Source organism: Nasonia vitripennis (genome assembly GCF_009193385.2).
Source record: "Nasonia vitripennis strain AsymCx chromosome PSR unlocalized genomic scaffold, Nvit_psr_1.1 chrPSR_random0001, whole genome shotgun sequence".
Lineage (NCBI taxonomy): Eukaryota > Metazoa > Arthropoda > Insecta > Hymenoptera > Pteromalidae > Nasonia > Nasonia vitripennis.
Window position 1 is genome coordinate 290,232 of NW_022279660.1, and position 72,089 is coordinate 362,320.

At 39.2% G+C, this 72,089-nt stretch overlaps 3 protein-coding genes and 1 pseudogene across 3 annotated transcripts; 1 reads left to right on the top strand and 3 right to left on the bottom strand.

Moving 5' to 3' along the window:
- Positions 1-11,730: 11,730 nt before the first annotated feature.
- LOC116417956 lies at positions 11,731-12,789 on the bottom strand. The gene is made up of 2 exons (XM_031933151.2): positions 12,440-12,789; positions 11,731-12,350 (listed from the first exon to the last, which is right to left on the bottom strand). Exons 1-2 carry the CDS (start codon positions 12,492-12,494, stop codon positions 11,815-11,817), a joined length of 591 nt encoding a protein of 196 aa, XP_031789011.1. The 5' UTR covers positions 12,495-12,789; the 3' UTR covers positions 11,731-11,814.
- A 9,029-nt stretch (positions 12,790-21,818) lies between these two features.
- Positions 21,819-25,348, bottom strand: LOC116417960. Its single transcript, XM_031933157.2, has 8 exons — positions 24,821-25,348; positions 24,561-24,745; positions 23,857-24,058; positions 23,741-23,773; positions 23,492-23,650; positions 23,254-23,414; positions 22,948-23,161; positions 21,819-22,830 (listed from the first exon to the last, which is right to left on the bottom strand). The coding sequence occupies exons 1-8, from the start codon at positions 25,059-25,061 to the stop codon at positions 22,706-22,708; spliced, it is 1,320 nt and encodes a 439-aa protein (XP_031789017.1). The 5' UTR covers positions 25,062-25,348; the 3' UTR covers positions 21,819-22,705.
- A 175-nt stretch (positions 25,349-25,523) lies between these two features.
- LOC116417959 lies at positions 25,524-30,062 on the top strand. The gene is made up of 3 exons (XM_031933155.2): positions 25,524-25,979; positions 26,063-26,233; positions 27,691-30,062. Exons 1-3 carry the CDS (start codon positions 25,968-25,970, stop codon positions 29,266-29,268), a joined length of 1,761 nt encoding a protein of 586 aa, XP_031789015.1. The 5' UTR covers positions 25,524-25,967; the 3' UTR covers positions 29,269-30,062.
- Positions 30,063-33,169: 3,107 nt separating this feature from the next.
- Positions 33,170-34,011, bottom strand: LOC116417961 (annotated as a pseudogene).
- Between the last annotated feature and the right edge of the window lie 38,078 nt (positions 34,012-72,089).

Sequence of the window (72,089 nt, forward strand, 5' to 3'; positions counted from 1 at the left end):
ATTGCTGAAGAAGACTATAAGCATGCTGTCCAAGTTTGGAATAAGTTCAATATTAGTACGTTGGGAGAATATTCAGATCTTTATCTGAAAACTGATGTTTTACTATTGGCCGATGTTTTCGAGAGTTTTCGAGAAACATCTCTTAAAGCCTATGATTTATGTCCCGCTCACTTTTATACGACTCCTGGACTAACTTTTTCAGCAGCTTTAAAAATGACAAAGGTAGAATTGGAGCTTCTTACAGATATTGACATGCTAATGTTTATCGAATCGGGCATTCGAGGTGGAATAAGTCAGTGTTGTAATCGATATGCCAAGGCAAATAATCCATATATGGGTTCTTCATACGATAAGGATCAGAAAACAAAGACTCTCTTATATTTTGATATCAACAATCTTTATGGATGGGCAATGGTACAGCCTTTACCAGTTGGAAAATTTGAATGGATTGATTATGAGAAAAATCCAAGTTTTTTCAATACACCACCAGATTCTGATATAGGCTATTTTGCTGAAGTTGACTTGGAGTATCCTGAAGAAATACATGATGATCATAGGGATTTACCTTTTTGCGCAGAACATCTTGCACCACCTGGTTCAAAGCAGAAGAAACTTCTCACGACTTTGAATGACAAGAAAAGGTATGTCATTCATTATCGAGCACTTAAGCAGGTCTTAGATAATGGACTTCGATTAAAAAAGGTGCATAGGATTTTGAGTTTTGAGCAGAGGGCGTGGCTCAAACCATATGTTGAATTTAACACAGAAAAGCGAAAGCAAGCAAAGAATGAGTTTGAAAAACTCTTCTACAAATTGTTAATTAATGCAGTCTATGGAAAGTGTATTGAACGAGAGCGGAAACGTGTAGATGTGCGATTAGTAAATAAATTTACAGGCAGATACGGAGCAGAAGCACGCATAGCTCTACCAAATTTTCACAGTTGTGCAATCTTCGATGAAAATTTGGTTGCCATACAGCTGAAGAGGACAAGTATTACAATCAAAAAACCAATATACGTTGGTCTCTCAATTCTAGATTTGTCAAAAACATTAGTATATGATTTTCATTATTCATATATGAAAAAGCGAGTTGGAGAAAAATGCAAACTCCTGTATACGGATAGTTATTATTACGGATAGTATTACTGATAGTTTAATATATGAAGTTGAGGATATAGATATGTATCAAATAATGAAAGAAGATGTACATAAATTTGATACTTCTGATTATGATGAAAATAATCAGTTTGGAATTCCACGTGTTAATAAAAAAGTTCCTGGATTGATGAAAGACGAATGCTGTGGTAAGATTATGACAGAATTCATTGGTTTAAGAAGCAAAATGTACAGTATTTTGATTAATGGAGCCGCGACAGTGAAAAAAGCTAAAGGTATAAAATCTAGTGTTGTAAAAAAATCAATCACGTTTGAAGATTATCGAAAATGCCTTCAGGATCTTGTTATTATAAAACGTGAGCAGTGTAATATTCGTTCAAAATTACACATTGTGCATACTGAAAAACAGGAAAAAATTGCTCTAAGTCCACACGATGATAAAAGATTCTTATTGCCTCATAGTACTGACACTTTGCCTTGGGGACATTACAGAATTATGGAAGAACAGATGGCGCAAGCTGCTATGCAAGTAGAGGGAGATGCGGTGGAGGGGATTGTGGTGGAGGAGAGGGGCAACAATGGCGAAGGACGAAAAAGAGAGGGAGAAAGTGAGTGGGGGCATGAAGCAACCAATGAGAATGCTTCGCGGGTGGGGATGACACTTTATGCTGATGGAGGGGAACCAATCAAGATTGAATATGATGTTTTAGAGGAGTTTATGCACGAGTGGGATCCATCATTGGATAGGTTAGGAACTGAACAAGGAGTGAGAAATGATATATTACTAGAGGCTATGGAAGGGGCAGAAATTGTGGTGGGAAACGGGCTATATGAATGGATGAAACACGATGAAGAGCACATTCGAGAAATCGAAGCGAACAACCAACCTTGTGCAAAGAGACCAAGACTCACCTAACTCTAAAATAAGTAAGTTCTATTTCTTAGTTCTCTCTCTCTCTAAATTCTCACCTACAAGTCATTTTTCACTAACTTTCATTCTTATTTTCACTTTTCAGAATGGATCTATCTGCACTCAACAAGATTGCTGAGCGCGAGTTCTTGCCTAAGAAGAAAGTCACGGACTTGGAAAAAGATCATGAGTACATGGTGACTGCACTCAAGGAAGTAAAGACGAGATTCGGCACAAAGATCGTGGCTGAGATCGGTGACAGCTTTCAAATATTTCTGCCCGGGAAGATCTCATCAGCAATCTTGAAAGATCAAGAATTTTTCAATAATCTCTCTAACACAGCAAATAAACTTAGTTTATTTATAACATATCAGGGTGGAACTTCTTTTAAGTTCACCACATGCTAAAATAATGAAATACAAAGACTGATAATTGTTAAATACTATTTATTTATTTCTTCAAACTTGTGTGCAATTTACATGAATAAATACATTATTAAATATAATAACAATTGCTTTCTTATTTATTTAAACCTTCAATAATTTATACAATCTCATTTTTATCTATCCAACTATTATGCTCGTCACTAAAACCTAACCATTTAACATATACGCGTTTTCCATTTTTCTTTAAAACTTTTTCTACTAAATAAATTTCTGGATACATAGTTTTATGAATTTCCGTTTCATAAAAGCCACCAGAGACGGGTTTATCATAATAATCTTTGAGGTGGTAAGTTACTGGATCTGTTTTTATAACTCGCGTTATTGTGAAAATTTCTGTTGACCAGTTTGGCGTATAACCTTTTTCAAAAACATTTTTTATCCTACTTATTCGTACTTTATCTCCTACTTTAAATTTAGGTTTTTTCACTGGCGACTTTTCATTTGGAAAATGTCTCTTGACATCTCGCTCATTTGCCAGTGTAACATTTTCAGGCTCGATTCCTGTTGTCCGATGTTTTCTCGAATTGTATGCTTTGAGCAAGTTAGGTAGAATATCCAACCATTTATAGCTTCCTTGTTTGCTGAATTCTGTCCACATTGCATTTTTTAACGTTCTATTGAATCGTTCGCATATACTTGCATGAAGATTACTATGCGAAGAGTATAAGTGTATATTGTGCTTTTTCATAAGTTTTTGAAAAATTGAATTGTAAAATTCTTTTCCTTGGTCAGTTTGTAGATTCTTCGGTACTCGTCCTTCTTTCAGTATTGACTTCATAGCTGTAGTAACATCATTACCACTCTTTGACTTGACTGGCACGGCCCATGCATACTTTGAAAATATATCTATGACAGTGAGTAAGTAATGAAAACCTTTATTCTCTTTAGAATATGGTATCATTTCTACAAGATCCGCTTGCCAAGTCTCATCTATTCCACGTATGTCATATTTTCTTCTCTTGTATCGCCGACGTGCTGGCTTGTGCAGCTCTTCAGCTACTCTTTGACGTTCCATCATCGTTTACAGTAGATGAAAATCCATCTGGAAATTCGTCTATACGAACTTTTAATTGTTTATTCACTTCTTCAATGATATAATCAATGCCAGAGTAATTGCGAAGAGTTGTACTATAAAGATAACGCAATTTTGTATTCACTTCCAATTGCTGTTTTTCAACTTGCTGCTTATATTCTTCTATAACTTCACCAATTCCAGCAATTTTAGCAGCTATATAATTTATTTCAGTTTGTAGAATAACTTTCAGTGAGTGCAAGGTGATTGCATCGTTTGGGTGATTGGGCTGTCCTAGGTTGCAAAGTCGCTTATTTTCTAAATCAAAATCACCGTCCGGTGTAAAATTGAAACCAATGCCTGGAGGACCGCGACTCACTTGCGAGCCCTCAAGTTTTCTTCCAAACACATCGAGACTCATGGTAGTACTGATGCAAAGAAGAAAGTTGCATGCCAATATATATGCCCAGCTTCGCGTAATTCCTCAATAATCGACTGGATTTCATTGACGTGATTATTATTTCCAGCTGATTGTTCGGCAATCAATAATCGAAGTCTCTCAGTAAGCTCGTTTGGATCATCCCAATAGACGAGATCAATGGAAGAATTTTTCTTAGCTATTTTATATTTAGGTATAAGTCCTCCTCCGCTGCTGTTTACATTCTTTTTACGTGGAGTGCTGCGGAACATTGGTGCTAAAACATTCTTATATTTATTACTTCTCGACATTCGTATAGATTCATCTTTGCTGAATTTTTTCCGATGAGCATTTGTTGCTTCCAATATCTTGCGATAATTTGCACGATCTGCTGAACTTAAAAGAAGATCATCCGGATATTTTTTAAATAGTAATTCCATTAGTCCATTCGTTTTAGGATAACTTTCATTTCTGACTTTGACATATTTATCATCAAATTCAATTTCTGAATCACCAATCATATACACTTCATCAACCTTTCGCACTCCGTATATATTATCAATGGTTCTACGGCTTTTATCTAGCATTGATAAAAAGTCTTCAGCTGATTCATTTTTTCTACTCGCGGATTTAAATGTAGAATTGGTTATTGTGTTAAAAACATCATCATTATTATCATTATCATTATCATCATAATCATAAACGGAATAATCCATTAAACTCGATCGATCGATTCTCATTCGTTTTTTTTTACTGTTGTTTTGATCCAAAATGTGATTGGATGGTTGCTGTAGTGGGCTTTCACTTTTCATCTCAACAAGTTTCTCAAGTGGTGTGATGACTGGTTTTAGAGTATCACCGATGACTTTTTCAAAATCATCTTTCTCCTGTTTTAATAAAGTGTATTTTTTCTTAATAGCCTCACGAGCTCGCAAGAGCTCACTAAGAACATTCTTCTCTTTAGTGAAGTCTGACATGCTTACGTGGCGATGTCTACAACTGAACTGTAAGTTAGAGACTCATAATTCCTTTTTTATTGCAAAACAGTCAAATCCTTTTCTGTATCTACCCTCATTCATCGGTCGATCTTTGTCAATAACGATGAATCCATATCTATCATTCTTCCAACATTCAGAACAAAGATTCCGAAATTCGTTGAAAGTTAAATCGGTATTCACATGATCTTCATAGATATGTTTAAGATTTACATCATCTTGTCGATAAATTACTAACAAATTGACATTATCTCTAATGAGATGTTTTCCTATATGAGCATAAGATTGACATAGATAGAAGCTATCTACACTCTTATGTCTTCCCATACAGAAGAATGCTCTGACATTATCCTGCTTCTCACATGCCACATCATCAAAAATCATTATTGAATTTGGAAGGGCTTCATCTGGAGATACTACAGATTCATGCTCACTGAACGGAAGATATGATACTCCATCAATCGGATCCAGAACTCTTTTGAGAAATTGATACTTTGGCTGATTCAAGGATTTAGAGTATACATACAAATTTTCAAACCTAAGACCATTGGGATGTGTTATTAAAGCCAATAAACTATTTGTTTTTCCACAGTTCGATGGGCCGCAGAAAACTGCTCGTATACTATCTGGTAGTAATTCCCCATGACGCTTTTTTCTCTTCTCTTTTCCAAAATCGAAATTTGTCACGGGGAGTTTGACGTTCTGCTCGGTAAAATCCATGTTCACTCAACAGAGTCAAATATAGTATTGAGCTCTCGAAATATAAACGCTCGTTTTATATCATGAATGTCAGTTGTGAATCAACACTCGAAGAGAGATGATCATACACAAATCTCAGAAACAGCCGAAAGGCTATGGATTGCTTGATAAAGTTATCAATAACTTACCTGTTGAAATGCATCTTCCTGGATATCAATACTGCGGTCCCGGAACCAAATTGAAAAAGCGAATGAAAAGAGGAGATCCTGGCATTAATCCGCTTGATCAGGCTTGTAAAAAACACGACATAGCTTACTCCGATAAAAACGGAGATCGTAAAGCTGCTGACAAGATGCTTGCTGAGGAAGCTATGCAGCGTGTTAGAGCTAAGGATGCTAGTCTTGGTGAAAAAGCTTTTGCTTTTGCTGTTAGCAATGCTATGAAATTAAAAGGAAAAACTGGAATGGGACTGAAATTTAATAAGTTAGTGACTGCAGCTAAAAAGTCAATGTCAACAAGTAAAAGTTCTCGCAAGGTTATTCAATCAGCCTTGAAGGGCGCACGTCAAGCTGTTAAAAGTGTAGGTGGAAAGAAAAAAGTTATCATTCCACGTGTTCTGCCGCTTCCATCAAAAATTGGTGGAGTTCTTCCTTTTCTCATTCCATTGTTCGCAGGACTAAGTGCTACCGGTGCTCTAGCAGGAGGTGCTGCTGGAATAGCTAAAGCAGTTAATGATGCTAAAGCTGCGCAGAAAAATTATGAAGAAAGTAAGAGGCATAACGAGACCATAGAAGCTATTGCTTTAGGCAAAGGTCTTCATCTTAAGCCCTATAAAAGTGGAATGGGATTATTTATGAAACCTCATATCGGTCGTGGTCATCAAGTCAGTAGAAAAAAAAAAACTTCGATTTAACTTTGCTAAATCGTGCACTGACTGACTACGATCTAAAAAAATATGCTCATATGATGGAAATTTCAGATTTCCGTGGTGTTTTCATGAGAAATAATCTACCACCCGATGGTCCATGGCGTAATGAATCAGCAGTGGTAAACTTGGATGATTTTCAAAATAGAGGCACTCACTGGGTTTGCTATCGCAAACGTGGTCCTGAAGTACTTTATTTCGATAGTTTTGGTGATCTCAAACCTCCCAAGGATCTCATAATGTATTTTAACGTGAAGGAAGTAAAATACAATTACAAAAGATATCAAAATTTTGACTCATTTATATGTGGACATCTTTGTCTCTACTTCTTAGCTGGGAGACTATAAAAGAGATGTTCGCAGACGAATAGATTCATTAGCATCAGATCAGTCATGGAAGATAGCTTCACTCTGAGTCTCTCAGGAAACTCATCTGTCTTAGAAGCGCAATATTTTCCTTCGATTGAACTGCCACAGCATAAAAATTTTGTCTTGGGATTAGTTGAACTTTTAACATTCAACTCTATTCCCGATGTTGACCATTCAAATAATAAACTTCATTTGAGCAAAAATAATATTATCACTATCCCTACGGGCAGCTATGAAATTGATGCTATAAATCAATTTTTACAAGAAACTTTGAAATCTAAAGGAATTGAATTTTCTTTGAAAGCTAACAACAATACTCTCAGAAGTGAAATTCTCTGCAGTCATCAGATAGATCTCAAACCTTGGCTTCGCTCCTCGCATTCTCAAAGAGAACATTCAACACAGCTCTGATTTACCTGTGAAAATTTTGAGAATCAATGCACTCAGAGTAGAGTGCAACATTACTGCAGGTGCTTACATCAATAATAAGAAAGTTCATACAATCCATGAGTTCTTTCCCAGAGTGCCTCCAGGATATAAAATCTTAGAAGTTCCGTCTCATGTGATATATCTACCACTCAGTGTCAAGTGCATAGATCATCTACAAATTCGAATTGTAGATCAGGATGGAAATTTGGTGAATTTCCGAGGAGAGGAAATTACTATTAGACTTCACATCAAATCTGTATAATGGGTATCGTTTACAATTCTGGAACATATATAAGTCAGCCGTCATGTCAACCAGTCATCAGTCGACCAAAGAAACTCAAACCGTTAACACGGAAGAGCATTCAGTTTCTGAAAAGCCTAGGACTAAAAGTTCGTGGAAAAAATTCACGTGTATAATTCTTTGTTGCTTCCAGAAAAATGGACGAAATTCTAAGCATTCAATCAGGTGTCGTCTTCGATGAGTCTATTGCTCATTACGAGGTACACGCCCATCAACCATACTCATCATTAAGCTTTGATAATAGTGATGAAATTCGTATTTCTATACAACATCAAGATCTATGCCTCTTACCATCACGTAGTTCTATCCACGTATGTGGGAAATTGAAACTAAAAGATGGTTTAACAGCACCAACTAAAACTAAATTCGTGAACAATGGCATTTGTCATCTGTTTGATGAAATTCGTTATGAAATTAATGCTGTGGAGATTGATAAAAGTAAAAATGTCGGTTTGAGCAGTCTCATGAAAGGATGGACTTCATTTAATTCGAATCAGAATAACATGCTAGAAAACGCAGGCTGGCTTGGTGATGAAGAAGATACCAAAACGTTTGTCGATGAAAAGGGAAACTTTGACGTAGCGATTCCACTGAGTATGATCTTGGGCTTTGCAGAAGACTATAAAAAAATTATAGTTAATATGAAGCATGAGCTCATTCTTACAAGATCGAGAAGCGACTTAAATGCAATAATCCAGAATGGAACTACATCATCTGGCGTAACTACTTATGAAGATTGTGAAGTAAAAATAACGAAGATAGAATGGTTAATGCCATATGTTATTGCACCAGATAAACAAAAAATCCAGCTATTGAATTTCATTGGTAAGGATAACCCCATCTCTATGTGTTTTCGTTCTTGGGAGATATTTGAATATCCTCTTCTTCCAAGCACGAATAAACACGTCTGGACAGTGAAAACTTCAAATCAATTGGAGAAACCTCGTTTTGTAATTCTCGGACTACAAACAAAGAGAAAAGCTACAAGAACTGCAAATGCCAGTAGATTTGATCATTGTGAGATAAGTAATGTGAAACTTTTCTTAAATTCACAATATTATCCATACAACAATATGAATCTCGACATATATAACAATCAGTATGCAATTCTCTATGATATGTATGCTAATTTTCAAAAATCATACTATGGAAGAGATCCGCAGCCGTTGCTGACAAAGCCTATGTTCATCAAGAATGAACCACTCATAGTTATTGACTGTTCACGACAAAACGAATCTCTCAAGAGCGCTCGATATGAGGAACACAATATCAAATTCGAGAAATTTTTGAAACGATTACGCGAAGCTAATTTGAAATTGCAACCAGATAAATGTGAATTTTTAAAGAAAGAAGTTATTTATTTAGGGCATTTGTTATCTAAAGAGGGAGTTAAGCCGGATCCTAAGAAATTAGGCAAAAAAAAGAGTACAGCTCTATGGAGTCAAGCCCATGCCGACTCCACAAAAAATAAGCGAGAACGCAGGCAGCGCATATATTGAGCCGCGAACCCCCTATTTATTAACGGAGAGAGATTCGCATTACCATGCTAGTTATGAAGAAATCCAAGAGTGTAAGCACGGAAACAAACTTATTATTTGTCCAGCACAATGGTTTGTTTTCCAAAACCAAGATAGCTGCGAGAGCTCGCTATTAATACACCCAGAGAAGACAGACTACACCACCTGCAGAATCGTTTATCAGAGGGAGCATCAAGATTATATGACATTACTTACATCGACCGGTAATGTTTTATACGCCCTTAGCAAGCCAACTATTGTGCAATATCAATGCCGAGACGGCCAAGGAAATGCTACTCTAGACGGCGTAGGATTGTTAAAAATTCGCGCCAAGAAAAGTACTAAACGTCAAAGAACTTACGCAAATATTCACGGAACTAGGGACTAAGACGATCTTCGAAGAATTAAATCAAGAAGAAGGAAATAAATATTTCTGGGACGTCGAAAGAGAAACTCGAGAAATCGCGAGAGAAAAATATTTGCAAAATGTATATCAAACCGCTTTAATATCATACGCTTTAGTCATCGCAGTCGTACTTATAGTGGTATTTATAACATCGGGAATTATTATCTATTTTAAATATGTATACGAATATACACTCGAGGAGGACAGTACCACTAGTAGTTATGTAGAGGCCGAAAAAGTTGAAATGATCTAGAGATTAATAATTTATATCATACATCTACGTGTGCGTACATAAACAAAAGAAAAATATAAAAAAATAAATAAATAAATAAAAGGGTGTGTTACGTTTGCGTGTGGAACTCGTGTACATATACTTATATAAAACTATAAAAAAACAATGTAATCCCATGTGTGCTTTAAAAGAAAAAAAAAATTTTTTAATAAAAAAAAAGGGGTATAAAACGAAATCTCGAACAATTGCATTCTTATTTCTTTGCAGATGGCTATACCATGGCTGCCTTTCCTCCTTATAGGCACCTTTCATACAGTAAACGGATTGTACAGATATGATTGCGGAGATCACCTTTCGAATCTAACGACGATATCCTTATTAAACATCGGAGATTGCGATATTCAAAAACCAACGGTTAATGTCACGCGAACGTACGCGCAACTATTACAACTTAACGAATATTCCTCAACACATGTATATAAATGTTCGGTAAAAATAACACGCATAGTTACGCATTGCGGTATGCATTCACACTCATCAAGAGTAAAAACGGGCGAGATTAGCTATTATAAGGAATTATCTCAACATGAATGCGATGTAATGCAACAAACTGGATATTTTCAAATAGGGGAAACAAGAATGTTAGGGCTTCGCGGAAATAACACCCACTATAGAGATGTAGTATTCGCTGGCAGAAGTACCACAGAAGGCCAATGCACGGGAGGATCATATTCCGATCCGTACGGCCGATGGGACGACGTATACGTCGCAGGCTGGATCGAGATTTCACTCCAAGACTACTCTACACCGGTACATCTAAATTCGGATAAAATCATATTAAAAACAGGTGTCCGTTGCACTTTTTCGGATCGACAATGCGTGGATTATGACGGCGTACACGTATTTTGGCTAACTATTCCGGAGGACTTTTGCGGGCTTAATAAGTATTCAGTACTTTACGAAGGATACTTAAATAAAGTTTATGACGAAGAGGCTCAGAAAGTTATGTACTCCTTAGAATCTGAAGATATAACTTTTGCCTTATGGAAAACAACCGAGTTACACAAATGTGGCTACATATTCTTCGGAACCGAACATCCAAAATTATTTGTACTAGAAGACACACATTCGGGCGAATTAATTAAGAAGACACCAATAAGCACGACTAATTTAGATATCTTTGCTTACGTAAATTCAAAATTTTTATATATTGAGAAGCACATGAGAGGACAGTTCCGATAGGAACTCGGCACACGTAAGTATATTGGTGAGTTGCGCTCATTCGGACGTAACACAGACTAATTTGCGTTATTTATAGTTAGGTTACTCGTCAAATGTTTACTATACTAAAAATGGGAATTTAATAATCGTAATTTATTTGCAGGAGGTGATGTGGATCATCGTTGGATTAATATAAGAAAATCATTTGTAAGAGCCACTAAAAATGGAAAGAAATTTTATCTAGCCTCTGATCTACAATTTCTAAACAAGCATATTAAGCATTTAGAGAATGCTTCATGTAAAAGTAAACCTCCAAAACAAAGTATCAAAGAAGAAGATAATGATGAATTTCATCCAGAAGCTGATGCTGAAAATTTGAACTTTCAAGATGTTTTAAGATGTCAACTGCAATCGAAACAACAGACCAACGTTTCACAAAACTCAATTACGAAAAATGTAAATGATTCTTTGTTATTAAACAATAATCAAAATAATGAAGTAATGAATAACAAACTATCCAAAGAATAATGTACTGACAGGAATAACCCAGAGTTCTAAGAAACCTGCAACATCAACAGTACATGCAGTAATGACTAAAAAAAGAACGGAAATCACTGTACCTGAAGAAGATGAATTTGCGAAACGAAAGCAGTCAGAAACTGAAAGTTTGGAGGATAAACTTCAAAGTGCTATTGATTCAAGTATGCAGTACCTATCTAAGTATAAACAATAAATAGTATTTGAAAGTTTTTTTTAATTTTGTTCTTTTGTTCGTTGTTCAGCAAATCACCACCAGCTTCTAGTAACATTTAAACCACTTTAAATATAGTCTAATTGCCAATCAACTGAGCCAGCATCTGAAGAGAAATAGGCTGTTAATAGCTGTCTTTGTTGTACAGGTGTCAATCGCAGATTCTGATCCTCTTCGTTCTGATTATTACCTTCTACAACTTCTTCATTTACGTCATCCATATTGTTCTCTGCACTTGTAATCAGGAAATTATGCAAACATATGATTGCAGCGACTATAAAATGACTAGTTGTTAAATCAAATTTTAATTTCTGTTGCAAAATTTGATACTTTTTTACTATAATTCCAAAAGCACATTCTATACATAATCTGGCTCTTTTCAATCTGTAATTAAAAACCTTTTCTTCTACTGTCAATTCTCCAGATTTACTAAAAGACTTCATAAGATGTTTGCTCAATGCAAAAATTTCATCGGCTATAAACATGAAAGGCATTTCTATATCTGTGTTCGGTAGTGGCCTTGATGGAGGAATATCTAACTCGTCATTTGCTAATTGAGAAGCAAAATCTGTATCAGAGAATACACTGGCATCATTTAGAGAACCTACAATTATATTTAATTAGAATATAATAATAAAATGGATTATCTTATTTTGGATCAATTTAATAATGTATATAAATATAATATCTTACCAAAGTCTCCTATACTGTACCAAACAAAACGTTTTTTTGCATTAGCAATAGCCATTAGTATAAAAGTATGTTTCTTCTTATACGACCAAAAACTACCAGCTGATGCAGGTTGTTCAATGTTGATATGCTTGCCATCTAAAGCTCCAATACAATTGGGAAAATTCCACAATTGTTATAAATTAGCTATTTCAATCCATTTTGCTCTAGTTGGCTTTGGAACATACAGTGGATTTAAAACATGAACCAAATTGACGCAAACATCTTTAAGTAATTGGTACGCAGTAGAAGTTCCAATGTGAAACATTAATGCAGCCTGCTTTACGTTCCCTCCATGTCCATGTCCAAGAAACCTTTAAATGTACACATATAAGAGTCATGTAATATTAACTATACGTAAAATCAATCAATAATACTTTATTAATCTTACCATAAAACAAATGCTAATTTTAATTCTGGATGAAGTGGTTCTCGAAAATTTGTTGTTTGCTTTCTCAACCTTTGTTCCATCAAGTCATATAGAGTTGAAAATGCATCAGTGTTCATGTGCATAAATTTAATGAACTCTTCATGATTACACAGTTTGAAATATGTAAAAACTGTATGATATGCTCCAAATTGAGAACGAATCTCGTTTTTCAAATGTGGTTTTAGCAACCATCTTCTGGTCTTTTTATATTTTTTTTTGACAATCCTCAAAAGTAGCATCAAATTTAGCATATTGGCACAATTTTTTTTTACAATTCTTTCTTCTTTATAGCTAGGCATTTTACTTCTGTTTGTCTTGTGCAGCACTTTATTTTTCTTAAGTGCTCTACTCTTTCTTGAATATAATAGATTAAACTATTATAATAGCTTGCTAGATATTATAATAGTGTAATCTATTATATAACAATAAACTTCTGTCAAGGAAAGATTTATTTATTTTGATTTGCTTATAAATTTACTATTTGCTATTTATTTCGATACCCTAACCTGATCCTAACTTATTTACTCCTTACTCAGATTACTCTTGAAGCACCGATGAATCAGTGGATGTAGATGGCCATTTGTATACTATATCTATGACATACACGCCATCACATCACACGGAACAGACACAACACAGTGTGGAAAGTCCCTAACGGGCCCTGGAATTGTTCCCTGGTCAAGTACCCTCTCGATTGCACCACACTTAATAACGCGTATCTCGCAATCTCGATATTGATCAGAACAAATCAATCACGACCTACCCTACCCCAGCCTACGAATTTGGGATATCAGTATTAAAAAAAATATAGAGGCACGTATTTTTAATAGCACCTTCCGAAAATAACAATTATTGTAACTGCACCCCCGTAATTAAAGAATAAAAAATAGGTCAAGATCGCTCAACTTATAAAGTTAAAATCTGATTATATACTTGGAAATCTGATTATTTCTAGGCTTTGCCTCGCGGCTTGCTCTATTTCCCGTCGCGTCGTGCGCGGTGGCTCGGGATTTCTTCCATAATTGAGGAAGGCTGGACTAGAGCGAGTCGCTTCGTGAATAGCGGTATTGTACGCGGTATTGTACGCGAACGCGAACTCCGGTATGTGCTCATCCCAAGTAGTATGCTTAGTTTCAATGAACGCAGCGATCATGGTTTTTATAATACGGTTTACTCGTTCAGTCGGGTTTGATTTGGGCGAGTAAGGAGCACACGTACTGTGATAAACCCCATGTGATTCTAAGAAATTGTCGACTAGCTTGTTCTTGAAGGGAGTGCCATTGTCCGATAAGAATTGATCGGGAATTCCGAATCTTAAGAAAATCCGTAAATTCAGTTCACGCTTGATGGTTTTTGCATTCGCTTTTCTAATCGGGATGCATTCAATCCATCTCGTAAATAAATCAATGAAGATTAGTAAATGTTCGTTCCCTAGGGTCGATCGGGGAAAAGGGCCCATAGTGTCACCTGCGACTATCTCCCAGGGGCTCGAAACTATATGTTTGCCCATGAGTCCAGCCGGAGCAAGTTGCTCTACTTTAACTTGCTGGCAGACTTGGCAATTCCGTACGAAATGAGCTGTATCTTTGTACAAATTGGGCCAGTAATACCGGAGTGCTACTCTCTGATGAGTCTTAAATCTCCCTAAGTGTCCAGAGATAGGTTCATCGTTGCACTCAGCGAGCACCTGCTCGCACTGTTCTCGTGGTACTACAAGCTTCCAAGCATCTTCGTCTTGTCCCAATAAGTCGTCTACTGTCGGGTCAGGGCGATAATGATAAAGCCGCCCGCCAGTGATTTTCCAAAAGGGATGCACCGTGGGGTCTTCAGCGACCTGCTTAGCCTTCTTTAAGTACCAAGGGTCTTTTATAGACTCATCCACGTGGAGGGATGCTATTGCAGCTGATTCGTCTTCGTCGGTCTCGAACATACGCGAAAGCGCGTCGGGAACCACATTGTCCTTGCCTTTCCGATGCACTATGTCGAAATCATACGACTGTAAGCGCAGAGACCAACGGCCTAATTTTCCATTCGGATGCTTTAAATTCTGCAGCCACACTAGGCTGTGGTGACCTGTCACTATCGTGAAGTGGTAGCCTTCGATGTATGGTCTAAATTTCTCTATAGACCAGATTACGCTGAGGCATTCCCTCTCTGTCACTGACAGCCTCCGCTCCGTAGCAGACAGGACGCGGCTCGCAAAACAGAGCACGCGATCCTCGCCATCTACGCGCTGCAAGAGAACGCTACCAAGCCCTGTGTCATTGGCATCACATTCTACAATAAACGGAGCGCTGAAGTCAGGCCTTGCTAAGACTGGGGCAGTTGCGATTAAAGCTTTTACTTGCTCAAAAGCAGCCCAGTGTTCGTCTTTCCACTCGTATTTAACATTCTTACGAGTGAGCGCGGTGAGCGGTTCGCATAGCGTTGCAAAATCTTCTAGAAATTTGCGATACCAAGAGGCCATACCAAGAAATCTGCGTAATTGCTTAAGGTTCTTGGGGGCCGGGTATTCTACAATGGGTTTGACTCGTTCGGGATCAGGACGGCAGCCTTCGCGGTTCACGAGCACGCCGAGGTAGCGCACCTCGGGCATACAGATTTTAGACTTTTTGCGGTTTATTGTCAGACCAGCTTCGTTTATCCGTTTTAGGATTAGGGTGAGCCACTTGATGTGATCTGGAAACGTATCAGTCGCAATAATAATATCGTCTAAATATGCGAAAGCAAACGGCTCCATTTCTGGTGTGATCAATTTGTCAGCCAGCATCTGCAAGGTAGCCGGGCCGCCTGCCAGGCCGTAGGGCATTCTAACAAATTCGAATATGCCGAGTCCAGGTACGGTGAAAGCTGTGATCGGAATAGATCGCTCGGTAAGAGGTATTTGTAAAAATGCTCCAGAGCAATCTAAGGCGGTAATGCATCTCGCGTGTTGTATTTTCCGCAATATCATATCCATATAAGGAAGCGGGTACGCGGCGATTTTAGACACCGCATTAACTTTTCGGTAGTCGACACAGAATCGGAAGCTACCGTCGGACTTCCGTACCATAACCACCGGACTAGACCAATTGCTCTTACACCTTCTGATTATTGCCGCACGGAGCATCTTGTGCACTTGCTCGTGCATTTCGTCCTCTAAAATTTTTGAAACAGGGTAGTACCTCTGCTTAATGGGGCGAGCACTGCCAACGTCGATGTCGTGATGTATCCATCCTGTGCATCCTAGCTGTTCGCAAGAGGGATCTGGTAGTAGTTCTTTCATTAGATTGTCGATTTCTAGGCGCTGCTCATCGGTGATCGCTTCGATCCCGAGAGAGGCGAGCGAAATAAGCTCCTCAGCACGTGCAGACGAGAGGGAGGCCGGCACCTCGACGTCTGTGCCTTTGAGGTGTAACTTGTTTGCTACAGGGTCTAGCATCGAGGAAAAAGCGCGAACGAAGTCTGCACCTAGAGTGCATTCTGTATCAACTTCGCTTAAAATAAGAACGTCAATCTGATGCGTTATTCCTTCGACAGTGAAGGGCAACTTGACACTACCAATTATGGAGACGTAGTGACCGTCGACTGCTCTAGCTCCGGGGCCCACATGGGGTCGGACGCGCCTATTTAGTGAGGCCGCGAGCGATAAGCCTGTGGGTCCGAGGACGGTGCGTGAAGCTCCGGTATCATAGAGTCCTCTAAATTTGTATTGGTTCTGCTGTAATTATTGAGAGCTGCTCTCTTGAAATCTTGGTACGTTCGCCACGAGTGCCTCATGGTACGGTACCAAAATAGAGCAGGCTTCTCGAACATAGGGACCATAGAGTCTAAAAGCTCCTCGTCAGGGATATTATCCAAGCGCCTATTCTCTTCGACTTGCTCCAAAAATTCTTCAATACTCGCTCCCTTTTCGCCAGAGAATTTTAGTCTCCATTCACGAACAGTTCTACCGAGGTACTTGGTTCTCGGACGGGAAGTGTCTGAGGTATTACGAGTACAGCTTCCGTAGCATGGTATGCCGCTTGGGGGGTTGACTGCGAGAGCGTATGATTATTAGCCGCCTGAGGCCAAATCCCCCCTTCCCAGCTCGAGCATGCGGGATGACTGGGAGCTGTCGCGGCGGGCAATAGAACGTTGCGATGCTGCGGAGCGCTCATGCTAGAAAATCTAAGGGAAGATGTTGGAACTCCTAACTGGACGTTCTGACCGTGGGCCTTAGCCGTGGAGTGAAATATTGGGGCGTGTGCACTTAGCGGCTTTGTCTCGTTTAAATTAAATTTACTATGTTGACCCAAGATATCGTAATAATTTAATTCAAACGTATCTTGAAATTGAACATTTTTCACGTTGCGGTTTGTCTTGCTTTGTAATTGTTTAGACAAATCTTTAATCTCTGCTTCTAGTTCGGTGTTTTTTAACGATACGGATTTGATCGTTTCTGCTTGTTCACCAATGTAGTTGTTCATCTCTACTTGATTTTTCTGCAGTTCGCGTTCAGATATCCAGGCTCTCTGTAATTCCGTGGCTACCACGAACGGGACGTAACGAATTTCCCCACTCGGTAAAACAGTGCGAGCTGTATTCGTAGCTTCTGAATTGTGGGTTGAACTAGCTGCGATCTGCGGCATTGTGTATGCTGCCGTAGCTTGTGTACCCATTACTGCAGTACAGTGTGCTGTAGTAGGCACCGCTGTATTCCTATTCGCAGCTACTGTATTATTGAAGCGCGAGGACGCGGCGCTATTTGCTACGGTCGTACTGAGCTGCGTCGGCACTAGCGGCGCTTCGAAATCTATTATATATATAAGTCCGTATCTATTTGCCGCTGTGGCCTTGATTCTGCAGTCATTGTAAGTGACGTGACATGTCTCACTCATTTTGGCAGTCGTGTGGGGAGCTTGACGGCAATTGGACATTTTCATGCAGACTATCATCTAATGCCTCTTCGGCGTCCATTACTGCAAGGACATCGTTTCTCAAATCTGTGGGAAAGGCTGTCGATTGTATGAAAGTTACGCACAAATCGTCTCATCTAGCTGCGTCCTCATCTGAGTTGCCATCTTGAACGCAATCTACGGCCGTGTAGTTGCCGTGTAGTCTTCTCAATAGTCTGTTTGCACGCTCGAATAATGTACCATTTGTATGTAATTCTAAATAGCTTAACGCGTTGCTCACTTCTATACTCGACAAATTTTGAATCGAATCTCGCAATCTAGTATTTACATTTTCTTTGAAGATTGTCAAGTCGGCTAAAGTCCAGCTTGATGCCATTTTTCAAGTTTCTTCGATATTAAGAAAAAGGAGAAAAAAAAGAAAGAAGCAACTTTGATTTTTACGAGTTGGAGAAAGAGAAAAATTATTTAAATTTGACTATTAATTTGTCGAGGATACTCGTGAACGTGCCTAAAAAAAAAAACGCAACGCAAAAAGTAAAATTTTGAGTCAACCGTAATTAATTATTAATTAATAAACGTAACAATTATTAAAAATCTTCATATGCTACGTAGCGCACGCCACTTGCCGTAATCGTATCGAGTGCGACGGCAACATACGTATTATACGGCTGCTCGGAAGCGAAAAATTCCGTGCCGTAGTATCGTCGAAAATTCGAGTTTTGAATATTTCTAAAATTTCACGAGTAGATAGGCTATAGGCATACTGGCTCATGCGGATTCTGGCTCACCCCCTCCTCTCTCAGTGTGAGCCAGAATCCGAGCTGTGTATTTTAAATGGAGGGATTGTCAATCCCTCCCTTTTCTCCCCTAGCGACCGAGAATTCTTCCCCCTCTCAAAGTGAGCCAGTAACCGTAGTATGTATAAGTCCCAATCTTCCCTTCTCCGTGTCCCGAAAAAATTTAGTGGTGGGTTCATGCTCCTAGTCCTTCGCGCAGGTAGAGACGACGACCCGCGTACAGGTGTTTTCCTCTACTTTACGGAATGTATGCGAGAAATGCTCCTTATACAAACTTCGCATAGATAATTCTGGGATACGTATACAAACTATCCCACGCAGATATATACAGCTTCCAGCGACATGTGTTTTTCCTTTCGACTGCGCGGACAGATTGCATTGGTACTATCCCTCACATTTCCAATACGATCCTCACGCAGATAAGGACAACGACTCGCGTACAGGTGTTTCCCTCTACTTTACGGAATGTATGCGAGAAATGCTCCTTATACAAACTTCGCGTAGATAATTCTGGGATACGTATACAAACTATCCCACGCAGATGTATACAGCTTCCAGCGACATGTGTTTTTCCTTTCGACTGCGATAAGTTAGTCCCCCGTCTGCGCGGACAGATTGCATAGGTACTATCCCCCACATTTAGAATACGATCCTCACGCAGATAAGGACGAAGACCCGCGCACAGGTGTTATCCTCTACTTTACGGAATGTATGCGAGAAATGCTCCTTATACAAACTTCGCATAGATAATTCTGGGATACGTATACAAACTATCCCACGCAGATGTATACAGCTTCCAGCGACATGTGTTTTTCCTTTCAACTGTGATAAGTTAGTCCCCCGTCTGCGCGGACAGATTGCATAGGTACTATCCCTCACATTTCCAATACGATCCTCACGCAGATAAGGACAACGACTCGCGTACAGGTGTTTCCCTCTACTTTACGGAATGTATGCGAGAAATGCTCCTTATACAAACTTCGCGTAGATAATTCTGGGATACGTATACAAACTATCCCACGCAGATGTATACAGCTTCCAGCGACATGTGTTTTTCCTTTCGACTGCGATAAGTTAGTCCCCCGTCTGCGCGGACAGATTACATAGGTACTAGCCCTCACATTTCCAATACAATCTTCACGCAGAGTAGATATAGGCAAAGTAGCCGTATGTGACTTAAAAACTTGTTATGATGAAGAGCAGTTTCCGGGAGATGCACCAGAACCCGATAACTCGGTACCAGAGCCGCCGACTTCGCCCAAGAAAGATGAGCAGGCAAGTATCCTTCAACCTGCGCCGTCGGCAGAAGCGACTGCGAGCTCTGTGCCAGGAATACCGACTTCGGTTGTGCCGAAGCACAGGGGCAGGCCACGAGGTTCTAAAAATAAGCTACCTCCGCCGACGACGACGTCGCCTCGGCGTCTACGACCCCGAGATAAACAGAATTAGAAATCCTTTCATTAATTCCCTCATGCTTGTGCTTGTTTCTGCTTGCTTTTATATTTTCACTACAAGTTCCATAGCGGAGAGTATCCACGCTAACGCTATTAGGAGCTTCTACACGGAAGAAGGTCTCGCCTCTTGTCTAGCTTCGCAGCATTTATAATCAGAAGACTGATCCAGCTTCGCAGCATCTACAATCAGAAGACGGTTCTAATTGAATTATTTAGTTCCTATTGTATTTAGATCGTCGTTATTAAACGTAATGAATATTTTTTTATTTTCGTTGTATGGCACCGACGCCTACAACTTAGTTCATATTATTGTTTCCTTAGTTAGGCAAGAGAGACAAAGGGACCTATTACTCCTAGACATATCTAATGTACATTTTGTTTACTCTCACTTAGATATTTAATAAATCATTAATTTTGCAATTTCCTAAATTTGTCCCTTTATTTTTCTTAATGGAGAGAGACCAGTTGATCGAGTTGGTACCCCGTGCTACCAACGTCTGGAGGTGGGGCATATAACGAGTTGACTAACGTACTCTCGTTATGTCTCTCCCCTCCGAATATATATGCGAACAATTATAATTCTGCATGTACATATCTATGTAAATATGTACTATATTTTCAGCAGCAAGGTAAGTGAGAGAGTTCACACTTAAGCAGCTAGCAACACGGAGAGAGCCGCGCGCGTGTGTGAGTGTGTCACGTGAGAGAGAGTGGGAGAAAGCCCGCGCTTCGCTAGATAACTTTGCTTTCGGTTATCGAACTGTACGGTCGAACTTTAAACAGACATCAGAAATCCTGTTATTGTGATTCGTGTCCGCGTTTTAGATCCGTACATTCGCTGCGAACAGATCGTGTCTTGTCGTGTCGCCGGGTTCGATTTCGTCTAATTGTGAGATCTTTCCGCGAGTTCTGCACGAGCAAAGCAGCTATCGCTGCTCGCCTTCCCGCTGTACTCATCCACACGACCAAGGCCACGAGACATCACCTGCGCTTCCCAGCGAGGGCCCTATTGTCCGATTACGCCGTCCAGGTCGAGCCACGAGGCATCATCTGCGCTGCCCAGCGAGGGTCCCGTCCACCAGCTTGCGCATTCAAGTATAGCCACGAGGCACACGTCCGAGCGAGCCAGCACGGAAGTATTTGTAAGTACCTACTCGTTTGCTGATCTCTCCCTGGTAAAAATCCCCGCATGGGACCCATGTGGGAACCATGTGGGAACCATGTCGAACTCATATGGGAACAATATAGGAACAATAAGGAATCATGTAATTCCTTATGGGAATCACATGGGTCCTATGTGGGATTTTGCTGTAGAATCCAACGAGAGGCTATATGGTTCTTATCTTGTTTCCACGTGGTTTTCACATAGGTACCCATGGTTCCCACATGAATCCCATATGGTATTTGCATGGTATTTACAAGGAAACCACGTGAGAACCACAAGAATTCTTTAATCTGCATGTAATTTCATCTTAACTTTTGCTCGAAGGTTACAGTGACATTTCGTAAGTCCCATGTGATTCCCACATGATTCTTACATGGTTCCCACATGGTTCCAACGTGATTCTAACATAATTACTATGTCGTTTCTACATAAATTTGACATCACGAATCAGTCCCATCTAGGTTTTTTTAGATACATTTTATTTTTACAAAAATGATATAAAATGGATATTAAAGACTAACTTCATATAGAAAATATCAAAATATTTTTATTCAATAGTATTACATACAATTATATTTCAGTACAACCTACTTTGGACGGAATAACTTAGGTAAACAAACTTTTCTTAAATATTTAATTAAGAACTTAACATTTTATCCATTATTTTCCAACAAAAATATTTTTTTTCTTAATGATCATCTAAATAATCTGTTTATAATAAATTTTTTATTAATAATTATTTGGAAGTCATGCCACGTCGTAAAGAAGAATGACGATAGAAAAATTAATACTTTGCAAAAAAAGTGTATGCTTGCAACGAATTTGTAGCGTTTTAACTTTAAAGTTCTTATGATTCAAAATTAAAAATTTTAAATAATACTTTGAACTTTATCAGCATCATATCGTCGCTCCCTACGAAGAGTAGTAGATTTCAGATTTGCCACGAAGAGTAGGGATTTCAATTCTTGCCACGAAAAGTAATAGATCCCAGATCTTTTCCATATGAATAGTTCCATCATTAAAGAAAAAAAAAACAAATAGTAATTCGGTAGCAACTAATAAAATTCTAATATCCTTAGAATTATCGAAAAAAAAATTTTAATTTAATGATTCTAACATTTTTTATTAAAACCTTATAAATGACAAATTTTTTAATTTTCTCAAATTTTTTCGTAGGGAGCGACGATATTATATAGTGACAATAAACAGAATAACTTAATAATTCTAATGACTTTTACCCTTTGATTTAGGGAGAGGAACACATGTTTTTGATAATTTATATTCAACACTAATAATTATAAAAATCTTAGTAAGTGTGATCAACCAATAGCGATAATCTCAAATCGCCACTTCACTTTTTCAAAATCACATTATATTGTGACTTTCAACAAAAGAACTAAGTAATTCTTAATTAGTTAGTTAGTCTAATGACTTTTGATCCTTTGGGCATAAGAGACAAGAACTTTTTTTGGTTACAAAATACAGAACGGATTTTTGGAAGCATAACTTAATTGAACAAAGCTTTTCTTAAATCTTGGATTTTATAACCTAACTGTCGATTAAAAGTAGATAGCAATCTATCTCTGGTTGACTTGTCATACTCTCTTTCTTTCATATAATCTTGAAACAATTCTGAAAAATAAAAACATAATTAAGAATCTAATAGCGATAGTTAAAAATAATCAATATAATAATAACAATATTAACAATAAATAATATTATGTCTTGGTAGATAAACTATAAACTAACCTCGTATTAAAAAATATTTGCTTGGTGGGATTGCTTTCCGAGGACTACGACCTTGTATAGTAACAGAGGTTTTTTTTTCTTTGATACATCTGTTTACTAAGTCGTGTTTACCACAAATAAGTTCTGCTGTTTCTCTCAAGAAAAGCAAATCACCTCGTAGTTTCAAAAATTCCCAAAATTCTTTGTCCACAGCTTTTCCTCCTCCTAAATAGATCTAAAAATAAAATATTTTTTAAATATAATATTACTTTAAAAATAAAGCAAAAATTTAAAATATAAATGAAAATATTAGAAGTTTCAATTTACCATATTGTTCTCAAAAGTTTGATATTTTTGTCTATCTCGAGGATCAACATCAACAGCTTCAGGTGTGATATATAAGTTTATCGCTCGTTCATCTGCACTTATTTCAGCAGGTTGTAATTGTCTTGGTCTAGCTTGCTTTGGTGGCTTACGAATGCCTCGCACTAAACACAAAAATAAATTGTTATAAGTTTTTGAAATTATTATTTATAATTATTACCTCTATGACCACCTATTTCACCTGGTCTTAAGTTGTCACGTTCAATTCCATCATGTAATGTCTGATCATTAGTCCCCTCATGAGTATCGGATAAATTATCTATTGGAGTGGTTGGTCTTGAACGAGTCTCTTTTTCAGAATAACTGTCTTCATAGTCATCAGGAATCTCTGGTTCACTATCTAATTACAATCAATTCATAGTTGAATTAGTTTTGATGATCATTTTCAAAATTTTAATTTTTTAGTGTTTATGGATATATGAATTATTACCTTCATCTAGAGAAAGAGGATCCTTTTCTCTTGCTGCATAAAATAAAATGAGTTAATTTATTCATGTTATGAACATACTAATAATTATGTTTGTTTTTCATATTACGTGCAATCACCTGTTCGAGATTTCTTATTTAATAATGGACCATTAACATTATGTTCATCTTCATTGCTACGCCTTTTTCCATTATCATGATCATTTTGACTGAAACTCAGAAAACTTTTCCGACCACCTGTAAATTGATTCTTTGCATATGCGCCTAATTGCTCTTTAGAAGCTCTCAATTTTGCTTTCTCAATAGCTTTAGCGTGATTCAACTGTAATAAATATTTATAATTTAAATTAAAGTATAAAAACTATTATTTCCTGGTGAAAATATTGAAGCGAATTTGTCATACATTGACATTATGTACCTACCACTTATACATTTATAAGACTAAAAATATACTAAAACACGCCTTTGGTGAGGCATATTTTATAACCTCATTTTTATCTACAGGAGAGGGTTGAAATGAGACAATATTTGGTCGACTCACAAATACAAATACATATAAACATACAGTCAAAAATATACATTTTCTAAAAACTACTATTTTTTAGACTCCGTTATAGTGTGTTATGTGTGTGTATTGTGTGAATAATATCAACTCTGTATCTGATGCAAATGTATGTAACTCTGGAGTTAGATAAATAAATAAATAAAAACTTAATATATCACAAATGGACATCATAAATTATATATAAAAATGATATGTGTATAACTTGACGGCAATATTTTCACCAGGGTTATATTTATAAATGCATAAATGTTATACTTACGTTATCTAGTTTTACTACAAGCTTCTCATTAAAATTATGCAAACCAGAGACAGTAGATTGACTGCAGTTTTTCTGCAGAATCGTTTGAGAATTTGAAGGTAGCTTTGGGTCAGAGGGTGAAAAAATTTTTCTTGGAAGGCGAAAACGAGTTGAATTGCCTTTTTCTTCAGCATCGGCTAAAGTCTCTGTATATTAAACAGGAATATGAAAATATTTTATCCTATGTAAAAGTACGATACAATTTATTGTATTCAACTAACCTGCAAGACATACAATGTATCCTTTGTGGTATTCACAGCTTTTATTGTTTATGTCTGTGCAATCAATGGTATCACAAAGGCACCACAATATATCATACTGGCGTTGAGGATCAAAGTCATCAACCGTTGCAGGTCTTATGTGATGCGTATCACTTTTATCAACTTTAATCTCCTTGATAGATACAAACTGATTTTTTTTCAACTCATCAGTAAACCTGACGCATGCGTACAATTCCTCCATAATTATAACATTAACTTTTAGCAATAATGAGGTGTGAGATGTTTTTATTTGAGAATATATAATTTTATACACACACGAATAGCCAAAAATATTTTGCTAATGTTATACGTAGTCTGAAAAGATTTAAAGTATACGCTGGTACACAACAGCTTAAATTGAGATATTCCACTTTTTATAATTATAGAAAAATATAATTATCTGCCAACAAACCCTTTTCACATATAACATAACATGTTCGTACAACATTACCAACCATATATATATTTTGATATATACTTTGTATAATTAGAAACCGATATCGGTTGTTCCGTACGTTCCGTTTTTGTTGTCATATGTGTATACGGAAATCCAGAATTTTCCGTAATTCCGTAATAATAATAGGCGTATTCCGTGGGCGTATTTCGTTACTCAGGCGCCCGATTTCAGAATGTTCCGAATTGCTCTAAAATTTATTTATTTCAGTTAGTCTCCTGTCTATTAACTTATTTCGCTGCGCGAAAGCATTTTCTCTTCCTGCTGGCACACGAGAATAGACCGCGGAAGTAAGGCCCGTTACACGCTTCAAAGGAATAGGAACAGATATAAGATTTAACATAAGTTAGTATGTGTATACCTATGAAGAACAGGAACAGACACAAGACACAAGGAACAGCGCGCTGTTCCTCATATATATAGATATACGGAGGGCAACGAATGCATAACGTGTATTACCTCGATTCATAACCTCGTAATGGCTAATGTTTTGTGAACGAACAATTGTCGGAGATTATTGTTTATACTGCGATACTGCGATTAATAGCAAGTAATAACGTTACAAAAAGACGTTATAAAAAGTTTTTGCAAAGCGGGAAATTTGCTGACGTTTCGCAAGATACACTTAGAAGAGCATTCATTAAAAAATGTAGAATGGGAAATATTGTAAGTTCTTGGATTTTTTATTTATTGTAATTATAAAGGCAAACGAAACATTTCAGCTCATATTATTATATTTTATGTTTTAGTTTTTGCAAAAAAATACCAATGATTCAACAAAGGCTGAGGATGCTGGTTTGAATACTAAAAACAGTAATTGTATTGTAAAATGTGACGAACAGGAAGGAGAAAGTAAATGCATTAGTTTTGATAACAGTTATGAAGCAGTAGATAATACGCAGGACAATTCAATGGATATGGTATGAAATATATTATATTATTAAAGATTATAGGTTATAGCACTGAGTTAAATTTTTATACATAACTAATTTTTGTATTACATTTATGTAAATTTAATTTTTATTATACGACGACACGTAAGAAAATTGATATGAGGGCTTTTGATTTTTTTTTTAATTTACGAATAGAGTTTACTAAAAAGACTACACAAATTGAGGCACCGTATAAATATAAATCATACATTTACTTTGTATTTTAATAAAATGTATGATAACTAACAATTTGTAAAATGACAAAAAATAGAAAATGAAAAATTTGCCTCATAAGTACTGTCCGATTAAAAAAATATAAAGTGTTATTTTGAGAACTATATTTGATGTCCTCCAAATTTTACTGTAATTTGCTTTTCTACTCGAGTGTATGTAAAATTAGTTTTACTTATTTTGTATTGGGTGTAGGTGTCAGGGATCGCCCATGTCAAGGTCCACGATTTACACTTTTTACTTGTTTAGTTTAAAAGCATTAAAAGGTACGGAGCACACTTAGACCTAATCCATAACCAATATTCACTTGCACACATATACTAAAAAATAAGGAAAACTAATTTCATGTAAAGATTTTTATTATAAACGATTCATGTGAAATTTGAATAAATACATCATAAATCTTCATGTAACATTTCACATGGAATTTTATGTATGTATGTTAAATAGGACAGCATATTATACTTATTACGATAAATATTTGCTATGTCCCTAGTCAAAATGAGTGCACTTTTAATGTTTTATTATTATTGACGATAATTGCGTTACTAGACCAATATGAAACATCGGTATTTAGTTAACAATAGTACTTTTAGTTAACAATACTACCTTAAGTGAGTGTCTGGAGCAAACTTTAACAATAGTGACTTGCCTAGCGTAGATATATTATTTATTGACAATCTCGAAATCGTAAATTGACATAAATTTTATTATTTATCTCAATATTTCACAAATATGACGGATGACTACTTTTTTACTAATCGGTTGTTCCCTGTGAGATTGGCCAGCTTAATTTTACTTTGTCTTAAAACTAAGAATATATTTTATAAATCAATTATGATGCACGTAAACTTTTTTATTTTGAAATTGATACATATTTGAGTTTGAGATATTTTTTTAGTTTTTCCCATAATTGATTAATTTATGAATCCTTCTGGAAACATTTTTCACTATAGCTATACATATATTATTTTTTGTACAATTTTCTGAATTTCTAAAAAAAAATGCGTCACACCTAATCTATAGGCATATTTCCACAGTTTTCGGAAAAAGTAAAATTTTGCTGATATGGAGAACCATTTTTTTTACAATTAAAGTATCATATAAATTTGTGAGATAACATTTTTACCAAGTAGCGTTGCTCCTACATTCTCTTATTACATAAGAAAAGAAATTAGATGATATAAATTAATGTTTCGTATGTATATCTTTAGGTTAGATGTATACACGATGAATCAACACAATGGGAAGTGCGTGTAGATGGCGATTCAAGCGACACTGACAATGGTGAATGCAAAGCAGATTATTCAAACAAAAAGTTATTAAAAACTAGTAACTTTAATGATCTTCTAAGTAATCCAAAATTTTTAGAAACTATTACAACTTCAGTAGATAAAAGCCCAGGCGAAATATTCTTGATACTTTTAAAGTTAACATTATTACATAAACTTCCATTGAGTTGCACTAGTGATTTATTTCGCTTAGTAAATTGTATATTTAAAGAATCAGTATTACCAGAGACTTCTTATATGCTCGATAAAATTCTTAATACTAAAACAAATATTGAATTTTTTGGCATTTGTCCAAATTGTGAAATATGTGTAGGAAAAATTGAGACATTCAAAAGCTCAGTGGAATGTGATATTTGCTCATTTAATATTGATTTGTTTAAGCCATCTTTAGAAAATATTTTTTTGATAATTGATCCATCAGAAGATATAACAAATTCTATTAATCTTCACAGTAGGTTTTATAATTATGTTGTAAATGAAAGAAAGTATGATGGATCGATCAAAGATATTTATGACGGGAAATTGTATCGAGAATTTGTTAGCAATTTACAACAAAATGATAGAAGCTCGTATGTAACTGCAATTTTGAATACAGATGGAGCACCAACATTTGAATGTTCAAAATATTCCATTTGGCCAATATATATACAGATAAATGAAATACCTATAGCAGCCAGACTTAAAAGTTCGATAGTATGCGGAATGTGGTTTGGTAAAAAGAAACCACCAATGAACAGTTTTTTGCAACCTTTAGTTAATAAACTAAACGAACTGTCCATTAACGGAATTGAATGTAATATAAATAATGTACCACGTCACATAACATTACATGTCTTAATTATATGCGTTGATTCTGTAGCTAGAGCTCCTATGCAATGTCACAAGCAATTTAATGGCAAGTATGGTTGCTCTTGGTGCTTACATCCAGGTGAATGGTTTGAAGGAAGCATGCGTTATCCAATTTTAGTTTATTATCCAAAAGAAAGAAGACAAGAACAAACTGTACGGTTTATGGAGATTGTAACTGAGAATGAAGATGTTCAAGATTGTTATGGTGTTAAAGGCGTATCACCTTTAATAAATCTGAACAGTTTTGATATCGTCAGCGGTTTTGTGCCTGACTATATGCATTGCTACTTAGCTGGTGTGGGAAAACAAATTACAGAATGCATTCTCCAAAAACTATCAATCGAAGTTATTGTTGTTGATAAAATTTTAAAAAGCATACTAGTTCCTCAACAATTAGCGCGTTTTAGTAGGCCACTTAGCGATAGGAATGATTGGAAAGCTAAAGAGTGGGAAAAATTTATTTTACATTACAGTATTCCTTTATTTAAATATTTATTAGAAGACGAAATAGTTGAGTATTGGACATTATTAGTCGATAGTTTATACATCTTATTAAAAGATTGTATTACAATGGAGGAACTTGACAATGCTGATCGAATGCTTCATGAATTTAACCTCAAACGGAAAAACTTTTTACTAAAAAAGCAATGACGTTTAATGTACATCAACTACTGCATATCTCAGCAAGTGTGTACAATTGGGGACCTCTTTGGTCTCACTCCACGTTTCCATTCGAATCTGCTAACCATCATTTACTTCAAACGATACACTGTGCCAATGGGGTCAATTTACAAATTGTTCGATATTTAAATTATCAAAAATGTTTAAACATTCTAGAAAATCGTATATATCCGCATGCATCTCCAAAAGTTATTCAATTTTGTAAAGATATTTCACAAAAAAGAATCCACAAAAGTTATAAAATACAAAATGTAACATATTTAGGAAATACTTCATTCATAGACTATCAACTTTTGGAAAACTTGTATCTATCTAAAAGATCTGCAATATATACAAGAGCTGTTATAAACGGTTGCCTATATGCAGCTGAAAATAAGCGAAATAAACGTTGTAATAATAGTTACTGTCAATTAGTTGATGGAACTTTTAGAAAAATATTGTACTTTGTTATTGATGATGAGAGTAAGAAAGAATTAATTTTATGTTATCGGCTACGCAATGTAAATAAAATAAGTAATTCAATTTTTTCATTTGACTCCATATTAAGTGACATAACAGTAACAAAAGTTGAAGATATAAAAATAATTTGTGTTTTTTTATGTATCGGAAATGTAAATTATATTTCAGTAGTACCAAATGTGCATCATTACTAATGTTTCATACGTCAAAAGCAAATTTTGTAGTTTGTAAGAAACACTGTTTCTAGAAATAAAATATTTGTAACATTTAAAAATTTGTAAATAAAAATATTTTGATATTTTCTATATGAAGTTAGTCTTTAATATCCATTTTATATCATTTTTGTAAAAATAAAATGTATCTAAAAAAACCTAGATGGGACTGATTCGTGATGTCAAATTTATGTAGAAACGACATAGTAATTATGTTAGAATCACGTTGGAACCATGTTGGAACCATGTAAGAATCATGTGGGAATCACATGGGACTTACGAAATGTCACTGTAACCTTCGAGCAAAAGTTAAGATGAAATTACATGCAGATTAAAGAATTCTTGTGGTTCTCACGTGGTTTCCTTGTAAATTCCATGCAAATACCATATGGGATTCATGTGGGAACCATGTGGTACCTATGTGAAAACCACGTGGAAACAAGATAAGAACCATATAGCCTCTCGTTGGATTCTACAGCAAAATCCCACATAGGACCCATGTGATTCCCATAAGGAATTACATTATTCCTTATTGTTCCTATATTGTTCCCATATGAGTTCGACATGGTTCCCACATGGTTCCCACATAGGTCCCATGCGGGGATTTTTACCAGGGTTATTCTGTAACTGATTATCATTTTTGGTTTCTAATCTTTTTAACTTATTAGTTGATTTTCTCTTTTCTTTGATTTTATCTTTGTTTGATTCATAGTATAGTTTCCGTTTTTTAATATTTCTTCTTTTTTGTTTTCATAATATTTTCTTTTCTTGTAAAGTACTGTATCTTTACATGTAGTTTCTTGAATAACGAGTGGTTTATCATGGACATCAGGTTCTGAAGTTATTATTTTATGTGAAATCGACGGTGTACTAGATGATTCAGTAATACTATTGCAAGACTTAGCAGAATCCAGCAATATATTCAGTTTATTTATGTTTAATAAAGTTATTGTACTTCAGTTATCGTCTCTGACAAGATTTTATACCGATGTGGAAATAGGGACCTGGAGCTCATCACGGCATCTACCTTGGATGTATTTGTTACAATCGAGTATCACAACAATTAAACATACATATAGGTATACCTTGTACGAACTTTACTTGCAATTGCATCTACTTTTTTGCAGTATAAACAGTTATTCAATCGGAAGACCCGTGCGAGAGCTTTCTCACAATAGCATCCGTTATTCTAGGTTAGATGAAGATTTACTACAACAAGTTCAGTTCACTTCCGTTCGTTCAGTTTCGGTGTTCCGACGCGTCTTATTCCTAGCGGAGCAAAGAAGGGGTCGGACTCGGACATATGTGTACTTTTTATTCATGATTTTTATTCATGATTAATTTCATTATCTATGAAATTAATTGAATTTTTCACTAAAAAATACATTTACATAAATGTGATTTTCTCTGGAGTTCGGTCCGCTCAGCTCGTCGCTCATTATACGTATTATACGTATATACAAATATGTACCTATGTGGCTACATCCCTGCCCCCTGCCGGCTGCCGTAGAGCATCAAGGATGAAGGCCTATTTTCACGGTGGTGAAATAACTGAACAAAGGTGGCAACAATGTACAACTGAGAGCGGGAACGTGAGGCGTGAGTTCTTTGTTCGTTTGAACTTTGAAATCGTCTTTCCTGTTTAGACGTGCGGTCAGATTCAACATCGGCATTCACAGCCCCTAAGTATTTCAACGATTTGAATTTGTTAAAATTCTAAAATGGGTGATGACGACAATGGAGTACGAGTACGGAACGGGATAATTAATTTAGGAATCGCAAATGAAGGTAGGAATCTAGATTGACATTGATATATTAAATATTTCGTGTAAAATTTAAGTAATTTTATATTTAATATATATAATATAAAAGTAAGTATTTTAAATTTTTATTTGTTCTGACAATCATAGATCACAATTCCCTCTTTCAGTTTTTTAAGATTGAAATCTACGTCAAGAGATTAATCTTTTTATTTTTTTTTATGATGATCAAAAGACCTTTTAAAATTATCCTTTTCAATTATTTAAATGATTGCAACAAATGTAAATCTAAGATGGAAATTTGAAAAGCTCTTATGTACGTTTATTTTTCAATAAAAAAGTTTGAATAAATTTGTTTTGTTTATTTTTATAACATGTTTATAACATATTTACATAATTATTTATTTACATAATTATTTGAAATAAATATAATAATAAAAAGAAAAGTTTCAATTCAAATAAATATAAAAATTCAATAGTTGCTTTAGAGAAAACGTAGATTTTTCTGATGCAATAATACAGACAGATATAGTAGCCTTGGATTTCAAATGACTGGTCAGACCGTAAAAAGCTTATTATACTGATCCATGGGAATTCCTTAATTTAAAAGCATTTTCCATAAATCTATTAGCCACTACAGTTGTGAATTGTTCATCTAATAAAACCTGAAAAAAAGAAAATTTAATTAATTCAATTTAGATAAAAAACTAATTAATAATTCTATTCAATTAATTGTTATAACATCATGAAAACATGTAAATGCAAAAAATCAGCCCTCTAGATATAATAGTTTCTAAATAAAAGCGATAACAACTTTCTAAACCATGCATTCGTATTACCAGGATTTTTTTTAGATTTTTGTTTGTGTTCCCCTAGTGGAAATAATTTGATGTGCCAAACTGTGCCACATATATACCAATTCGAACATTTGGCAATAGCTTGGCATAGCTTGGAATAGTTTGGCACAGTTATGGCACAGTTTGGCACAGTCCTGGCACAGTATGGCACAATTGCCATTTCCACTAGGGTCGTATCTAAAAACTTGTACACCTATGGGACTAATAGTTGGCACAAACATTTACTTTAAGTAGCAATGTATTACATTAGATTCACCTAAAATAATATCATTTTCATTCCCATACTGACAAAGTTGTGTGCATTTTTTTAATTTGTACCAAAATATCAACTTTGTAAACAGTATGGTGATATTTGACTATACTGACATTTATATATTTATAATACTTATATATTTAAATATTATATCAATGGAGGTAAATTTTACCTATAATATATATGCCAGAAAGTGCGGTAACTGGTAGCTGGACCAAATAAGAATGTTGCTGATGGCATTGGTGCAGATAGGATCATCCGTGGTGGCATCATCGTTTGATCAGCAACCTGGCGGATCAGAGCCGTTATTTCTCACCTTTCTGAAGGAGGTTAATCAAAGAGATCTGGCTCCATACCGAGTTGCTCCAAAAAAACACCCATAGGAGTGCGTTTCAAACCAATTGTTGATAATCTTGTTCTTCATGTTTCTCAATCGCAGAGAAGAATGGATAAATATCACTTTGGGGAAAAATAAAATCATCGATTAGACAATTCATTAACAATATGCTTAATCATCTTTAAAAATAAAATTCTTTACCCGAAAAAGGCAATAGGATGCCCACTAAGACGACTAGCAGAGAACCAAGAGTATATAAGTCAAAAAAAATCCAGTGATAAGCATAAGAAGAATACCAGTACCAGGAAAGCGCTTCTTAAAATTATGCACAGCTCTTCCCTCTGTTGACAGATAAGCAAAGGTCAGCAGAACAATGGCTATCAATCCAACAATCATCTTTCCAGTGTGGATCAACCTGCGAAAAACACCTCCATTTACAGAAGATATTTCACTTGAAATAAATAAAGAAAGAAAAGTATAAACAGAGCAGTGACTCACCCCACGAGAACAAAAATGACAACCGCTGTGAAGAAGATGATTTGTGCCAATATATCTCCACATTATCGATAGTTTTTCCAAATTGATAATATTTTTTGCGCAAAACAGGTTCTGTTTCTTGAATAGTGAAGTCGCACAAGTTTTCTTTTTGTATTTTAGCTAAAACAGGACTAAATTCTACATGGTGTACAGCACTTATTCGCTCAGTCCAGCCTAACTGACGAAAAACTCTAAGAATATCTTTTGTCAAAGTACCTCTTCCAGGACCAAGTTCTAAAATTTGAAATGATTTATAATGAATTTTGTTACACTCCCTTAAAATCCACAAACCAACCATTTCTCCAAAAAGCTGGCTTATTTCAAGAGAAGTTGTGAAATCTCCTTTTTATTCACTATGCTATTCATTCGAAAAAGAAAGAGTTTATCTGCGATGTTTGTAAAAAAGAGTTTACTCAGAAAGGAAATCTAAATGTTCATTTAAAATCACATCAAAAAATAAAAAAGTACATTTGCGATATTTGTCACAATGGATTTGTAACGAAATCGCAAGTAAAATCACACATTATAAGTGTACATAACGAGGAAAAAGAATATATTTGTGATATTTGTGATAAACAGTATTCAAGGAAATCTTATCTAACATCTCATTTAAAAACACATACAAATGTATGTAATCATGAATGTAACGTTTGTAAAAAAACCTTCAAAAAAAAGAATATTTAATGACGCATCAGCGCATACATTCAAATGAAAAAAAACATTCATGCAAAATATGTTCAAAATCATTCAACAACAAAAGTAATTACAATAGGCACATACGTTGAAAATTAAATTTACACTAAAACAAGAATCGGGGGGTTGGCAAGCGCAGCGAGCAGGGGGGCGGAGCCCCACTAGTGTATATATATATATATATATATATATATATATATATATATATATATATACGAACATTGATCACGTGACCGGGAGAAGACGAAACGACGAAAGGATGAACGCGATCAGTGAAAAGAAATATTAGTTTGTTCAATCAATTCAGCTTTTCTCGTCAATGAAATAATATTATTATTTGAATCCTTTTGTATGTGAAAGATGAGGTAAAATACGTTAGAAATAAGAAAAAAAATGTATAAATGTCGGTTTAATTACATAATAAAAGATAGAATATATAAAAAAAACGGGAAAATTAATCATTGATACAATTATAAGAGGATATACTCTCCACACGATTTATGGATGGTCCATACACCTGATTGGAGCATTATTTAGCTCTATCACGCACCTGTTAACATCACTGCAGAATAATCCAGTGAAAAATGAAGTCAGGACAAAGCAAAGGAAAAACGAAATGTATGAAGAGACAGAATTACAAGAAGTCAAAGTCATTCCAGTAATTTCTAGACCTATACAACCACCTCCCATTCCACACAGACCACTAAGCATCACTCCAACTAAACCTACTATTCCAGTCGCGAAAAATAAAGGAATATTTTCTTTAAGTTTGGATTAGACATAAATTTCTTAAATGGTTCTGAATGATAAAATGAAAAAATAAAAAAAAAAAAAGAAAAAAATCCCAACTTGTAATTTGATAGTAGGAGGTTTATAAAGCGGCCCTACTGCAATATTTGAGCCCCGAGGATTTACATCGTAAGATGTAATCTTTAAGATCGTTTAGGATTTAGGATCGTTAGGATAGAATAAGGGTAAATAAAACAAACTGAATACTAGAACATTAGATTATTATTATTATTATTATTATTATTATTATTATTATTATTAAATACAATCACAATCGTAACGATGCGGTATTATTGGACCGACAATTACATAGTAATGATCCACGAAAACTTCAATATAAACACGCTTATCACTATTGGTGTACACTTGCAATTCGTAGAAAAATAAACTGCGCAGACCCCAAGTATCTTCGTCAGGACCATAGCTCCCTTCCAGGTAGCCATTGTTGATCGACCGGTTACAACGCCTCCAGGAACGGGCGCATTGCCAATCCTCAAACTGAAAATATACAAACAAAAAAATTATATTATTATTATTATCATTATATAGCCAATATAAATCAAGGGTAATATAACAATACCTACACATATTCGATTGTAGCGACGACAACCCGCTTTAGGAGGAACGGGAGCAGGCAAGTCCTCTCGTTTCGCTCGCTTAACAGCCCTGGTATATTGCCAGTCCTCGAACTGAAAGATAAAAGAAAGACAAAATTGTTTGCAATACTGCTGAATTATTTAAAGGAAATTGAATAATGTATCAAGGACGAATGACATCTTCGTGGATGTCGCAGTAAAACGCTGCGTGTGTAGAGCCCCAGGTAAGCTTGCGAAGCTTGAGCGGATGGTCCGCGTTGTCGAGAATCTCTTTAAGTTGGTCGTCCTTCTCTTGTTCTCGGAAGTTTGAATGCGTTGATGTTTGCTAAGACTTTTCTGACATGTGAGTCGGCTATTGAGGATCGCTCCAGTCAAAGAATGCAGGAGAAGTGAAAGCGTTGATTCGAGACAGGGCGTCTGCAACGTCATTCTCTTCACCTGGGAGATAGTGGATCTCTGTGTTGAACTGGGCGATGTAGGACAATCTGCGCGAGCGAATAGCTGACATTTTGTCATTGTTTTGTTGTAAAGCATAGATCAAAGGCTTATGATCTGTGTAAATTTTGAACTCCGCACCTTCGAGATAGTGGTGGAAGTGTCGGATGGCTTCATAGATGGCTGTTAGCTCCCGGTCGTAGGTGGGGTATTTGATCTGCGCAGGGGAGAACTTCTGGTAGAAAAAGGCAAGAGGAAGCCAAGAGTTGCCTGAGCGTTGCTCGAGGGCTGCTCCCATAGCTGAATCTGATGCGTCTGTGATTAGACGTAGCTCTGCGTTTTCGCTTGGAAAAGCGGTAAAGGAGATGTTCACGAGGTCGTCCATGCATTTTTGGAACACCGCCTCGGCTTCTGAAGTCCACGGAACTGGACGTTTGTCCTTTTTTTTAGCTCCTTTTAGGAATTCGCTGAGAGGACGTTGCGTGTCTGCAGCGTGCGCCAGTAAACGTCTGTAACTGTTCACGAGGCCTAGGAATCTACATAGTTCCTCGATGGTCCGTGGTAGCGGGAATTCCTGAATCGCCTTGACTTTTTCTGGGCTGGGTTTGAAAACATCTGGAGTGATTAGATGGCCCAGAAAAATTAATTGGGTAACGCCGAAACTGCATTTCTCGAGATTAACTTGCATCTAACGGTCCGTTAAGATCTTCTTGATCTGTTGATATTTCTGCCCTCTTGTGAGGGTGTTCAGCTTGAATTGGATGTCGACATGGATGTCTTATGTTAGATATCTCAGGTCGAAGTTAAATCTGGCTTCGTCTTCGTTGACGTTCAGCAGACTGTTGTCTTTCCGCCGCGTTCCTGGGTTTTGGAGCAGATCGCTCCATCCTTGGGGCGGTTTCTTGAGATGACTGTCGTTAGCCGGTCCCGTTGTTGGAAAAAACGTCTATCCGCCGTTCGCTCCACGGCCGAAACCACCCGCCGTAGTGCTGGGCTGTTGGCCGAACAGAAAGACGCTGTCGTGTTGCTGGTTGAACCCTGACGCCAAGTTGGCTGAGTGTGTCTTCACGCAAAATTTTATGCTGATGCGTCGTTGACCGCTGCGAATGATGAAGGCGCCGGTGTCGGTGGCTTCACGCAAAAGAAAATTCCTCGACGAAGGCTTCCACGTTGCACGACTGGGAAGTCGCGGATGTGAGTGTGCGCCTGCGTGCCAGCACGCACACTTTGTTGCGCAACGTCAATGCAACGATACTTGATACTTGATACTCCATACTCAATACTCAATTTCACCGTTCCACACTTGTTCGTCCGTTCCGCTTATGCTTCTCCCATCTATCGAACCTCGACTCTTAGTTTTTAGGTTATATTTAAAAAAGAATGTTTAAAGTTTGTTATAAACAAAAAAATTTATGTGAAAAATGAGAGATTAAGTAACTAACTAATCTCAGTCATTGTACTTTAAGTATTATACAATGTAAGCATCATTACTAGCAGTAATGAAGTATGTGATACGTCAAGAAGTACAACTTTATGTATAAGTAGTTACCGCACTTTTAAAAGTTAGTAATAGTAAAAGTATTTAAATTATGACGGGCGATACTCGCACTCGTCATATTACCCAGCATGCTCCTCTTACTATTATTCTATTATTCTTATCATTTGTACATTGTATATACAGAACATTGTTACCGCTACAAGCAACGAGGATGAGCCGAGAGCCACACGGTTTTGGGTGAGTAGAGTGGGGGAAGAGAGAGAAAGAGAGCACTGGCGACACGCGACTCGAGTTCGACTCGATACGTTTCGTCCAGCGAGAGATACTCTTCAGCTATCGCGAGCTGTATCCGAGCGCTTAGTTGAGAGAAGTCTAAGAGTGTGTACGAGAGCGTGCGTAACGACCTTGCGACCCGCGTTGTCTGCCGCCGTTCGAGAGGATGCCTCCACTGCGTCCCGCTGCCTAGAGGGAATTCGCCCGATTGTGTGTGTGTGCGAGACCGAACCTGCCCGACTTTTGTAAGTACCAGCTCTCTCTCTCTCTCTCTCTACCGCACCGGTATTCTGCTCACCAGCACTCGGCCGCCCTCCCGCTTTCGAGGTACCTGTGCGTTCCCTCGCTCGGTTGCGAGGCTGTACTTTCTATACCTTATCTGACTTAATCAGTGTCTTAAATTATTTACTGCGTTACCCTGCCTTCGCTAATAGTTCCTACGCTTGCTTAAGGGGTCTGAAAGTCAATTCAAATCTAGATTTCGCGCCACAAAATAGCAGACGACAAAAATAACTAATTTGCTTATAACAAACAATAAAAGCAAAATTACGAAAAACCAGGAGATAGTTGACCTCCGGTACGCAATTATCTATCATTTTACAAAGTTTCAAGTTATTATAACAATATGTCTCAGAGAAAAGCTTGAAAAATGCATTTTTTTTATATTTTTCAAGCTTTTCACCCCGCCGCCTCCGCGAGTAGATAGGCTATAGGCATACCAAAACATAGGCATACTAAAACACCCCCTCTCCTCTCAGAGTGTTTTGGTACCCGATGGAAGAGTAGGGATCCCCTCTCTCTCGCCAAGATACTAAAACACCCTCTCTCCTCTCAGAGTGTTTTAGTACCCGATGAGAGAGTGGGGATAATTTTCCTCTCTCTCTATTATGTTTTGGAATGCCTATAACGTTCTCTACTTTTTTTAATTTTTAAAATTTTTTATTTTATTTTACAGTTTATGCTGATAGAACAATTTTATGAGTTTGACCTTGTGCAATGCACAGGTCGTATTATAGCTTGTATTATGATTTGTGCATACTGTGACGCACTTAAAAGATGGTTTTGACGGATAGCCATACTGTTCAATATTGTGAACAGGAAATTTGAATCGTTGAAGCCATTTCTGTTTTAATGCACCCATTACAAAAATTTTTGATGCATCATGTAAAGCGTCACGAAGCAAGTTTCCGATTTGAGAGTAGTCATGTCCATCCGTTTTCCACCTGATGCCATGATAATTATGTTTGAGCCATTTGTTTTCCCTTTGCATTTTGTCTGAGAGTTTTTTCCATGAGAAGGGATTTTTGAATGTTAGAACAATAGGATCTGCACTATTTTCCTCGAGAGGTATGATTGCTAATTCCTTTAGAATATAGTCTTCTTCGGTTTGCTTGAAACCAGTCATGTCTACTGCATATTCCATTTTCCGGTGCAGCCTAGACGAGCTTCTTGACATTTCCACTGATAGGATTGTACTGAACGATGCCATCGTGTAAGATTAGGCAGTATGCTGAAGTGTTAGCAGGAAAATCTTTTTTAGCCTCAAACTCCAGACGTACATCGACAGGAACGATAACTATGAGTGGTTCATTCTTGATGAACATAGGCTTTGTCAGCAATGGCTGCGGATCTCTTCCATAGTATGATTTTTGAAAATTAGCATACATATCATAGAGAATTGCATACTGATTGTTATATATGTCGAGATTCATATTGTTGTATGGATAATATTGTGAATTTAAGAAAAGTTTCACATTACTTATATCACAATGATCAAATCTACTGGCATTTGCAGTTCTTGCAGCTTTTTTTCTCTTTGTTTGTAGTCCGAGAATTACAAAACGAGGTTTCTCCAATTGATTTGAAGTTTTCACTGTCCAGACGTGTTTATTCGTGGTTGGAAGAAGAGGATATTCAAATATCTCCCAAGAACGAAAACACATAGAGATGGGGTTATCCTTACCAATGAAATTCAATAGCTGGATTTTTTGTTTATCTGATGCAATAACATATGGCATTAACCATTCTATCTTTGTTATTTTTACTTCACAATCTTCATAAGTAGTTACGTCAGATGATGTAGTTCCATTCTGGATTATTGCATTTAAGTCGCTTCTCGATCTTGTAAGTATGAGCTCATGCTTCATTATTAACTATAATTTTTTTATAGTCTTCTGCAAAGCCCAAGATCATACTCAGCGGAATCGCTACGTCAAAGTTTCCCTTTTCATCGACAAACGTTTTGGTATCTTCTTCATCACCAAGCCAGCCTGCGTTTTCTAGCATGTTATTCTGATTCGAGTTAAATGAAGTCCATCCTTTCATAACACTGCTCAGACCGACATTTTTACTTTTATCTATCTCCACAGCATTAAACTCATAACGAATTTCATCAAACAGATGACAAATGCCATTGTTCCCGAATTTAGTTTTAGTTGGTGCTGTTAAACCCTCTTTTAGTTTCAATTTTCCACATACATGGATAGAACTACGCGATGGTAAGAGGCATAGATCTCGATGTTGTATAGAAATACGAATTTCATCACTATTATCAAAGCTTAATGATGAGTATGGTTGATGAGCGTGTACCTCGTAATGAGCAATAGACTCATCGAAGACGACACCTGATTGAATGCTTAGAATTTCGTCCATTTTTCTGGAAGCAGCAAAGAATTATACACGTGAATTTTTTCCACGAACTTTTAGTTCTAGGCTTTTCAGAAACTGAATGCTCTTCCGTGTTAACGGTTTGAGTTTCTTTGGTCGACTGATGACTGGTTGACATGATGGCTGACTTATATATGTTCCAGAATTGTAAACGATACCCATTATACAGATTTGATGTGAAGTCTAATAGTAATTTCCTCTCCTCGAAAATTCACCAAATTTCCGTCCTGATCTACAATTCGAATTTGTAGATGATCTATGCACTTGACACTGAGTGGTAGATATATCACATGAGAGTTCTATATATACACTTCTAAGATTTTATATCCTGGAGGCACTCTGGGAAAGAACTCATGGATTGTATGAACTTTCTTATTATTGATGTAAGCACCTGCAGTAATGTTGCACTCCACTCTGAGTGCATTGATTCTCAATATTTTCACAGGTAAATCAGAGCTGTGTTGAATGTTCTCTTTGAGAATGCGAGGAGCGAAGCCAAGGAGACGGCCTATTGAATCGCGAGGTTTGAGATCTATCTGATGACTGCAGAGAATTTCACTTCTGAGAGTATTGTTGTTAGCTTTCAAAGAAAATTCAATTCCTTTGGATTTCAAAGTTTCTTGTAAAAATTGATTTATAGCATCAATTTCATAGCTGCCCGTAGGGATAGTGATAATATTATTTTTGCTCAAATGAAGTTTATTATTTGAATGGTCAACATTAGGAATAGAGTTGAATGTTAAAAGTTCAACTAATCCCAAGACAAAATTTTTATGCTGTGGTAGTTCAATCGAAGGACAATATTGGGCTTCTAAGACAGATGAGTTTCCTGAGAGACTCAGAGTGAAGCTATCTTCCATGACTGATCGGATGCTAATGAATCTATTCGTCTGCGAACATCTCTTTTATAGTCTCCCAGCTAAGAAGTAGAGACAAAGATGACCACATATAAATGAGTCAAAATTTTGATATCTTTTGTAATTGTATTTCACTTCCTTCACGTTAAAATACATCATGAGATTCTTGGGAGGTTTGAGATCACCAAAATTATCGAAATCAGGTCCACGTTTGCGATAGCAAACCCAGTGAGTGCCTCTATTTTGAAAATCGTCCAAGTTTACCACAGCTGTTTCATTACGCCATGGACCATGAAGTGGTAGATTACTTCTCATGAAAACACCACGGAAATCTGAAATTTTCATCATATGAGCATATTTTTTTAGATCGTAGTCAGTCAGTGCACGATTTGGCAAAGTTAAATCGAAGTTTTTTTTGTCTACTGACTCGATGACCACGACCGATATGAGGTTTCATAAATAATCCCATTCCACTTTTATAGGGTTTAAGATGAATACCTTTGCCTAAAGCAATAGCTTCTATGGTCTCGTTATGCCTCTTACTTTCTTCATAATTTTTCTGCGCAGCTTTAGCATCATTAACTGCTTTAGCTATTCCAGCAGCACCTCCTGCTAGAGCACCGGTGGCACTTAGTCCTGCGAACAATGGAATGAGAAAAGGAAGAACTCCACCAATTTTTGATGGAAGCGGCAAAACACGTGGAATGATAACTTTTTTCTTTCCACCTACACTTTTAACAGCTTGACGTGCACCCTTCAAGGCTGATTGAATAACCTTGCGAGAACTTTTACTTGTTGACATTGATTTTATATGTACTCGCTCTCTTGCCTGTAAGACTCCGATGTGATCGGACGTGCCGACTACTGGCCACAAGCCAGACTAATAAATAATACAATATATTATCATTATCTAACCTCAGTCTTTTTTATTTATTCATTATTCAAACAGATTGCTTAAACTATTTTCACATGAAATTAAGTGCTTTACCACAAACCTTTTCTCTACCGCCAGCTAGAAAAAAAGGATATTTTCCTCATCTATTCAATACTTTAGATAATCAAAATTATGTTGGGGCTTTATCCAAAGCATCGTTTTACGCGCCTAATGCCATGTCGACGTCTGAGAGGGAAAAGTTTATTGTATTGTCTGAGGAGAACCGAAATACTTATGAGTTTGATTTTCAACGTGAAATACTCGATTATTGCCGTATGGATGTGGAAATTTCATGACTTGCATGCATGGTTTTTCGGAAAATTTTCATTAAATGCGGGAATACTTGTCCGTTTACAGAGGCAACGACCATAGATTTTGCATGCTCCATTGTGTATAGAAAAAATTTCTCACGAGAAAAAACTATCGGTATCATTCCAGCATGTGGATATCGACGCGCTGTTAATTATTCGCAAAAGTCAATACAGTGGTTGTTACAGTGTGAACGTGAGATTGTTCTGGAAATCAAACACGCGGATAGAGCACGTGAATTTATGCTTCTAGAAGGGTTTCGTGTAGATGGCTATTTACCTCCGGAAAATGATAATGCTAAAGGTATTGTCTTTGAATGTCAAGAATGTTACACACACGATTGCCCTATTTGCTTTAATAAACGAAGAGATAAAATAATGTCATACGGTAGAACATTCAAAAAATAAAAGCCCTGGGTTACGAAGTTTAAGAGATATGGGAATGTACTTTTGATCAGATAAAAGCAGAGAATCGCGGAATCTACGAATATGTACACAGCATCCTCTTATAAGTCGTATAACGTTGAATCCGCGCGATGCTTTTTTGGAGGTAGAACGGAGAATATAGTTACTTATTACGCGATCGGAAATAACGAAAAAATTCAATATACAGATATATGCTTTCTTTATCCGTACGTGTGTAAAAGCGGTCGATTTCCCGTAGGACATCCGCGAATTTTAATTGGTGAAGACTGCAACGAATTAACGCAGGGGAATAACAATAATCTCAATAATATTAAAGGAATAATTTAATTGAATGTAGTATCTTACCACCGCGCGACCTGCACATTCCACTCTTACCAATTAAAATGCTCGGACGGCTTCTTATTGCTCTTTGCCGTTCATACTGCGAAGAAATGCAGAAGTGTGACTACAATCACGAAGACCCAAAAATGCGTGAATTCACGGTCACCTGGGTTGCTGATGAGTGAGATGCCGAATACGTAAATACTTTCTTAAAAATCAAGCAAAAGGCTAGCGGATGGTCCTCATGGTGTACTGGCGAAGCAACTAAATTACAATACATTGAACAGTATGGACTCGATGAGGGTATAACTTTGGATAAAAATAATATCGAAAAAAATTCAGGGTTACGAGCTGTTCCTAAGCTCTGCTTAAATTCGGTTTGGGGTAAGTTTGGACAACGGAGTAATTTGAAACAAACTGAAGTTGTTAAATCACGTGAAACTCTTTTAAAACCTCTTACTTGTCCGGAAAGAGATGTTAATGATATACTTGCAATTAATGATGAGATACTGTGCGTGAATTAGCAATACAAGGATGAGGCTGTCACTACTGCCCCGCATACGAGTGTCGTGATTGCGGCTTACACCATAGCTCAAGCGCGTTTAGAACTATATAATTACTTGAGAAGGTCAAGTGATCGTGTTCTTTATTATGACACAGATTCTTGTATATTTGTTTCGCATGACGATGCTCCGCATGAGGATAAACTTTTTATTAGCTCTTGCGACGTTGCAAACGTCGCAGCCGCGTCGAGACGATGAATCTCGTTCGATGCGGCCAAGCCCTGAGTGCGCGGAAGAAACAAGCGAGTCGACGTGTTGTTGACGGCGCCGGCCTGTCCTCAAGTTCGGGGAACGGGCTAGCTAACCGTCATCGTCGACGCGAAAGTGAGCATCGTTGGCGCGAGAGCGAGCCTCGTCGGCGCGCGCGCTGAAAGGTCCTTCGCATGTCGCGAGCCAATCAGCGGGCGCCGATGCGCGGCTTGCTATCCGCGCGGACTGGCAGCCAATCGGGAGCCAGCAAGAAGCGCGGGCCCGACGAGCACGAGAGGAGAGTGAGCGCGAGAACGAGCGGGGAAATGAGAGAGTTCTCTCACGACTGTCGACGGAGCACGTCGACGTTTGTGAGAGTTGAGTGCGTCCTCCTCTGGTTGTCGACCCGAGGTCGACGACTAGAGGAGATTGGGAGAGTCTCCCAAGAGTGTGCGAGAGTGCGCGTGTGTTTCAGGTGCAGCGCGGCACTAGGAAGTGCCAACGCCCGGACGAGCCAGCGACCATCCTGAGGAGAGGAAGGAGGCCAGCCAGTCCGCCACCAACATCCAAAGGACCAGAGCAGCCCGCAACATCGGCGTGGGAGAGCCGAAGCCGCCAGCCGCCATCAGGTCCGGGAGGAGTCCCGGAGACGACGACGGGAGCACCGACGGACGTCCACCGGAAGCCGAGGGAAGAGAGCGAGTAAGAGAGAGAGAGAGAGAGAGAGAGAGAAAGCCGTGAGTGTGAGAGAGAGAAGAGTGAGTGAGACGAGAGAGTGGTGTGCGGTGCGGGCGCACACCTCGACGTCATCCACGCGCGGCGTCGAGCCAGCGTGCGCGAGAGTGAGAGAGAGAAGAGTGAGTGAGACGAGAGAGTGGTGTGCGGTGCGGGCGCACACCTAGACGTCTTCTGCGCGAGGCGTCTAGCCAGCGCACGCGATAGAGAGTGAGAGAGAGAGAGCAAGAGAGAGAGCAGTGCGAGGAGACGTGCGTGTGTGCAAGAGAGCGCGAGCGAGAAAACCCTAGCTGCACGGAAGCAGCAGGTTGGGCTTGCCACAAGCGAGAGGCATAGCCCGCACGCGATAGAGAGAGAGAGAGAGAGAGAGAGCCAACCGTCAACAGACTGGACCTGAGAGCGCGCCAACATAAGCCCTGCGTGGCTACATTGTGCGCGGGAGGCATCATTGCCACCGCGTTGTAGGGAAGGGCTGGGCGAAATATAAGAGCAATAAAGTGATAATCATTGTGTGATAATTTTCCCCTCTCCCTAGCGTTCTCCCAAATGTGACGATCGCGTCGAATCCCACGAAACAAGAAAAATCCTAGCGCATGCGAGGCGTTAGGTGTTGCGCACCTGTGTTGGGAGGCACAGCGTCGCACTCTAAACTAGGTAATATGACAGATGAACTTTGTGGCTATGGTAAGAATACGTATATAAGTAATTTTGTTTCGGGAGGACCAAAGTTTTACGCTCACACAGCTGTAACACAAAATAAAGATGATAAAATTGAATGTTGTAAAGTAAAAGGTATCCCATTAAACTTTTCAAACTATGTAAAAATTAATTTTGATAGCATTAAGAATTTGATTAACGATGCCTTTGCAAATGAAGATCACGAATCTGAAAAAATGATGGATGTAGTAAAATACGCTTAAAATTCAAAGCTATCAGAAGAACCAAAATGCATGAAGTTGTAACGCGTGAAGAATCGAAAACATGTTGTGATCGATTGAAAAAATGACGATACCTTACATCACGTAAGTCTCTACCTTTTGGATATAAGAATAATAACTTTTTGGATGTATTTATTGTAAATAAAAATAAACACAAATTTTTATATAATTTCCTTATTTTCCATTTAAAAGATCCCTAACACATTTTTATATCCTCAGTATAGCTTCTATCATCGAAGAGAACGATTCTTATGGAAATTTAGCTCATTCTAACGCATAATTCAGCTTACTCGCGGTGTTATTTAGCTTGTTGGACACGATTATCAGCTTAAACAACGGTAATAACAGCTTGTGATTCAGCACACGTAAAATTATCTTATTTTTACGTATGACGCGCCGCCGCCGCCGACCGTCCGCTTGTAGCAGTGATTTTTGCTAGTACGTATCTAAAATGGATACGCGTTTTAAGCACCCGTTTACTTGTATTGTAAGTGGCCCAACGGGATGTGGTAAAACAGTCTTTGTCAAACGGTTTCTTAAACATCTACCGCTTATGTGTAATGCAACTTTCGATCATATACTTCTCTATTACGCAGAGTGGCAATCTATGTACGAAACAGACTTTATACCAGGAGGTAGTATAAACAGCAAAAAGAAAATTGTTGAATTTCACGGGGGATTACCTCAGCCTTCACACTATTCAAACGATAATGATAGGAAAAAATTATTGATTATTGATGATTTGATGAGAGAAGCTTCGAACAATGTTATTCTCGATCTATTTACAAAGGGTAGTCATCACAAAAATTTAAGCTTAATTTTTATTACACAAAATCTTTTTTACAAAAGAGCTGGACAGGTGATATTTTATTGAACGCTCATTATCTCGTTATTTTTAAAAATCTACGAGATCGTTCTCAAATTCAGTATCTTGCACGTCAAGTAATGTTACGTCAATGCTCATGGATATCTTTTGCTAGATTTAAAGCAGCCCACTAGCCAAGAATTTCGTTTCAGAACCTGTATTTTTCCCGATGATAGGTTGCGCTACGTGTATGTGCCGAAAAACAAGTTTCGATAAATGTAGAACATAGTGTAGCTGAAGCATCAGTCTGAGGCGAACAATGGCGTGGAAAGCATCAAAGCAAAAAGTTAGAAGAAGGATAGGTAGAAGACAACATTGTGGTGGTGGTACTGATGCTGTTGCTGCTGATGCTGACAATACAGAGTGCGGCTGTCTATCTAAACATTTTACAAAAGAGTGTGTAGCAATACTGAATGCTTTTTGTCACGCTGACGGACAGCAACGTTTAGCCTTAATTCGCTCAGCAGACAAAAAACTCATCAAAAGTATATGTGAGTGTGCGTTAAATGTGTTACGAGGTGCTGTAAAAATTAAAAATTCTCACAAATCAAAGTTAAGTAAAGAAACATAAAAACATTTTGCGTAAATTATTGAATAAGAGAAGTGGTAATAACAATAATAATGCGAAAGAGTGGAAGAAAAAGAGACGGGTGATTATTCAAGACGGTGGAGCTTTTTTACCTATGTTACTTGCGACTATAATTGGCGCACTAGTGTCAAAGTTATTCGGTAGTTCTAAAAGTTAAGTATGGAGCGTGCACATAAAATAAGCATATGACCGTATAATGAAAAATCAACAACAACCACAACAACATCAGACAGATGAATCAAGTAATGGTTTGGAACAGCCGAGTGTGCAAACAAAAGGTGATAACTTATCACGTCTCGATGCTGAGATGGATAATATACTTTTTTCAAAAAGTATTACAGATGAAAGAGAAAAATGTCAAAGGTATTTACAAATTTTAATAAGGTATCTTCATTTTAAAACTTTAGAACGTCATGATGACAAAATTTATGACAAAAGTGTCAAGAGCGTCGTAAGTGCTTTTGATAAAATCCTAAAAAGGGCTAATGGTCGCTCACCTGTACTTGTACAAACAGATTAAGGTAAAGAGTTTGTTGGTTCGGAATTTGAAAAATATTTAAAACAGCATGATATAAATTTTCGAGTTGCACGTAATCCTGACGTTAAAGCAGCAGTTGTGGAACATCTTAATCAAACCCTCAAAGAAAGAATGTTTAGGTATTTCTCACATAAAAATACACACAGATAAAAAAAATATACACTTTATTCAAAATATTGTTTATGCCTTCAATCACACACTGCACAGCGGTATAAAAATGATTCCTGCCAAAGTGAATATGCGAAACGCCGATGAGGCTAGAAAAAATTTACAGAAAAGAGCACTAAGTCAGCGTAAACAGTCTAGAGTAGGTATATATAGAGTAAGTGAGCACGTTCGCATCAGTAGAGCAAAAAATACCTTCGACAAAGGATACAAGAAGAACTATAGCGAAGAGATCTTTAGAGTACATAGAGTTTCACGTCGACAGAATCTTTATACCTACGAACTCGTTGATCTAGATGGAGAAATAATTGATGGATTTTTTTATCTAGATGAACTCGTACGTGTCGGTGATGATCGTGTAGCAAAAAATAAGGAATTCAAAATTAAACGAGTAATTAAGACTAAAGGTCGAGGAGCAAATAAGAAAATATTTGTGAAGTGGATTGGCTATCCAGATAAATTTAACTCGTGGATTAAAGCAGACGATATCGTAGAAATCTGAAACATGTCTAACGACGAATTTTATCTGGTATTACCAAGCAGCAGTAGTATGAAATATTTTCCAGATAATACTACGTCTTACTTGTAACGGGGTATGAGTCCGAGCAACGAATTGTTATTTCAACAACGGAATCGCGCTCCCTCGATGCGGCGGAGTGCTCCTCTACGCCCGCGATATACCAACGTTGCATGCAACTATCTCAGCTGCTTTTAAGTCTTGGGTTTATACGCTGCCTGGTGCGTGCTCGACTGCTCAGATGCGTTAACTATTTACTTGTAAATAACGCCCGCGGAGGCGGCGGTATTCACAGGAAGGAACAAGGATCGGGCTTAACGAGCGAGGTCTATAAATGACGACAAAAATCATGTAAAATAATAAGTCTACGGTTATATTTTCAAACCACGAAATAAACGTGATTTTACAATAAAGAAATAATGCTACGCGAGTCGCCAACAAATTTGCGACTCGACGCGACGCCAACATAAACGTATTCGCACGCGTGTATTACCGTGAAGGTCGCGCGCGCCGTATCACCCTCGCATGGATGATACCCATTCACACATACACGCTCTCATGCACTGCGCGCACACAAACCTTCACTCCTTTGGCGGTGACGTTCATAGACTCAAACAAGCTGCAAGCCGTTCTCACCCTGGACCGCTGAGCTATCGTCGACACCGCGTCGCTTCGCGTCACTCTCTCACTCACACCAGTCGTTGCACTGTCAACACAGCACAACACTCTCGAACTCGCGTAACCTCGAGAACCTCTAGCGAAGTCGCGTTCTTTCCTATCGAAGGCTGAGAGCTATCTGAGCGCGTTCCTGCAGGATTAGCCCGCGCGCTCGCTCTCTCTGTCTCTCTCGCCTATTGCCGAATTCCCACGTGTTTGTTGTCGCGTGCGCGACCATACGCGGTTTCACCGCGGCGCGGCGGTACTCTTACCGTTACGTTTGTTGCGATGCTCAACTCGTTACATACTTTAACACTCAACTATTTCATGAAATCCGGCTATCTGGAAACTGGGCTGTTGCACTGACGGAAATACAGATACCATGCACTATGGTGCATATTCAAAAATATGAATGTGAAATAATATTTACCAAAACTAGTGGTAGCGGTAGTACAACAACAACAACAATAACAACAGCTTATGTTAACGATGAGAAGCTGAAGCATAAGAAAAAGCAGAAGAAAAGAAGTGCGACAGAACACTCGCGTGAATTTGTAAATTTAGTGTACAGCGATACTTCTTTTCGACCTTGTGTCTACGACAGCCGAGAAGATCTAGCAGAGACTATAAATAATGTACCTGAACTTCACGGATATAGCGCCAGCAAAAAGAAAAGAGGTTACTACAACCTACAAAAAATCTGCGAATGTAAGGAAGCTCATTACTATAATTTTAGCGAAAAAGTTAAACGTATATTTGGCTTTGACAATGAGTAGTATAGGCTAGAAGATTTTATAACCTTGAAACCACAGTCGCCAGAGTCACGATATACAACAATCACAGTGAACAGACCTGCTTGTTTAGCAAGAGCTATATCAGATCAATTTTTTGTCTACTCTGTTATTTGCATTCCATACACAGTCGGTGATATTCAAGTGCATTGGATAATTCCAAGTATAAACTGGGTGTAACTATGGTTAAACAATTTGCATCTCCTAATTAAATACCACTGCTGAACAACACGTTTCAAAATGTTACAATAGATATAAGAAATCAGCATGGTAATCATATACCATTCGAGTACGGGACGTTGACAGTTACACTTCACTTTAAACGCTGTCAGTAGAGCATAAAAAACAAAAATAAGTTACTACGTAGAATATTATTCCGATTAAATTGGTGCTGGGCTTGGTAGAGAAGGTGTACGACGAGTGTTTGCAGGATCAAGCTATCAGCGAGGACACGGTGGTATAGGCCATTTCTTGAGTGGTTTATTTCGAAGAGTCTTACCATATCTCACTAGTGGTGCCAAAGCTGTAGGTAAAAAAGCTATAAAAGCAGAAATAAATGTATAAGATGATGTGGGCAATCACAGTCTCCGTTTTAAACAAGCTGTGAATATGCGTGCACGAGAGTCTGGTCGAAAACTTAAACATAAGGCCGCAGATAAAATAGCTGGACTGGATATAAGCGACGTGGTAAGAAGCGAAACCTCAGTCGCGTAAGAGTCGTATAACTGGACGCAGTAGCACCACTGGTAGTGTGAAGAAAAGACGTGTCAGTAAGAGTAAAGTTAGAAGCTCAAAAAAAAAAGAAAGTAAATAGAAAGAAGAGGAAATGCAGTGTCTCTGATATTTTTAGATAAACAACATCAACATTATGGCTTTCCTGCATTCAAACTTATGCGAGTGCATGAAATCCGAATTAAATTTATTTACTTTACCACTGACGCAAACGTCAGTGGAAAATTCACAATTACAAGCCCGTTTGATCTCTCATCGACGATGGACAATTGGAATTTGTCGTTCCAGGAGGAAGTGATTATTTTGATCTTGCGCATACAATGCTCAGTATACACCTGCAGATATAACCTAATGTTGAAATTGCGGCTAATGAGAGTGCCACACATGTCATAGATTACATTATTAACGTTCAAGGTCTGAGAGATCTTAATAACAAATTTATTCCTAAAGAAGTGGCTATACTTGGTCTAAAAAATAGAGCTCTTGGACACTGGATCTTTAAGGCCCCCCACAGTTTTACAGAATCGTCTATTGGAATACAAAGGTCTAACGAATACATCTCTAAGTTTCATGGTGTCCGCTGGTATGAAGGTGACATTAGTATGAAACAATTGCAATTTCATTTGCAATTAGTGGCAAAAGTGGCTATACGTATTTTTACTCGTGGACACGATAATTGGAGATATTTAGAAACTGTCATGTCTTGTGAAGTTGTGAATGTCGAAGAAATGTACGCGCCGGCTTTTAAAGAATTAAAAAAGAATTATCCGGAAAGATTTATGTGTTTAAATCACAGTATCCAAGATATAAACAACACATGTGATTGTGCTGTCAACCAGGCATATTTATTGAGAAAGTGGTTGCACACTATTGCCGAGGATATAACTCAAGATTCAGCGCCAAAATTTAGCGAAGCTTCATACTGTAAACTTCATTCTCGTCTTAGAACAGCAACATCTATTTATAGTGTATATTGTTGAACTACGATTCAAACTCGTTGTGTATAGGGTAGGTGGGTTTAAGGGTTATTGTTTTAAATTAAATGCTCGCCTTCGCTCGACCTCCACCGATTTTCTGCGATTGATACTTCTTGCGTATAGGGTCGGTAGGTTTAAGGGTTATTATTTTAAATTAAATTCTCGCCCTTGCTTGCCTTCCTCCATTTAGCTGATGATTCAAACTTGTTGCTTACAGGGTAGGTGGACATAATGGTTATTATTTTAAATTAAATGCTCGCCGTCGCTCGCCTACCTCCTATTTGCCGACGATTCAATTTATTTCTGTATGGGGTAGGTGGATTTAGATTGAAATTTCGACCCCGCTCGCCTTCCTCCGATTTGCCGACGATTCAAATTCGTTGTCTATAGGGTAGGTGGGTTTAAGGGTTATTATTTTAAATTAAATACTCGCCCTCGCTCGCCTTGCTCCATTTAGCCGATGATTCAACTTGGTTGTGTATGGGATAGGTGGATTTAGATTGAAATTTCGACCCCGCTCGCCTTCCTCCGATTTGCCGATGATTCAAATTCGTTGTCTATAGGGTAGGTGGGTTTAAGGGTTATTATTTTAAATTAAATGCTCGCCCTCGCTCGCTTTTCTCCGATTTGCCGACGATTCAACTTGGATGTGTATGGGGTAGGTGGATTTAGATTGAACTTTCGCCCTTTCTCGCCATCCTCCGATTTGCCGACGATTCAAATTCGTTATCTATAGGGTAGGTGGGTTTAAGGGTTGATATTTTAAATTAAATGCTCGCCCTCGCTCGCCTTTCTCCGATTTGCCGACGATTCAACTTGGATGTGTATGGGGTAGGTGGATTTAGATTGAACTTTCGCCCTCGCTCGCCATCCTCCGATTTGCCGACGATTCAAATTCGTTGTCTATAGGGTAGGTGGGTTTAAGGGTTATTATTTTAAATTAAATGCTCGCCCTCGCTCGCCTTTCTCCGATTTGCCGACGATTCATACTCGTTATGTATAGGGTAGGTGGGTTTAAGGGTTATTGTTTTAAATTAAATTCTTGCCCTCGTTCGCCTTCCTCCATTTAGCCGATGATTCAACTTGGTTGTGTATGGGGTAGGTGGATTTAGATTGAAGTTTCGCCCTCGCTCTCCATCCTCCGATTTGCCGACGATTCAAATTCGTTGTCTATAGGGTAGGTGGGTTTAAGGGTTATTATTTTAAATTAAATGCTCGCCCTTGCTAGCCTTCCTCCATTTAGCCGATGATTCAACTTGGTTGTGTATGGGGAAGGTGGATTTCGATTGAACTTTCGCCCTCGCTCTCCATCCTCCGATTTGCCGACGATTCAAATTCGTTGTCTATAGGGTAGGTGGGTTTAAGGGTTGTTATTTTAAATTAAATGCTCGCCCTCGTTCGCCTTGCTCCATTTAGCCGATGATTCAACTTGGTTGTGTATGGGGTAGGTGGATTTAGATTGAACTTTCGCCCTCGCTCTCCATGCTCCGATTTGCCGACGATTCAAATTCGTTGTCTATAGGGTAGGTGGGTTTAAGGGTTATTATTTTAAATTAAATGCTCGCCCTCGCTCGCCTTTCTCCGACTTGCCGACGATTCAAACTCGTTATGTAAAGGGTAGGTGGGTTTAAGGGTTATTGTTTTAAATTAAATTCTCGCCCTCGTTCGCCTTCCTCCGATATGCCGACGATTCAAACTCGTTGTGTATAGGGTAGGTGGGTTTAAGGGTTATTGTTTTAAATTAAATGCTCGCCCTTGCTCGCTTTTCTCCGATATCCTGCGATGGATACTTATTGCGTATAGGGTAGGTAGGTTTAAGGTTTAAGGGTTATTATTTTAAATTAAATTCTCGCCCTCGCTCGCGTTCCTTTATTTAGCCGATGATTCAAACTTGTTGCGTATAGAGTAGGTAGGTTTAAGGGTTATTATTTCCAATTAAATGCTCGCCCTCGCTCGCCTCCTTCCGATTTGCCGACGATTCAACTTAGTTGTGTATGGGGTAGGTGGATTAAGATTGATCTTTCGACCCCGCACGCCTTCCTCCGATTTGCCGACGATTCAAACTCGATGTGTATAGAGTAGGTGGGTTTAAGGGTTTTTGTTTTAATTTAAACTCTCGCCCTCGCTTGCCATGCTCCGATTTTCTGCGATTGATACTTGTTGCGTATAGGGTCGGTAGGTTTAAGGGTTATTATTTTAAATTAAATGCTCGCCCTCGCTCGCCTTTGTCCGATTTGCCGACGATTCAACTTGGATGTGTATGGGGTAGGTGGATTTAGATGAACTTTCGCCCTCGCTCGCCATCCTCCGATTTGCCGACGATACAAACTCGTTGTCTATAGGGTAGGTGGGTTTAAGGTTTATTGTTTTAAATTAAATTCTCGCCCTCGTTCGCCTTCCTCCGATATGCTGACGATTCAAACTCGATGTGTATAGGGTAGGTGGGTTTAAGGGTATTATTTTTAATTAAATGCTCGCCCTCGCTCGCATTCCTCCGATTTGCCGACTCGTTGTGTAGAGGGTAGATGGGTTTAAGCCTCCGAATTGCCGACGATTCAAACTCGTTGTGTATAGAGTAGGTGGGTTTAAGTGTTATTGTTTTAAATTATATTCCCGCCCTCGCTCTCCATCCTCCGATTTGCCGACGATTCAAATTCGTTGTCTATAGGGTAGGTGGGTTTAAGGGTTATTATTTTAAATTAAATGCTCGCCCTTGCTCGCCTTCCTCCATTTAGCCGATGATTCAACTTGGTTGTGTATGGGGAAGGTGGATTTCGATTGAACTTTCGCCCTCGCTCGCCATCCTCCGATTTGCCGACGATTCAAATTCGTTGTCTATAGGGTAGGTGGGTTTAAGGGTTATTATTTTAAATTAAATGCTCGCCCTCGCTCGCCTTTCTCCGATTTGCCGACGATTTAACTTGGATGTGTATGGGGTAGGTGGATTTAGATTGAACTTTCGCCCTCGCTCGCCATCCTCCGATTTGCCGACGATTCATACTCGTTATGTATAGGGTAGGTGGGTTTAAGGGTTATTGTTTTAAATTAAATTCTTGCCCTCGTTCGCCTTCCTCCATTTTGCCGATGATTCAACTTGGTTGTGTATGGGGTAGGTGGATTTAGATTGAAGTTTCGCCCTCGCTCTCCATCCTCCGATTTGCCGACGATTCAAATTCGTTGTCTATAGGGTAGGTGGGTTTAAGGGTTATTATTTTAAATTAAAAGCTCGCCCTTGCTCGCTTTTCTCCGATATCCTGCGATGGATACTTATTGCGTATAGGGTAGGTAGGTTTAAGGTTTAAGGGTTATTATTTTAAATTAAATTCTCGCCCTCGCTCGCGTTCCTTTATTTAGCCGATGATTCAAACTTGTTGCGTATAGAGTAGGTAGGTTTAAGGGTTATTATTTCCAATTAAATGCTCGCCCTCGCTCGCCTCCTTCCGATTTGCCGACGATTCAACTTAGTTGTGTATGGGGTAGGTGGATTAAGATTGATCTTTCGACCCCGCACGCCTTCCTCCGATTTGCCGACGATTCAAACTCGATGTGTATAGAGTAGGTGGGTTTAAGGGTTTTTGTTTTAATTTAAACTCTCGCCCTCGCTTGCCATGCTCCGATTTTCTGCGATTGATACTTGTTGCGTATAGGGTCGGTAGGTTTAAGGGTTATTATTTTAAATTAAATGCTCGCCCTCGCTCGCCTTTTTCCGATTTGCCGACGATTCAACTTGGTTGTGTATGGGGTAGGTGGATTTAGATGAACTTTCGCCCTCGCTCGCCATCCTCCGATTTGCCGACGATACAAACTCGTTGTCTATAGGGTAGGTGGGTTTAAGGTTTATTGTTTTAAATTAAATTCTCGCCCTCGTTCGCCTTCCTCCGATATGCTGACGATTCAAACTCGATGTGTATAGGGTAGGTGGGTTTAAGGGTATTATTTTTAATTAAATGCTCGCCCTCGCTCGCATTCCTCCGATTTGCCGACTCGTTGTGTAGAGGGTAGATGGGTTTAAGCCTCCGAATTGCCGACGATTCAAACTCGTTGTGTATAGAGTAGGTGGGTTTAAGTGTTATTGTTTTAAATTATATTCCCGCCCTCGCTCTCCATCCTCCGATTTGCCGACGATTCAAATTCGTTGTCTATAGGGTAGGTGGGTTTAAGGGTTATTATTTTAAATTAAATGCTCGCCCTTGCTCGCCTTCCTCCATTTAGCCGATGATTCAACTTGGTTGTGTATGGGGAAGGTGGATTTCGATTGAACTTTCGCCCTCGCTCGCCATCCTCCGATTTGCCGACGATTCAAATTCGTTGTCTATAGGGTAGGTGGGTTTAAGGGTTATTATTTTAAATTAAATGCTCGCCCTCGCTCGCCTTTCTCCGATTTGCCGACGATTTAACTTGGATGTGTATGGGGTAGGTGGATTTAGATTGAACTTTCGCCCTCGCTCGCCATCCTCCGATTTGCCGACGATTCATACTCGTTATGTATAGGGTAGGTGGGTTTAAGGGTTATTGTTTTAAATTAAATTCTTGCCCTCGTTCGCCTTCCTCCATTTTGCCGATGATTCAACTTGGTTGTGTATGGGGTAGGTGGATTTAGATTGAAGTTTCGCCCTCGCTCTCCATCCTCCGATTTGCCGACGATTCAAATTCGTTGTCTATAGGGTAGGTGGGTTTAAGGGTTATTATTTTAAATTAAATGCTCGCCCTTGCTCGCCTTCCTCCAATTAAGCCGATGATTCAACTTGGTTGTGTATGGGGAAGGTGGATTTCGATTGAACTTTCGCCCTCGCTCGCCATCCTCCGATTTGCCGACGATTCAAATTCGTTGTCTATAGGGTAGGTGGGTTTAAGGGTTGATATTTTAAATTAAATGCTCGCCCTCGTTCGCCTTCCTCCATTTAGCCGATGATTCAACTTGGTTGTGTATGGGGTAGGTGGATTTAGATTGAACTTTCGCCCTCGCTCACCATCCTCCGATTTGCCGACGATTCAAATTCGTTGTCTATAGGGTAGGTGGGTTTAAGGTTTATTATTTTAAATTAAATGCTCGCCCTCGCTCGCGTTTCTCCGACTTGCCGACGATTCAACTTGGATGTGTATGGGGTAGGTGGATTTAGATTGAACTTTCGCCCTCGCTCGCCATCCTCCGATTTGCCGACGATACAAACTCGTTGTCTATGGGGTAGGTGGGTTTAAGGGTTATTGTTTTAAATTAAATGCTCGCCCTCGCTCGCCTTTCTCCGATATGCCGACGATTCAAACTCGTTATGTAAAGGGTAGGTGGGTTTAAGGGTTATTGTTTTTAAAATTAAATTCTCGCCCTCGTTCGCCTACCTCCGATATGCCGACGTTCAAACTCGTTGTGTATAGGGTAAGGTGGGTTTAAAGTTGTTTTTAAATTAAATGCTGGCCCTTGCTCGCTTTTCTCCGATTTCCTGCGATGGATGCCCCATTGCATTATGGGGTAGGTAGGTTTAAAGGGTTATTATTTTAAATTAAATTCTCGCCCTCGCTCGCGTTCCTTTATTTATGCGATGATTCAAACTTGTTGCGTATAGAGTAGGTAAGGTTTAAGGGTTATTATTTCCAAATTAAATGCTCGCCCTCGCTCGCCTCCTTCAGGTTACCGACGATTCAACTTAGTTGTGTATGGGGTAGGTGGATTCAGATTGATCTTTGAATTTACCCGCGCCTTCCTCCGGTTTGCCGACGATTCAAACTCGGTATTAGTATAGAGTAGGTGGGTTTAAGGGTTTTTGTTTTAATTTAAACTCTCGCCCTCGCTTGCCATGCTCCGATTTTCTGCGATTGATACTTGTTGCGTATAGGGTAGGTGGGTTTAAGGTTTATTGTTTTAAATTAAATGCTCGCCCTCGCTCGCCTTTCTCCGATTTGCCGACGGTTAACTTGGATGTGTATGGGGTAGGTGGATTTAGATTGAATTTCGCCCTCGCTCTGCATCCTCCGATTTACATAGGCGATTCAAATTCGTTGTGTCTACTAAATTGGGGAGTGGGTTTAAGGTTATTATTTTAAATTAAATGCTCGCGCCCTCGCTCTTGCTTTCTCCGACTTGCCGACGATTCCAAACTCGTTATGTAAAGGGTAGGTGGGTTTAAGGGTTATTGTTTTAAATTAAATTCTCGCCCTCGTTCGCCTTCCTCCGATATGCCGACGATTCAAACTCGTTGTGTATAGGGTAGGTGGGTTTTAGAGTTATTGTTTTAAATTAAATGCTCCCGCCCTTACTCGCTTTTCTCCACGATATCCTGCGATGGATACTTATTGCGTATAGGGTAGGTAGGTTTAAGGTTTAAGGGTTATTATTTTAAATTAAATTCTCGCCCTCGCTCGCGTTTCTTTATTTAGCCGATGATTCAAACTTGTTGCGTATAGAGTAGGTAGGTTTAAGGGTTATTATTTCCAATTAAATGCTCGCCCTCGCTCGCCTCCTTCCGATTTACCGACGATTCAAATTCGTTGTCTATAGGGTAGGTGGGTTTAAGGGTTGATATTTTAAATTAAATGCTCGCCCTCGTTCGCCTTCCTCCATTTAGCCGATGATTCAACTTGGTTGTGTATGGGGTAGGTGGATTTAGATTGAACTTTCGCCTCGCTCCACCATCCTCCGATTTGCCGACGATTCCATTCGTTGTCTATAGGGTAGGTGGGTTTTAAGGTTTATTATTTTAAATTAAATGCTCGCCCTCGCTCGCGTTTTCTCCGACTGCCGACGATTCAACTTGGATGTGTATGGGGTAGGTGGATTTAGATTGAACTTTCGCCCTCGCTCGCCATCCTCCGATTTGCCGACGATACAAACTCTTGTCTATGGGGTAGGTGGGTTTTAAGGGTTATTGTTTTTTATTAAATGCTCGCCCTCGCTCGCCTTTCTCCTATATGCCGACGATTCAAACTCGTTATGTAAAGGGTAGGTGGGTTTAAGGGTTATTGTTTTAGAATTAAATTCTCGCCCTCGTTCGCCTACCTCCGATATGCCGACGATTCAAACTCGTTGTGTATGGTGTGGGAGTGGGTTTAAGGTTATTGTTTTAAATTAAATGCTGGCCCTTGCTCGCTTTCTCGATTTCCTGCGATGGATACTTGTGCGTATAAATTGGAAATTAGGTTTAAAGTTTATTATTTTAAAATTAAATTCTCGCCCTCGCTCGCGTTCCTTTATTTAGCCGATGATTCCAAACTTGTTGCGTATTATAGAGTAGGTAGGTTTAAGGAGGTTATTATTTCCAAATTAAATGCTCGCCCTCTCGCTCGCCTCCTTCCGATTTGCCGACGATTCAACTTAGTTGTGTATGGGGTGGGGAGTGGATTCAGATTAGTCTTTGGACCCCACGCCTTTCCTCCGATTTGCCGGCAATTCAAACTCGATGTGTAGCATAAGTAGGTGGGTTTAAGGGTTTTGTTTTGGTTAAACTCTCGCCCTCGCTTGCCATGCTCCGATTTTCTGCGATTGATGCATTTGCGTATATGGGGTAGGTGGGTTTAAAGGTTTATTGTTTTTAAATTAAATGCTCGCCCTCGCTCGCCTTTCTCCGATTTGCCGACGATTTGCTTAGCGGATGTGTATGGGTAGGTGGTTAGATTGAACTTTCTTCCCTCGCTCTCCATCCTCCGATTTGCCGACGATTCAAATTCGTTGTCTATAGGGTAGGTGGGTTTGAGGTTATTATTTTTAAATTAAATGCTCGCCCTCGCTCGCTTCTCCGACTTGCCGACGATTCAAATGTCGCCAAGGGTAGGTGGGTTTAAGGGTTATTGTTTTAAATTAAATTCTCGCCCTCGTTCGCCTTCACCTCCACGATATGCCGACGATTCAAACTCGTTGTGTATAGGGTAAGGTGGGTTTTAAGGGTTATTGTTTTTAAATTAAATGCTCGCCCTTGCTCGCTTTTCTCCGATATCCTGCGATGAATTACTTGTGCGTATAGGGTAGGTAGGTTTAAAGGTTTAGGGTTATTATTTTAAATTAAATTCTCGCCCTCGCTCGCGTTCCTTTATTTGTGATGATTCAAACTTGTTGCGTATAGGTAGGTAGGTTTAAGGTTATTATTTCCAATTAAATGCTCGCCCTCGCTCGCCTCCTTCCGGTTACACCGACGATTCAAATTCGTTTGTCTATAGGGTAGGTGGGTTTAAGGGTTGATATTTTTAAATTAAATGCTCGCCCTCGTTCGCCTTCCTCCATTTATCGATGATTCAACTTGGTTGTGTATGGGGTAGGTGGATTTAGATTGAACTTTCGCCCTCGCTCACCATCCTCCGATTTGCCGACGATTCAAATTCTGGGTGTCTATAGGGTAGGTGGGTTTAAAGGTTTATTATTTTAAATTGTGTGCCGCCCTCGCTCGCGCGTTTCTCCGACTTGCCGACGTTCAACTTGGATGTGTATGGGGTAGGTGGATTTAGATTGAACTTTCGCCCTCGCTCGCCATCCTCCGATTTTGCCGACGATACAAACTCGTTGTCTATGGGGTAGGTGGGTTTTAAGGGTTATTGTTTTTAAATTAAATGCTCGCCCTCGCTCGCCTTTCTCCGATATGCCGACGATTCAAACTCGTTATGTAAAGGGTAGGTGGGTTTAGGGTTATTGTTTTAAATTAAATTCTCGCCCTCGTTCGCCTACCTCCGATATGCCGACGATTCAAACTCGTTGTGTATAGGGTAGGTGGGTTTAAGGGTTATTGTTTTAAATTAAATGCTGGCCCTTGCTCGCTTTCTCGATTTCCTGCGATGGATACTTATTGCGTATAGGGTAGGTAGGTTTAAGGGTTATTATTTTAAATTAAATTCTCGCCCTCGCTCGCGTTCCCTTTATTTAGCCGATGATTCAAACTTGTTGCGTATAGAGTAGGTAGGTTTTAGGGTTATTATTTCAAATTAAATGCTCGCCTCGCTCGCCTCCTTCCGATTTGCCGACAGTTCAACTTAGTTGTGTATGGGGTAGGTGGATTCAGATTGGTGCTTTCGACCCCGCGCGCCTTCTCCATTTGCCAAGGCGATTCAAATTCGTTGTGTCTATAGGGTGAGTGGGTTTAAGGTTTATTATTTTAAATTAAATGCTCGCCCTCGCTCGCGTTTCTCCGGACTTGCCGACGATTCAACTTGGATATTATTATGGGGTAGATTGGATTTAGATTGAACTTTTCGCCATCCCTCGCCATCCTCCGATTTGCCGACGATACAAACTCGTTGTCTGGGGTGGAGTAGGTTTAAAGGTTGTGTTTTAAATTAAATGCTCGCCCTCGCTCGCCGCTTCTCCGATATGTCGACGATTCAAACTCGTTATGTAAAGGGTGTTGGGGTGGGTTTTAAGGGTTGTGTTTTAAATTAAATTCTCGCCCTCGTACGCCTACCTCCGATATGCCGACGATTCAAACTCGTTGCGTATAGGGTAGGTAGGTTTAAGGGTTATTATTTTAAATTAAATTCTCGCCCTCGCTCGCGTTCCTTTATTTAGCCGATGATTCAAACTTGTTGCGTATAGAGTAGGTAGGTTTTAGGGTTATTGGCTAAATTAAATGCTCGCCCTCGCTCGCCTCCTTCCGATTTGCCGACGATTCAACTTGCTTATTATTTATGGGGTAGGTGGATTCAGATTGATCTTTCGACCCGCACGCCTTCCTCCGATTGCCGACGATTCAAACTCGATGTGTATAGAGGTAGGTGGGTTTAAGGGTTTTTCGTTTTGTAATTTAAACTCTCGCCCTCGCTTGCCATGCTCCGATTTTCTGCGATTGATACTTTGTTGCGTATAGGGTAAGGTGGGTTTAGGTTTATTGTTTTAAAATTAAATGCTCGCCCTCATACTTTCTCCGTTGCCGACAATTCATACTCGTTATGTATAGGGTAGGTGGGTTTAAGGGTTATTGATTTAAATTAAATACTCGCCGCCTCGCTTTTCTCCGATTTCCTGCGATGGATACTTATTGCGTATAGGGTAGGTAGGTTTAAGGTTTAAGGGTTATTATTTTAAATTCATTCGCCCTCGCTCGCGTTCCTTTATTTAGCCGATGAGTTCCAGAGCTTGTTGCGTGCCGGTAGGTAAGGTTTAAGGGTTATTATTTCCAAATTAAAATGCTCGCCCTCGCAGGCCTCCTTTCGATTGCCGACGATTCCAACATAGTTGTGTATGGGGTAGGTGGATTTTGAATGAACTTTCGCCTCGCTCGCCATCCCGATTTGCCGACGATACAAACTCGTTGTCTATAGGGTAGGTGGGTTTAAGGTTTATTGTTTTAAAATTAAATTCTCGCCCTCGTTCGCCTTCCTCCGATATGCTGACGATTCAAACTCGATGTATAAGTGGGGTGGGTTTAAAGGGTATTATTTTTAATTAAACTCGCCCTCGCTCGCGTTCCTTTATTTAGCCGATGATTCAAACTTACATTTGCGTATAGAGTAGGTAGGTTTAAGGGTTATTATTTCAAATTTCAATGCTCGCCCTCGCTCGCCTCCTTCCGATTTATGACGATTCAACTTAGTTGTGTATAGGGTAGAATTGGATTCAGATTGATCTTTCGACCCCGCACGCCTTCCTCCGATTGCCGACGATTCCAAATTCGTTGTCTATAGGGTGGAGTGGGTTTAAAGGTTTATTATTTTAAATTAAATGCTATCGCTCGCCTCCTTCCGAGTTGCCGACGATTCAACTTAGTTGTGTATGGGGTAGGTGGATTCAGATTGATCTTTCGACCCCGCACGCCTTCCTCCGATTTGCCGACGATTCAAATTCGTTGTCTATAGGGTAGGTGGGTTTAAGGTTTATTATTTTAAATTAAATGCTCGCCCTCGCTCGCGTTTCTCGGACTTGCCGACGATTCAACTTGGATGTGTATGGGGTAGGTGGATTTAGATTGAACTTTCGCCCTCCCTCGCCATCCTCCGATTTGCCGACGATACAAACTCGTTGTCTATGGGGTAGGTGGGTTTAAGGGTTATTGTTTTAAATTAAATGCTCGCCACTCATCGCCCTTTCTCCGATATGTCGACGATTCAAACTCGTTATGTAAAGGGTAGGTGGGTTTAAGGGTTATTGTTTTAAATTAAATTCTCGCCCTCGTACGCCTACCTCCGATATGCCGACGATTCAAACTCGTTGCGTATAGGGTAGGTAGGTTTAAGGGTTATTATTTTAAATTAAATTCTCGCCCTCGCTCGCGTTCCTTTATTTAGCCGATGATTCAAACTTGTTGCGTATAGAGTAGGTAGGTTTAAGGGTTATTATTTCAAATTAAATGCTCGCCCTCGCTCGCCTCCTTCCGATTTGCCGACGATTCAACACTTGTGTATGGGGTAGGTGGATTCAGTTGATCTTTCACGACCCCGCACATAGCCCACCACTCCCGATTGCCGACGATTCAAACTCGATGTATAGAGTAGGTGGGTTTAAGGGTTTTGTTTTAATTTAAACTCTCGCCCTCGCTTGCCATGCTCCGATTTTCTGCGATTGATACTTGTTGCGTATAGGGTAGGTGGGTTTAAGGTTTATTGTTTTAAATTAAATGCTCGCCCTCGCTCGCCTTTCTCCGATGTGCCGACAATTCATACTCGTTATGTATAGGGTAGGTGGGTTTAAGGGTTATTGATTTAAATTAAATACTCGCCCTTGCTCGCTTTTCTCCGATTTCCTGCGATGGATACTTATTGCGTATAGGGTAGGTAGGTTTAAGGTTTAAGGGTTATTATTTTAAATTAAATTCTCGCCCTCGCTCGCGTTCCTTTATTTAGCCGATGATTCAAACTTGTTGCGTATAGAGTAGGTAGGTTTAAGGGTTATTATTTCAAATTAAATGCTCGCCCTCCGCTCGCCTCGCTTCGATTTGCCGACGATTCAACATAGTTATTATTATGGGGTAGGTGGATTTAGATGAACTTTCGCCCTCGCTCGCCATCCTCCGTTTGCCGACGATACAAGCTCGTTGTCTATAGGGTAGGTGGGTTTAAGGTTTTATTGTTTTAAAATTAAATTCTCAACCCTCGTTCGCCTTCCTCCGATATGCTGACGATTCAAACTCGATGTGTATAGGGTAGGTGGGTTTAAGGGTATTATTTTAATTAAATGCTTTCGCCCTCGCTCGCATTCCTCCCGATTTGCCGACTCGTTGTAGAGGGTAGATGGGTTTTAAGCCTTCGAATTGCCGACGATTCAAACTCGTTGTGTATAGAGTAGGTGGGTTTAAGGTTTATTGTTTTAAATTAAATGCTCGCCCTCGCTCGCCTTTCTCCGATATGCCGACGATTCAAACTCATTATGTAAAGGGTAGGTGGGTTTAAGGTTTATTGTTTTAAATTAAATTCTCGCCCTCGTTCGCCTACCTCCGATATGCCGACGATTCAAACTCGTTGTGTATAGGGTGGGGTGGGTTTAAAGTTATTGTTTTAAATTAAATGCTGGCCTTGCTCGCTTTTCTCGATTTCCTGCGATGGATACTTATTGCGTATAGGGTAGGTAGGTTTAAGGGTTATTATTTTAAAATTAAATTCTCGCCCTCATGCGCGTTCCTTCATTTTAACCAATGAGATTCAAACTTGTTGCGTATAGAGTAGGTAGGTTAAGGGGTTATTATTTCAAATTAAATGCTCGACCTCGCTCCTTCCTTCCTCCGATATACTTTGACTATTCAAACTCGATGTGTATAGGTAGGTGGGTTTAAGGGTTTTTGTTTTAATTTAAACTCTCGCCCTCGCTCGCCTCCTTCCGATTTGCCGATGATTCAACTTGGTTGTGTATGGGAGGGATTTCGATTGAACTTTCGCCCTCGCTCGCCATCCTCCGATTTGCCGACGATTCAAATTCGTTGTCTATAGGGTAGGTGGGTTTAAGGGTTATTATTTACTAGGTAAATGCTCGCCCTCGCTCGCCTTTCTCCGATTTTGCCGACGATTTAGCGGATGTGTATGGGGTAGGTGGATTTAGATTGAACTTTTCGCCCTCGCTCGCCATCCTCCGATTTGCCGACGATTCAAATTCGTTGTCTATAGGGTAGGTGGGTTATTAAGGGTTATTATTTTAAATTAAATGCTCGCCCTCGCTCATCAACTTTCTCCGATTTGCCGACGATTTAACCTTGGATGTGTGTATGGGGTAGGTGGATTTAGATTGAACTTTCGCCCTCGCTCGCCATCCTCCGATTTGCCGACGATTCATACTCGTTATGTATAGGGTAGGTGGGTTTAAGGGTTATTGTTTTTAAATTAAATTCTTGCCCTCGTTCGCCTTCCTCCATTTTGCCGATGATTCAACTTGTGAAGTTTATTGTATGGGGTAGGTGGATTTAGATTGAAGTTTCGCCCTCGCTCTCCATCCTCCGATTTGCCGACGATTCAAATTCTCGTTGTCTATAGGGTAGGTGGGTTTAAAGGGTTATTATTTTTAAATTAAATGCTCGCCCTTATACGCCTTCCTCCAATTAAGCCGATGATTCCAACTTGGTTGTGTATGGGGAAGGTGGATTTCGATTAGACTTTCGCCCTCGCTCGCCATCCTCCGATTGCCGACGGTTAAATTCGTTGTCTATAGGGTGGAATTGGGTTTAGGGTTGATATTTTAAATTCATGCGCCCTCGTTCGCCTTCCTCCATTTAGCCGATGATTCAACTTGGTTGTGTATGGGGTAGGTGGATTTGATTTGAACTTTCGCCCTCGCTCACCATCCTCCATTTGCCGACGATTCCAAATTCGTTGTCTATAGGGTAGGTGGGTTTAAGGTTTCATTATTTTAAATTAAATGCTCGCCCTCGCTCGCGTTTCTCCGACTTGCCGACGATTCAGCTTGGATGTGTATGGGGTGGGTGGTTAGATTGAACTTTCGCCCTCATCGCCATCCTCCGATTTGCCGACGATACAAGCTCGTTGTCTGTATGGGGTAGGTGGGTTTAGGGTTATTGTTTTAAATTAAATGCTCGCCTCGCTCGCCTTTCTCCGATAATATGCCGACGATTCCAAACTCGTTATGTGGTGGAATTAGGTTTAAGGGTTATTGTTTTTAAATTAAATTCTCGCCTCGTTCGCCTACCTCCGATATGCCGACGATTCAAACTCGTTGTGTATAGGGTAGGTGGGTTTAGGGTTATTGTTTTAAATTAAATGCTGGCCGCACTCGCTTTCTCGATTTCCTGCGATGGATACTTGTGCGTATATAGGGTAGGTAGGTTTAAGGGTTATTATTTTAAAATTAAATTCTCGCCCTCGCTCGCGTTCCTTTGTTAGCCGGTAGTTCAAACTTGTGCGTATATAGAGTAGGTAGGTTTAAGGGTTATTATTTCAAATTAAATGCTCGCCCTCGCTCGCCTCCTTCCGATTTGCCGACGATTCAACTTGGTTATTATTGTAGGTGCATGGATTCAATTGATCTTTGGACCCCGCACGCCTTCCTCCGATTTGCCGACGATTCAAACTCGATGTGTGTATAGAGTAGGTGGGTTTAAGGGTTTTTGTTTTAATTTAAACTCTCGCCCTCGCTTGCCATGCTCCGATTTTCTGCGATTGATACTTGTTGCGTATAGGGTAGGTGGGTTTAAGGTTTATTGTTTTAAATTAAATGCTCGCCCTCGCTCGCCTTTCTCCGATTTGCCGACGATTTAACTTGGATGTGTATGGGGTAGGTGGATTTAGATTGAACTTTCGCCCTCGCTCTCCATCCTCCGATTTGCCGACGATTCAAATTCGTTGTCTATAGGGTAGGTGGGTTTAAGGGTTATTATTTTAAATTAATCTCGCCCTCGCTCGCCTTTCTCCGACTTGCCGACGATTCAAACTCGTTGTAAAGGGTAGGTGGGTTTAAGGGTTATTGTTTTAAATTAAATTCTCGCCCTCGTTCGCCTTCCTCCGATATGCCGACGATTCAAACTCGTTGTGTATAGGGTAGGTGGGTTTAAGTTGTGTTTTAAATTAAATGCTCGCCCTTGCTCGCTTTTCTCCGATGTCCTGCGATGGATACTTATTGCGTATAGGGTAGGTAGGTTTAAGGTTTAAGGGTTATTATTTTAAATTAAATTCTCATACTCGCTCGCGTTCCTTTATTTAGCCGATGATTCAAACTTGTTGCGTATAGAGTAGGTAGGTTTAAGGGTTATTATTTCCAATTAAATGCTCGCCCTCGCTCGCCTCCTTCCGATTTACCGACGATTCAAATTCGTTGTCTATAGGGTAGGTGGGTTTAAGGGTTGATATTTTAAATTAAATGCTCGCCCTCGTTCGCCTTCCTCCATTTAGCCGATGATTCAACTTGGTTGTGTATGGGGTAGGTGGATTTAGATTGAACTTTTCGCCCTCGCTCACCATCCTCCGATTTGCCGACGATTCAAATTCGTTGTCTATAGGGTAGGTGGGTTTAAGGTTTATTATTTTAAATTAATGCTCGCCCTCGCTCGCGTTTCTCCGACTTACCGACGATTCAACTTGGATGTGTATGGGGTAGGTGGATTTAGATTGAACTTTCGCCCTCGCTCGCCAACCATCCTCCGGGGTTGCCGACGATACAAACTCGTTGTCTATGGGGTAGAGTGGGTTTTTAAGGGTTATTATTGTTTAAATTAAATGCTCGCCCTCATCGCCTTTCTCTCCGATATGCCGACGATTCCAAACTCGTTATGTAAAGGGGTAGGTGGAGTTTAAGGGTTATTGTTTTAAATTAAATTCTCGCCCTCGTTCGCCTACCTCCGATATGCCGACGATTCAAACTCGTTGTGTATAGGGTAGGTGGGTTTAGGGTTATTGTTTTAAATTAAATGCTGGCCCTTGCTCGCTTTCTCGATTTCCTGCGATGGATACTTATTGCGTATAGGGTAGGCCAGGTTTAAGGGTTATTATTTTAAATTAAATTCTCGCCCTCGCTCGCGTTCGCTATTTAGCCGATGATTCAAACTTGTTGCGTATAGAGTAGGTAGGTTTAAGGGTTATTATTTCAAATTAAATGCTCGCCCTCGCTCGCCTCCTTCCGATTTGCCGACGATTCAACTTGGTTGCATGGGGTAAGGTGGATTCAGATTGATCTTTCATTACCGCCTTCCTCCGATTGCCGACGATTCAAACTCGATGTGTATAGAGTAGGTGGGTTTAGGGTTTTGTTTTAATTTAAACTCTCGCCCTCGCTTGCCATGCTCCGATTTTCTGCGATTGATACTTGTTGCGTATAGGGTGGTGGGTTTAAGGTTTATTGTTTTAAATTAAATGCTCGCCCTCGCTCGCCTTTCTCCGATTTGCCGACGATTCAAATTCGTTGTCTATAGGGTAGGTGGGTTTAAGGGTTATTATTTTAAATTAAATGCTCGCCCTCGCTCGCCTTTCTCCGATTGCCGACGATTTGCTTGGATGTGTATGGGGTAGGTGGATTTAGATTGAACTTGCGCCCTCGCTCTCCATCCTCCGATTTGCCGACGATTCAAATTCGTTGTATAGGGTGGGGTAGGTTTAAGGGTTATTATTTTAAATTAAATGCTCGCCCTCGCTCGCCTTTCTCCGACTTGCCGACGATTCAAACTCGTTATGTAAGGGTAGGTGGGTTTAAGGGTTATTGTTTTAAATTAAATTCTCGCCCTCGTTCGCCCTTCCTCCAATGCCGGCGATTCGGCTCTTATCGTGGTGTAGTATAGGGTAGGTGGGTTTAAGGGTTATTGTTTTAAATTCGTATAAGCCTTGCTCGCTTTTCTCCGATATCCTGCGATGGATACTATTGCGTATAGGGTAGGTAGGTTTAGGTAGGGTTATTATTTAAATTAAATTCTCGCCCTCGCTCGCGTTCCTTTTATTTAGCCGATGATTCAAACTTGTTGCGTATATAGAGTAGGTAGGTTTAAGGGTTATTATTTCCAATTAAATGCTCGCCCTCGCTCGCCTCCTTCCGGTTACCGACGATTCAAATTCGTTGTCACCACCCAGGGTAAGGTGGGTTTAGGGTTGATATTTTTAAATTAAATGCTCGCCCTCGTTCGCCTTCCTCCATTTAGCCGATGATTCCAACTTGGTTGTGTATGGGGTGAGTGGATTTAGATTGAACTTTCGCCCTCGCTCACCATCCTCCGATTTGCCGACGATTCAAATTCGTTGTCTATAGGGTAGGTGGGTTTAAGGTTTATTATTTTAAATTAAATGCTGCCCTCGCTCGCGTTTTCTCCGACTTGCCGACGATTCAACTTGGATGTGTATGGGGTAGGTGGATTTAGATTGAACTTTCGCCCTCATCTCGCCATCCTCCGATTTGCCATTGATACAAACTAGTTGTCTATAGGGTCAGGTGGGTTTAAGGGTTATTATTTAGAATTAAATACTCGCCCTCGCTCGCCTTGCTCCATTTAGCCGATGATTCAACTTGGTTGTGTATGGGATAGATTGGATAGATTGAGAATTTCGACCCGCTCGCCTTCTCCGATTTACCGATGATTCAAATTCGTTTGTCTATAGGGTGGAGTGGGTTTAAGGGTTATTATTTTAATTAAATGCTCGCCCTCGCTCGCTTTTCTCGGTGCCGACGATTCAACTTGGATGTGTATGGGGTAGGTGGATTTAGATTTGAACTTTCGCCCTTTCTCGCCATCCTCCGATTTGCCGACGATTCCAAATTCGTTATCTATAGGGTAGGTGGGTTTAAGGGTTGATATTTTAAATTAAATGCTCGCCCTCGCTCGCCTTTTCTTCGATTGCCGACGATTCAACTTGGATGTGTATGGCGTAGGTGATTTAAGATTGAACTTTCGCCCTCGCTCGCCATCTCCGATTTGCCGACGATTCAAATTCGTTGTCTAGGGTAGGTGGGTTTAAAGGGTTATTATTTTAAATTAAATCTCGCCCTCGCTCGCCTTTCTCCGGTTGCCGACGATTCATACTCGTTATGTATAGGGTAGGTGGGTTTAAGGGTTATTGTTTTAAATTAAATTCTTGCCCTCGTTCCTTCCTCCATTTGGCCGATGATTCAGCAGTTTGTGTGTATGGGGTAGGTGGATTTAGATTGAAGTTTCGCCCTCGCTCTCCATCCTCCGATTTACCGACGATTCAAATTCGTTGTGTCTATAGGGTAAGAGTGGGTTTTAAGGGTTATTATTTTAAATTAAATGCTCGCCCTTGCTAGCCTTCCTCCATTTAGCCGATGATTCAGCAGTTTGTGTATGGGAAGGTGGATTTCGATTGAACTTTTCGCCCTCACTCCATCCTCCGGTTGCCGACGATTCAAGTTGGGTGTCTATAGGGTAGGTGGGTTTAAAGGGTTGTTATTTTTAAATTAAATGCTTGCCCTCGTTCGCCTTGCTCCATTTAGCCGATGATTCAACTTGGTTGTGTATGGGGTAGGTGGATTTAGATTGAACTTTCGCCCTCGCTCTCTCCATCCTCCGATTTGCCGACGATTCAAATTCGTTTGTCTATAGGGTAGGTGGAGTTTTAAGGGTTATTATTTTAAATTAAATGCTCGCCCTCGCTCGCCTTTCTCCGACTTGCCGACGATTCAAACTCGTTATGTAAGGGTAGGTGGGTTTAAAGGGTTATTGTTTTAAATTAAATTCTCTCGCCCTCGTTCGCCTTCCTCCCGATATGCTGGCGATTCAAACTCGATATTATTATAGGGTAGGTGGGTTTAAGGTTATTATTTTTAATTAAATGCTCGCCCTCGCTCGCATTCCTCCGATTTGCCGACTCGTTGTGTAGAGGGTAGATGGGTTTAAGCCTTCGTATTGCCGACGATTCAAACTCGTTGTGTATAGAGTAGGTGGGTTTAAGGTTTATTGTTTTAAATTAAATGCTCGCCCTCGCTCGCCTTTCTCCGATATGCCGACGATTCAAACTCATTATGTAAAGGGTAGGTGGGTTTAAGGTTTATTGTTTTAAATTAAATTCTCGCCCTCGTTCGCCTACCTCCGATATGCCGACGATTCAAACTCGTTGTGTATAGGGTAGGTGGGTTTAAAGGAATTATTGTTTTTAAATTAAATGCTGGCCCTTGCTCGCTTTTCTCGATTTCCTGCGATGGATACTTATTGCATTATAGGGTAGGTAGGTTTAAGGGTTATTATTTTAAATTAAATTCTCGCCCTCGTACGCGTTCCTTCATTTAGCCAATGATTCAAACTTGTTGCGTATAGAGTAGGTAGGTTTAGGGTTATTATTTCAATTAAATGCTCGACCTCGCTCGCCTTCCTCCGATATGCTGACTATTCAAACTCGATATTGTATAGGGTAGGTGGGTTTAAGGGTTTTGTTTAATTTAAACTCGCCCTCGCTCGCCTCCTTCCGGTTGCCGATGATTCCAGCAGTTTGTGCCATGGGGGAGGGGATTTCGATTGAACTTTCGCCCTCTTTCGCCATCCTCCGGTTGCCGACGATTCAAATTCGTTGTCCTATAGGGTGGAGTGGGTTTAAGAGTTATTGTGCAAATTAAATGCTCGCCCTCGCTCGCCTTTCTCCGATTTGCCGACGATTTAGCGGATGTGTATGGGGTAGGTGGATTTAAGATTGAACTTTCGCCCTCGCTCGCCATCCTCCGATTTGCCGACGATTCAAATTCGTTGTCTGCGGGTAGGTGGGTTTAAGGGTTATTATTTTTAAATTAAATGCTCGCCCTCGCTCGCCTTTCTCCGATTTGCCGACGAGTTGCTTGGATGTATATGGGGTAGGTGGATTTAGATTGAACTTTTCGCCCTCGCTCGCCATCCTCCGATTTTCGACGATTCATACTCGTTATGTAGCATAGGGTGGAGTGGGTTTAAGGGTTATTGTTTTAAATTAAATTCTTGCCCTCGTTCGCCTTCCTCCATTTTGCCCGATGATTCAACTTGGTTGTGTATGGGGTAGGTGGATTTAGATTGAAGTTTCGCCCTCGCTCTCCATCCTCCGATTTGCCGACGATTCCAAATTCGTTGTCTATAGGGTAAGGTGGGTTTCTGGGAGTTATTATTTTAAATTAAATGTCGCCCTTGCTCGCCTTCACTCCAATTAAGCCGATGATTCCAACTTGGTTGTGTATGGGGAAGGTAGTTTCGGTCGTTTCGCCCTCGCCATCCTCCGATTTGCCGACGATTCAAATTCGTTGTCTATAGAATTGCAGGTGGGTTTAAGGGTTGATATTTTAAAATAAATGCTCGCCCTCGTTCGCCTTCCTCCATTTAGCCGACGATTCAACTTGGTTGTGTATGGGGTAGGTGGATTTAGATTGAACTTTCGCCCTCGCTCGCCATCCTCCGATTTGCCGACGATTCAAATTCGTTGTCTATAGAGGGTAGGTGGGTTTAAAGGTTTATTATTTTAAATTAAATGCTCGCCCTCTCGCTCGCGTTTCTCCGACTGCCGACGATTCAACTTGGATGTGTATGGT

Coding starts and splice junctions, on each gene's coding strand:
- LOC116417956 (XM_031933151.2), bottom strand. CDS start 12,494: ATGGCTATTGCTAATGCAAAAAAACGTTTTGTTTGGTACAGTATAGGA. Junction 12,351..12,439: donor GTACAGTATAGGAGACTTTG/GTAAGATATTAT, acceptor ATATAATTGTAG/GTTCTCTAAATGATGCCAGT.
- LOC116417960 (XM_031933157.2), bottom strand. CDS start 25,061: ATGGAGGAATTGTACGCATGCGTCAGGTTTACTGATGAGTTGAAAAAA. Junction 23,774..23,856: donor AAATAAGAAATCTCGAACAG/GTGATTGCACGT, acceptor TATTTTATGCAG/CAAGAGAAAAGGATCCTCTT. Junction 22,831..22,947: donor CAAATATTTTTTAATACGAG/GTTAGTTTATAG, acceptor TTTATTTTTCAG/AATTGTTTCAAGATTATATG.
- LOC116417959 (XM_031933155.2), top strand. Junction 26,234..27,690: donor AGGACAATTCAATGGATATG/GTATGAAATATA, acceptor GTATATCTTTAG/GTTAGATGTATACACGATGA.